This window comes from Phasianus colchicus, chromosome 3 (assembly GCF_987193195.1).
Source record: "Phasianus colchicus chromosome 3, bPhaCol1.hap1.1, whole genome shotgun sequence".
NCBI classification, from domain to species: domain Eukaryota; kingdom Metazoa; phylum Chordata; class Aves; order Galliformes; family Phasianidae; genus Phasianus; species Phasianus colchicus.
In genome coordinates, this window is record NC_143438.1 from 77,582,944 (window position 1) to 77,655,032 (window position 72,089).

General features: G+C 38.2%; 1 protein-coding gene across 2 annotated transcripts; it reads left to right on the forward strand.

The window, feature by feature from the left end:
• The first annotated feature begins 9,185 nt into the window (after nt 1-9,185).
• On the forward strand, nt 9,186-49,716 carry EMC2 (ER membrane protein complex subunit 2). 2 transcript variants are annotated; one of them, XM_031591133.2, is made up of 11 exons: nt 9,186-9,345; nt 14,889-15,002; nt 17,344-17,408; nt 21,755-21,840; nt 24,430-24,487; nt 36,081-36,166; nt 36,337-36,396; nt 38,745-38,826; nt 39,949-40,059; nt 41,673-41,777; nt 48,044-49,716. In XM_031591133.2, exons 1-11 carry the CDS (start codon nt 9,306-9,308, stop codon nt 48,128-48,130), a joined length of 894 nt encoding a protein of 297 aa, XP_031446993.1. In that variant the 5' UTR covers nt 9,186-9,305; the 3' UTR covers nt 48,131-49,716. The 2 variants fall into 2 exon arrangements, with proteins under 2 accessions (XP_031446993.1, XP_031446994.1); XM_031591134.2 differs by lacking the exon at nt 9,186-9,345 and adding an exon at nt 9,412-9,986.
• Nucleotides 49,717-72,089: the final 22,373 nt, after the last annotated feature.

The window sequence follows — 72,089 nt, forward strand, 5'->3', positions numbered from 1 at the left end:
TGATTTCAGGGATGAACACTGGAAGGCAAAGCAACTGCAATTATATCAGATTCTTGTTTTTCATACAGATAGAATCCAAAGTCTCAGAAATGTGAAATCCACCTCCTAAAGTAATCATTCCTATTTTGTCTGTTCTTCATCCTCTTCAGAGGCACGCTTGACAGTCCTCCCAAGCAGTCTTTTGTTGCATTTAATTATCATTACCAATAACTCGGTATTCCATCTCTGTAGAAAGTAGTTTTTCTGCAAATGGGACATGGTAATGTTTGACGTAAAAGATCTGTTTGAGTAGACAGAGCTTCATTGCTCCCTTTCAAGCTGATTCCCTTGCTAGGAATGTAAATATTTCATGGATATTCTGGCTGAAAAAGCACAGTGCCGCTTTATGCCAGTGAAGAACTTCCTTCAAAGACATCCTTTTGCAAGTCCAGAGACTGCAAAATATATATATGAACAATGGGGAATGATCAGATTGTTTTGCCCAGAGAAACTGCAGATTTCCCTGGAAAGAATTGTAGGGGCTCTGAGCAACCTGGCCTAGTGAGAGGTGCCTATGCCCGTGGCAGGAGGGTTGATATTAGATAATCCTTTCCAACCCAAATCATACTGTGATTCTATAATTATTGCTGCAACTCACAAATTAGATATATTTTATTATATAAAAGCTTGTAAATGTCACCTCTTTACAATGGTGAAAGAAAGGAAGACCATCACCAATGGAGAAGAGAGAAAACTCACAGGAACTTTGTGTTAAGAACTTTAATGACTCATTCCCTGAGAGAGAGAGATGCTAATAGCATTGTTTTGTCTTTCTCATTCTCAATGGCTGTAGCAAGGCTCAAGTAAGGAAAAGAGATACTCTCTAGAGAGAATTCATCTAACTAAGCATAGGCATTTACAATGAAGACATCTGCATTTCGCTAGTCCTCTCTATTTCCTTTATAGTTAATGGAAAGAAAGTTTCTTTTAGGCTGTGATTTAGCTTAGGCTTTGCATAGGTACTTTAGGATGAGATGCATCCCACAAATGCATAATTTGCTCTGCTAGTGGTTAAGTGGGCCCTAAGATAAATAGCTTATATATAGATACCTACATTGTATCTATATGCAGTGAAGTGAGATGAATTCTACTGCTGCTGACTTTTAATGTGAATATTTTCCATAAAAGAACGCACTTGATTTGCAGGCAAAAATACAGCCTTGTTTTGATTATTTTTTTTCTGAAGCTGCAGTCTATTAACACTCACTCATGCAGATTGTAATGATGTATTGTATATTCTTTTTTAAATCTTATATAACAGCTCCAGTGTGTAACAATGTCATGGTAATTAGAATCACAGTTTTGATTATTATGAGACATTTTCTGCCTGGCTTGTGCTTTTAAACTGCTATTTGTCTCATTTGGCAGCCATACTGCCAAGGATGTGGCAAAGCGGGGGAGATGTTAGGGCAGTGGGAAAGATGTGTAAATCATCTATGGAAGTTTCTATCCCAAATCAAAGCTAGTGACACCCCATGAAAACCAGAATCCTCCTTAACTTTTTTTTTTTCTCAATATCAATTCATGAGAAAACTTCCAGACATTTTTCTTCCAAAATCAAAGAGGGCAGAACATGAGCTGGCTCTGTAGCCAAGGATGCAGCTGAGACTGCAGTGCTGGAAGGATTTGTACAGAACCAACTAATGTGGCTGTTTCAGAGCACGCACTCCGTGCATGTGAGAGCCACAGTGCTCTTCCAGTGCAGTCTCCATGTTCTAATACTGTTCTTCAACGCTCTGTTTCTATCCCCAAAAAGAAGCCTTAAGCTGAAGAAGAACTGTATGAAGCAATCAGCAGGTTAGCATTCAGAGGACTGGCAAGTATCTAACACAGCTCTTTGTAGAAGAGTATATAGTCAAGGCATTCTTGGCCCTCGAATGAATTTCCTTTGATTTCCTGTGGAGTTGTTTCATGTGTTTGGTGCACTCATGGCTCTTCAGCTTGGTAGAATAAAAATGCAGCAGGGGACGCTGCTGCAAATACTAAAGTGCGTTACTGCTATTTTGACTGCAACAGTGGTGATCACTATTCCTCCTCCAGCACTCCCTGTGCTTCACGTACCCCATACTTCTAACTACTGACTCAGTTGACAGCAACTAGCTGGGCTGGTAAAGCAGAGGTGGTGTAGAAATTCATAAAAGAGGGCCAAGCAGCCCAGAACAGTTTGTTTGGAAAATGAGAAGTTAAATGATGGATAACAAGATACATGGTGCCACTAAACTTCTAAGAAGTAAAGTGAGGAGAAAGGTTGGAACATCTAGAAAAAATAACTTTGACATTTTTCACCTCACAAACCTACACGACTCGCAGCAGCACCTGACACTGAGCTGAACTTAACACAAATGTGTCTGAATATTGAACAGCCTTTATAGTGATATGGTTAGAAACAAATTAGAGTTCCCAAATTGGACAGCTAGATGGTTTGTGCATGAACGAGAGATGCGTTCTTCATTCCACTTTATGATTTTAGGCAAACTACAGCAATTCCCTGTGTTTTGATTTTCTCATCTCTGTACATAACACGTTTCTGGGGTTCTGAAACACACAGAGAAGTATAATTTCTCTCAGTATGAGGAGGTACCTTTCTGATGGCATGGCATGGGTGTCATTTCTACTTCTGCTGAAGTCAGAACAGATTAGTTATCGCCATCATTTGTCTAGGCACGTGATAGCCAGACCTTCTTTCCACTCTGTGTTACTTCTTTTTAAGGGTAGAAATAGAAACCGGTGTATCCATGAATAAAACATGCTGCCCTACAAAGAGATCATTTCCCCTCCAAGGCCAATGATTGTCCTGACAACAGTGTCTCAGAAACATTGCAGAAATAATGAGACATAGCTGAACACAAGGAGAAAACTTGGAAGAAGGAACAGAATTAATAACTAAGGATTGGGGGAAAGCACAGGAGAATTCCTTGTTAGACAGACACAAGGTTCAGAAATGAGAAGATGTTTTAAACGGTCAGGATGTCAGGAGGGTGTTAAAAAAGCATTCTGAAGCAGACTTCAGCCTGGGGAGAGCGCTGTAATTCCCTTAACTTCAGTACAATTTATTTCAAGTCAGACACAGAAGACTCCAAATGTACATGACACACTATTGCAGCTATGAGGAGATGAGTAACTGGGCTGGGAGCTGGAGAGATGAATGCAGGAGGGACCAAATGACTCTCTGCAGCCACAGGCCTACAGGCATACAGCTGCTGAAGGCCCCATCAGGCTGGACAATGTCCCTGGGACCCGCCCAGCTGCAGATCCCCAAAATGAGCACCTCTGGGCTCTTCCCCACCTGCTTCAACCACAGCCAGCAGCCCCGGGGCGCTGAAATATTCCCTGTCCCAGGAGGAGCACTCTCATGAAGCAGATAAGGAAAGCCTAGCATGTGTCTTTTGCCACTCTGATGGCATTATGTCCTCTTGTAACTGCAGCGCACCACTCCCTCCCAGCATCTTTCATGGGGAAGCTCAGGGTGGCTCTGCCCAACTCCCAGTTGGGCTGGCCCCATTCCTTCTGTTTGTTAGGACCAAAACTAGGGCAGCTGCTCCATGGGGCATGGGCACCAGGCTTGCCTTCCAGAGAGCTCCCTCCAGCAGCCATTCATTACTGCAAAATTTTGTTAATTCTAGTTAGAGGAAATCACAGCTCCCAGCACTGCCCAATCTAATTTAAACTTCCACAACTTATTATTATTAATGGATTCCTATACTTAATTAATGCCCACAGGATCTAGTTAAGACTGTACAAAAATTCTTAATTAAGCATGGAGAGAGCAGTCTTTGGGACAGCTATTTCAAGCTTGTGTACACTGAGCTGGCAAATGCTAAGATTTAAACACATACTGCCTTATCATCTTAATACAGAAACTTGGATCTGTAACATTCACTGCCATTTTAAAATTGGTCTCAGGAGGCTTTCAGGATATCTTTTAGAGTATCACATTGTGGAGGAAATGCTGTTTGGCATGCTTAGAATTGTTAGTGCTGTCAATTCATCAAGTTGATATATATTTCTTGTTTTCCCTAGTGTTCCTAAGCTGCCTCCTCTTTGCCTTTTTTCCTGGCATGCTGAATGATGTAATTCTGGGAGTGTTCTCTATTTGTGAGTGTCAATAGCTAGGAAGATTTATCTCTTATGTATAAAAAACCTCCTGTGGCTATTACCTCCTCTTGTCTTTTACCTTAGGAGTTAGAAAGAATTAATTTTAAATTGACTATAAATACAAGTGCTGAATTAGAAATTCAAAACATTACAGTTTTGCTTTTTTCCAAATATAGAATCGTTTATGCTAAATAAGAAAAAGATGCAAAATTTTCCAAGATGACTTACAAAAATTTTACTCAAACTTCTCATTTGTGGTGATGCTGTGGTAAAACACAAAAGCACGTTAAAATGCTCTTCTCTCTACATTGCCCTAGTAAACTTGTTGCAAGTTTGCTAATTTATTTTCTTACTTGTTTTTCTTTTGTGTTAGGAAATTCATAACTAGATGTATGGTAATTTGTAAAATTTCAAATTTAATACCAGTAGGGTTGGGTACAAAGGCAGCTGCATTAAAATACTGAGTCCTTAATTCATATAATTCAAGTATCTTGAATTTCTTGTATTTTTCATCCACTAATTTATCTTCTGGGACTCATATTTACCATCACTACACAAGTTAATAATGTCTATAAATTCTCTGTTCGGGAAATGTGTCAGTAATCTTGAACTACTTTTCAAGAAATGCATCTGAACAAGCACATGAATAATTTGGTTGACACAGAAGAGAAAGTAGAATATGTATTTTATTAATTCCCAGCTTCCATCTTACACATGTACATTCATTCTTGCAACACAGATATCTCAGAGTTGATTTTGCTTACCTGGCATCTGCCTCGAGGATGCCATCCTTCTTATATTACTAAATACCCTCAACATTACTGAACTAAAATAGCTTTTAGACCTTATTAGGTGATGAGCCCAAGTATCTCTGTATACCTTGTATCTCATACACTGGACAAAGATTTCCATGCTTTTTATTTTATTTATAAGCTGTATATTAAATTACCATCTTCTTTCTCCTCAGTCTGTGTCACTTCTCTGAACTGTAATTCTAACTGAATTATCATTGAATTGGCTGGTAGGTTTCATAATAAAACAAAAAGGCTTTTTTTTTTTTTTCATTAGAAACTGAACCAAAAAAAATGTATTTGTTGATTATTATTTTTTTTTAATTTTCATATGTAAAATTAGCTGTGACATCTACAAAAGGCTTAGAGTGACTTTTTTACATTTTTTAAACATTCCCCTCAAAAAACCTTGCAGTTAACACTATTAAGTAGAATTTGGATCACTACCTTTCCTGTTGGTTCCTGCAGAAGTGGCACAAGAGCAAAAAATGACAGACTCAGAAAACAGATTTCACATGACTATTGCCTTTTTAGAGCTTTATAAGCTTTATTAGCAAAACACTTTCAACTTTGAATTAAATGATGGAGCTCGTTGGCACTACAAAACAGTTTTCAAAACCACTGCTTTCATTTCCAAGAAGAAAAAGCTTAATACCAAAAACATTTCTGTTTCCAACTATAACAGTTATCTGGCATAAATGGATATTGTAACAATAATTCCCTGCGCTTAGTGAGTGTGGAAGGTTTTCTCTTCCCCCGTACAAAGAGAGGAATGCAATGGAAGGGTCAGTTTTGAGCTCGGCAGAACGCAACATATGTGATTTTAGGCAAGTAGTTCACAACTAGATCCAAAAAGGCAGTAGGCAACATTTACAGCACTTGACTTCAGGATCCAGACTCTTAGAGTGCAGGTGGAATGCTGCATGTCTTAGGAAGCAATCAAAAGTAACTGGAGAGCTGCCTAAATCTAACTAACAGAGAAATAAGAATTATCTCTGAGAACAGTAACTGGACCACATGCTTGTGAGGCATGATTTCCTAAGTCATGCTGAGACAGAAAGTTTTGGGCAGGTACAGAAGCACAAAGCTCAGTGTCCAGGGAACTGAAAGTCAGTACCCCTCCCAAACACTTCAAACACACATTTCTCAAATTTCCGTATATTCAGCATCAGGTGACAGCTGACAAGGCTTTTAGAAGGATCCAAATTTTGGATTTCTGTGCTATAAAGTTTTGTCTGTTTCCGCATTAGGCAATACAGCTAGGTCAGCAATCCAGCAGCATTGCACTCTGCAAGCAAATTTCTCATTTTACCCCAGTTATGTGTGTGTTATACTGTAATGTGTGGAGCAGGTGTGTACTAAATCCTTTATGGACCATTAACCATTTTGTATTCATTCCTTTATCTATAAAGCAGGAGCAAGATTTACCTACTCCATAGGAATACTATGAGAAAAAATACATAGAGGTTTTCTGAAATGTTCAGGTAATACAGATGCTAGCATTGTAGAATTAGTTGGAAGTTGAGTATTGCTGCACAAAGACTAAATGGTAGTTCTTCCAAACAAGTGACTTAGAAGAATATGAAAAATGATCTTTGCGAAAAGAGAAATAAGATAAGTTCAGTCTTTCTAAACCACCATTTGAATTCCAGTTAAAATCTTTCAGCTGTCAAAGGCATTAAACTTAATTACACTATAGATTTTTATTAGGAATTATTATTTTTTTTCTAATTCAGAGTAAACAACATAAATATAGAAACATTATTATTTAATATAGGGGACATTTATCAATGGAGGTGGGAATGGACTTTGATTTAGGAGTCTGATACCTTTCCAGAACAGCTCTTCTCAGAACTGAAGGTGAATGTGAGATAAGTCCTAGTGATATTTTCTAAAAGATTGTTCTTTTAATGTATCTGAGGTTAAAAACATGTAACCATTTTTTGAGCACCTTTAAAGTTCATATTACCCTGTAAGGAAAGCTACAATTATTTCTTACACTGAAATGGAGAGCTTTCTTTACTATGAATCGCTCCATCTACATGGCTGTGGCAAGAACAAGTCATGGTGTTAGGAGACGCAGAGGAGACAAAAGTGGCCTGACTCTGTGGTCACCCACAGAGCTCTGACTGTAGCCTGACTCAGGGCTCCTGGACTCAGTGCCCAAAATTTCATCTTCACTGTTTATTAAACAACCATTGGTTTGAGAAAACTAACAGAAATCAATCACTCCTCATCTTCTCCCCTGTGGAGAAGGGGGTCTTGATAGACGAAAAACTTAACATGAGCCAGCGGTGTGCCCTTGCGGCTTGGAAGGCAAATGGGATCCTGGGTTCCATCAGAAGAGGGGTGGCCAGCAGGGACAGAGAGGTGATTGTTCCCCTCTACTCTGCTCTTGTGAGACCCCATCTGGAATACTGCGTCCAGGTCTGGAGCCCCCAGTACAAGAAAGACAGGGAGCTGTTGGAGAGGGTCCAGAGGAGGGCCATGAAGATGATCAGGGGACTGGAGCACCTCCCCTATGAGGACAGGCTGAGGGAGCTGGGCTTGTTCAGCCTGGAGAAAAGAAGGCTGCGGGGTGACCTCATTGCAGCCTTTCAGTACCTAAAGGGAGCCTACAAACAGGAGGGGAATCAACTCTTTGAAAGGGTGAGTGACAGCAGGACAAGGGGAAATGGTTTTAAGCTGAGGGAAGGGAGATTTAGGTTGGACGTCAGGGGGAAGTTCTTTACAGAGAGAGTGGTGAGGTGCTGGAACAGGCTGCCCAGAGAGGTTGTGGATGCCCCGTCCCTGGAGGTGTTCAAGGCCAGATTGGATGGGGCCCTGGGCAGCCTGGTCTAGCATTAGGTGGGATGATTGGTGGCCCTGCGTGTGGCAGGGGGGTTGAAGATTCATGATCCTTGAGGTCCCTTCCAACCCTGGCAATTCTGTGATTCTGTGATTTTCCAAAACAAGCCCTGGAAGAGCAAAAGAGTGGTTAGTAAGCTTCTAACAAATAAAAGCAGGTATCTTTGTGCCACACTGCAAAGATCATCTAGTTCCAAACGCTCCGCCATGGGCAGGGTTTCAAACCACTAAATCAGACACTAGATCAGGTTGCCCCATTCAACCTGGTCTTGAACAGATCCATGGATGGAGCATCAACAACCTTCCTAAGCAACCTGCTAAAGTGCCTCACAATACTCTGAGAAATTTCCCTGACATCTAATCTACATCTCCCCTCCTTTAGTTTAAATCTCTTCTGCTTTGTCCTATCACTATCTACCTGTGTAAAAAGCTGATTTCCCTCCTGTTTATAAGATCCCTTTAAGAACTGGAGGCCACAATCAGGTCTCCCTGGAGCCTTCTCTTCTCCAGATGAACAAGCTCAGTTGCCTCAATCTGTCTTCAGAAAAGAGATATTCCAGCCCTCTAAGCATCTTTGTGGCCCTCATCTGTACCCTCTTCAACAGCTCCACATCTTACTCGTGCTGGGGGCCCAGACCTGGGTGGAGCATTCCAGATTGGCCCTTACTCGAGCAGTGCAGAGGGGGATAATTCCTTCCTCGTCCCTGCTGGCAACCCCTCTTGTGATGCAGCCCAGGATACTGTTGGCCTTCTGGGCTGCAAGTGCACACTGCTGGTTCATGTTCAGTCTTTCATCCACCAGGACACCGAAGTCCTTCTCTGCAGAGCTACTCTCAAAGAGTTGTTCTCCCGGTCTGTAAATATATTTGGGATTTCCCTAACCCAGCTGCAGCATCTGCATTTGGCCTTGTTGAACCTCACATGGTTCACACTGGCCCCTTTTCAAGCCTGCCCAGGTCTCTCTGGATGGCTTCCCTTCCTTCTGTCCTATCACTGCACCGCTCAGCTTGGCGTTGTCCACAAACTGCTGAGGCTGCACCCAATCCCACCGCCGGTGTCACTGGTGAAGATGTTACAGAGTAGCAGCCCCGAGGCAGAGTCCTGGGCTACACTTGTGGTGTCCGACCCTCACCTGGATACAGAGCCATTTACACAACCCTCCGGTTGCAGCCTTGCAACCAATTCCTTATCCACTGTACGGTCTACCCTTCGCACTTGTATCTCTCCAATTTAGAGACAAGGATGTGAACGTTTGCCCTGTCTCGTTTTTTTTTCCGTAGCACCAGCTTTGGACATCGCAGGAAACAGGATTTGGGCTGGACGACCTTCAGTGTGCTCAACCCAGCTGCCTCGCGTTCCGAGTTTTCAGAACACCGGCACGGCTGACGTTTGCGGGCGACCCGAGCGCTCGTGCCGTCCGGCGGCAGCCCCGCGGCGGGGCGGAGCGGTGCGGGCTGCGGGCGGTGCCCCGCGGCGGGAGGCCAATGACGGCCGGCGGCGTCACGGCGCCGCGTCACGCGGGCGGCCGCCAAGATGGCGAAGGTGTCGGAGATGTACGACGTGACCTGGGAAGGTAACGCCGCGAACAGCCGCCGGCCCGGCTAGGGACGGACCGGGAGGGCCCCGCGCCTCGCTGCGGCCCAAGCGGTCGGCTCGGAGTTCCGCTGCGCGTCGGGCCCGAGCCGGCGTGCTCAGGCCGGGTGGTGAGGCGAGGTGACGGCGGCTCCTGCCGGGTGCTCGGGCTGTGCCGCCGGAGGGGCCGTCTCGGCGGCCTGCCGCAGCCAGTCGGTGCGCGGCCGGGCCCCGCCTGCCCGTAGCGCGGAAACGCGGAGGGAGCGAGCCGCGTGCCGGCCTGGCGTGGGGCGGGTTTCCCCGCGGAGTGAGCCGAGCCGAGTATCGTGCGTTCAGTGGGTAAATCACATCCCTGTGTCCTGCTGGGAGTCACGGAATCACAGAGCTGCTCGGGTTAGAAAAGACCTTCAAGGTCATCGAGTCCAGCCATAACGGAGAGAACTCCTCAGCGGGGCCTGAGCGCGTCGTGGCCCTGTCCTCCTCCCAGAGTCCCCGGAGATCACAGCTTGGATGTCAGGCTGTTGGTAGTTGGATGGGTCCCTGCTGAAGGCACAGCAGTCCCTGGAGATGTCTGGGCCCAGCTGCGTCCTGCTGCCATCTTCCAGAGCAGGCTTCTCCTTGCTGTTTTCATTCAAAATTTGGGTAAACACTAGAAAAAGCGTCTTTCCCTATCATGCTTTATACTGTCTTTCATGGCATTATCTATTTGGTAAGGGCAGTTCAGTGAAGTTGTGTTATTTTTACAAGTTCTTTTTGTGTATGTTGTGAGAAGGTACTGTAACAGTTGTGAAGCTGTGGCTGGAAAGTTACAGGGAGGAAAAGAGCATTAATTGACAGCCAGCCGAAAAGGCCAGTGACATCGTGGCTCGTATCAAAAATAGTGCAGTGAGCAGGAGCAGGGGGGTGGTCATCACTCTGTACTCCGCACTGGTCACGCCTTGAGTGCTGTGTCCAGTTTTGGGCCTACCACTACAAAAAAGACATTGAGGTCTGGGACTGTATTGGGGGGAGAGCAAAGAAACTGCGAGGAATCTGAAACACAAGTCTTATGACGAGCAGTTGAAGGAACTGGGATTGTCCAGTCTAGAGAAGGGAAGGCTTAGAGCAGACCTTATTGCTATCTGCAACTCCCTGAAAGAAGGCTGTGGCAAAGTGGAGATCAGCCTTTTCTCCCAGGTAACAATAATGTAATGATAGGTGATAGCCTTAAGTTGCCCCAGGAGAGATTCAGGTTGAATATTAGGAAAAATTTCTTCTCTGAAAGAATGATGAGGTTTTGGAACAGACTGCTCAGTGAGGTGGTTGAGATTCTCAAGGAAAGGGTAGATGTGGCACTGAGTGACATGGTATGAAGCAGTCACAGGCATGGATTGATGGTTAGACTAGATAATCTTAGTGGTCTTTTCCAACATTAATGATTCTGTGAAGTAGGAGGTCTAGGAAGGAAAGTTGTGGGGCATTGCTAGCAGTATTGTAAGGCTTTCCCAAGTCTAATGCACATTTGAAAATAATATTTCTTTTCTCTGTTATTAGGAAGTGTGTAATAGAGTAAAAGTGAAATTCCTGAACAGACTGTAGAAAGTCTCTTCACAGAGAAAAAAGCGTTTCTCTCTAATTCTGCAGGTCTCCAGCATGATGAGGCTTTTTATTACAGGGTCATTCCAGGAGGGTTGTGAACTGATCCGTAAGAGAGAATTCAAACACAGCTGTGAGAAGTGGTTGTAGCATATATTGAATTTGTCTAAAATGCTTGTTTTTGCAAGCAGCTGTCTGGTTGGTATTTATCTGAAAAGTGTCCTTTATGTACTAAGTCCTTGATGAATGGGATGACTTACTTAAATATTGCTCAAACATGAAAAGGGGATTGGGGGTTTTGGAAGAAGTATGAATCTGAGGCATGTGAAGTACATTTTGTATCCTACTTCATTTTCCACTTGTTTTTTCTGTGACAAAGCTAGCTGTTAAACTGTGATGAAATTGTAGTTTAGGTAAATGCATTGTACAGGTATTCAGAAAAGATAATCTGATAATACAGCTTTAACCTGTATTTTGAAATCTGGGGAGCAAGAAAACCATTTCAGAGTTTTGATCAGTGAATATAGATGGTCTGAATGTGGCCTCAGATTGCTATTGCATTAAAAGAATGTGAACATACTTCTTAAAATTTGCATCTAATGATTTGAGACTAAGGCTGTATGCCTTTTTTTTTTTCCCATTGTTGTTGATAATTATCCCGTGGAAAACGATATTATAGTTTCTACTTGCTAATATATACAAGAATTAAATATGTATAAGAATTAGAAAGTGGAATGACCAGAATTGCTGGTCTGGTGAAGCAGCACAGTGCTGTAGATTAGCCTGTCAGTACCAACTGGCCACGTGCAGCCTCCTGAATGAGCCTCTTAAGCTAAACAGGACTTGGAGACCATTCATAAATATTTATCGTTATTTCAGTGACACATTAAAGATGAATTTGGCCCACAAGTAGTTTTTTTGGAAGAGATACGCTCTCTATGAAGTTAGTTTAAAAACTGATTTTGTAGCACAGAAGTTAGCCTGTGTGTGCAGGATTAGCATGACCTGTAAACAAGTAGTGGTCACAGTGGTCAAGAACTAATAAAGCAACAGTTGGCTTCCACAGGAAAGCTGTCTGACATATTGTCAGAATTGAACAAAATAATCTTGCTTTTCTGTCTCATCTTTGCGCCAAGGCATAATTGCAATAACATCTCAAACCCATCCAGCGGGAAGCAGACTTCAAGCTAGTGAGACATGAGCTTTCTGGATACCTGAATTGCTGTTCTTGTTGCAGTCCATAATTCTACACCTAATATCAAAACCAGAAAACCAAGAGAGAGATGAGATATGCTCTCAGCTACATTTATTTCAATTACTATTTTCACTTGTTTTCGATCTAAAAGCTATTAAATAGCTCTTGTGTTGTCTGTTGTTTAAGCTACTTGGCTTTTCTGGATCACTAAATTAGTGTTAAAAATTGCTCTGCTTACATGGTGGTACACTAAGGAGTTTGATGTTTTCACGTGAGAAGTTTTTCAAAGAATTCTTTTTAATTACTGAAATTACCAACAAGACTTATATAACAGTTGGTGCATGTGAAGCCTTTTTTTTTTTTTTTTTTTTTTGCAAGTATGTGTGTTGGTGAACATTACATACAACAAAGAGAAAATGCCAAATGGATTGTAAAGCTGAACACTGACTTCAGCATCTCTACTCATTAAAAACATCCACTTTAGATGACAAAATTGCTTCCTTCCTCTGACTTAGATGCTGAATTCACATTTACTATGTATGGGAAGACTCAAAAATAGAAAACAGTCTCACATTTTCTCTCTATCATCATCTGATTGCAATTAAATGATGATGAAATGTTTTTATTGTATTCCATACCGTGTTTGCTTCTTTGTATTCCTATTTTCTGCCAAAACCAAAGGACAGACCAGTTTACTCTGGATTTTATGTACGAATTGATGTGATTACAGCAGGCAAAGGTGAGATCCTGAGATTTGAGTTGAGGCCGCTTTGAAAGCGGAGTTGTTGCAGCCAAGGGCAGCATCAGCAGTGCCAGTTGAATTCCCCTTGCCTCTTCCTGCAAGTGCAGAGTGCCGGTCAGGCTGGGGTAAGGGCTGGGGCTGGAGACCTGCCCCGAGCAGGAGCCAGGGCCATACAGATGGGTGGAGGTGAGCCTGTTCTGCCAGCAGCGATGTGGCTGAGGGGGTTTGTTTGCTTGGTATTTTAAGAGGAGAGAGTTGAGCTGAGGTGTGGTGGGAGATCTGGTATCTCTAACAGAAGGGTGATATAAAAATGAGCTCCAGGAATGTAACGGCTAGGGATTGACTTGGGCAGTGGTTTTTGTGTGTCAGTGTCACGTTTTCCCTTGTATGTCTTGTATGTTTCTCTTCATATGTCTCTGCTAACAGAGCTAACTACCTTCATTTCATGAGGTGCTTTTAGATACTGAAGACTTGAAACCCGTGGTTCAGCTGAATACATATGAGTCATTATAAAAGGATTGCATAGTATCTGGTTGCTCAGCCCATATTACCTGACACCTTAATAAGAACAAAAACAAAATAGGCACTATTTCCTTTGGCTTCCTGTAGACAGCTGTGTGTCTTTAGGGAACAACAAACACTGTGGCAAGTAATTTAGACACTATTCTGTTTGGAAGTGCACTGGAATGGAGACATTAAGAATTTCCAAGTAAATGCATAGTTAGGAATCAGTTGGCTTATTTATTTGTATGCATTTAGCTTGTCAGTTTTTGTGAATGTTTGTGTTCTCTCACATTCTTGCTGTCTAACTTCGAATTTCCAGGGAGCATCATGTGTCTAGAACCATTTAACTTTACTTACGCATATGAAACATAACCGTGTGGTGGTTTTGGTTGAAATTCAAAAAGCAAAATGTAGCACAAAAGCAGACTTATGCATGATCCAAGATCGCTTCAGGTAGATAGAACAAAGTTCGGTGTGTAGTTTTTAGCTGTCAGTCATGTTAGCTGTGTATTTGGAAGTGCAAAAAAAGCTGCCAGTGGTTAAATCTATCATTGCATTTGCTTTCCCAATTGCTGCAAAGTAGGAAAAAACAAACAAACAAAAAAATGGCAACAATTTTCATGGTATATCCATTTTCAGTAAAACCACTATCTAATAGTGGACACTATTTTCCTTTAGTTCCTCAAAATGTGTTCTTGTGTACAGGACACGTACATGTGTCCAGATGTAAATACGTACACAAAGTCATTCTTAACAGTTTTCTGTTCCAGAGAATGAGGAAGACCTCAGCTAGGTAGTGCTGAGTAGTGCTTTTTAGATGATTTTGTGCCTACACTCTTGGAGACCTGCTTTGTAGTAAATGTACTCTTGAAATTGGAAGCAAACAAAAAGCCTAATGTTAAAAAAAATCACCTTTTCCATCTTGATTTACCTAAATAAGCAACAGTTGCTTTTACCTCTGAGCACTTCTGTGATGTAGGTAGAAAGCTTTTGCTTCCATGTCTGTCTTGCAGTTTGTTTTGCTAGGAGGATGCAGATCCTTTTTGGAATGGAATTTTATGTCATTTCTTACACTGATAAAAGTGAACTGCTCTTGAGTTGTCATAGTTATTCTGATGCTTTCTTTACTCAAAAATGTATTCATGTGGAGCAGAAATAGTTTTGATGTTGTTTGTAAATACAAGTGTAAAACTACTTGAAAGAAAACTCTTGAAGCCTGTTTTTCTTAAAACTGGGCAACATCCATTAAATTTTATTGTTTACTGAGTAACCAGCACCCTGCAAAGCTAGAAGTTGGATTATTTATATGACAGCACAAGCAAGGCTTGAGTGATACAGCTGCAGAGGTCTCATACATATATACATCTGTGCTCTAGTAGTTCTTTTCTATTAATGGAAGTCACTTTTTCAGATCTATTGCTTTCTAAACCTTGCTTTGTATGCATATTTTAAGAAATAAAGTTCAAATTCCATTCCTATCTGGAAATCTGAATATTTTCTCTTCAATTCTTTTCTCTTTTCCCTTTAGATATGCGTGATAAAATGAGAAAATGGAGGGAAGAAAACTACCGAAACAGTGAGCAGATAGTGGATGTTGGAGAAGAGTTAATTAATGAATATGCATCTAAGCTTGGAGATGACAGTAAGGAAATGTTTGTCAGAGTATCCCTTGCTTTTAGATTTTATTTCATTTGTCTGATTTTCGTTTTCACTTTTTGACTTCTGTTTTGCACTTCTCTGTTGCCTTCGTGCATCTGATTGGTAAAACAGGACTTTTTTTAGTCTTAATAGGTTGCCAAAATCCCCAGGTTTTATTTCTTTCCCAAATACAGGCTTCAGTGAAGACAGATGTAAAAATTACTCACTAAATATTTAGTTTAGTGAGTTAGTTTATTATTAGTTAATTATTAGTTAGACCATGATGTGAAAACAGCATATATATATATATGTTTAATTTAGCTTTCATTTGACTGATTTTCTGTTCTTCAGCAGCACTGAAAAATTGAAAAAGGTGATCATTGAGTTTCTACCCCCTGCTATGTGCAGGGTCACCAACCAGCAGACCAGGCTGGCCAGAGCCACATCCAGCCTGGCCTTGAATGCTTCCAGGGATGGGGCATCCACAACCTCCTTGGGCAACCTGTTCCAGTGCATCATCACCCTCTGTGTGGAAAAACTTCCTCCTAATATCTAACCTAAACTTCCCTTGTCTCAGTTTAAAACCATTCCCCCTTGTCCTATCACTATCCGCCCTCGTAAACAGCCATTCCCTCTCCTGTTTATATGCTTCCTTCAAGTACTGGAAGGCCGCAGTGAGGTCTCCCTGGAGCCTTCTCTCCTCCAAGCTAAACAAGCCCAGTTCCCTCAACCTTTCCTCATAGAAGAAGTGCTCCAGCCCTCTGATGATCATCATCATTTTATAGCAGAGATTTTCCACAGTGAAATCATATATCCTGCAGAAATTAATATTAAAGCTGTTTTCATTATCACTTATGATATTATAGATAAAGCTTAAGTCTACATTTTCACTATCCATGAAATTGTTACTTTCATTAACTTTAGCTAACTTATACTAATTTCAGTAGACAGAATTTTGGCATACGGTGTTTCATATTGAAAAAGAATTGTTTGTTGTGGTTGTTCACAGGCATAAAGTAGCACTCTACTATAAGTATGATATAAAAACAAAGTATTAGAAAATGTTACCAAACGTGCATTTACTGGTTTGGGTATTAGTCTCATGCAAGTAGGTTTTTATTTTAACAATAGATCTTTTTTCTACGTTTCCCTTTTTTATAGTTCAGATAATTTAATACAGGCTTAATGTATTTCTTCTAGTCCTTGAATTTTTATTAATTGGTGGTGTATAGAAATTGGTGGATTTTTGCAGTCATATTAATGCATTGTATGTACTAATGGGTGATAGTATTTTAATAACTCTGTTTAGTTTTAGTAAGTTAAATTTAATCTTGAATACCTGACTGTATCTGGTGTTCCACAGTTCACATAGCTCTTTCAGGAATGCAAAATCATGAAGAGCCTCTGGAGATTCAGTACCTGAAGGCACTCTGCTGTGCTTTGAGGGATATTACACTGTAGCTGTGAGGAATGTGGTTTGTAGGCTGCAGGATGGGCTTAATACAGCTACCTACAAAAGAATTGTCAATGTTTCCCTCTTATTAAAAAAAAAAGAGCATTTGAAAACAAGCCTTGATTTCACTCTCAAGTTACAGTGTTGTTGGTAGTTTATGAGAATTACATTTTAGTAAGGAGTTCTTGAGGAGCTTGTTCCTCTCAGATCTTACTATTTTTTATTTTGGAATACTAGTTTGGAAGACATTAGCTTCTGTTTCTGTTCTGTAATGTATGTAAATCAGATCAGGTGTACCTTGTAAGTTTAGAGCACTTGCAGTATATGTATTAATATTTTCTTCTGCCATAATATGATTTTTCTATAGCTTGTATAGTTGCTCTCTTAAGTTCTTTAAATTCAAGAACTTAATGGACCTAGACCAGAATTACTATAATCTGTCATTGATTTAGAAAAATTTTTCCATTCCAGGAAGAAAGCAATATAATAAATTCCTGGCAGGAAACAGTTAAGGGAAATTTGTTTTCATTCTAACCTACGGCTGTTTTCCAGGTCTCATCAGAGGGCATGTCCTAATGGGGATCTGTTTAAAAGTTTGCAGTTATAATGTTAGGAATACCAGAGGATTTGAGCTTTTTGCTTTTCAGAATGTCAGAAGGTACTTTATGGTACTGACAGCAATAAAACTACTTAAATGCATTTTTAATTGATTCCATCAGTTTCTTGAAATGTCCGTTGTTCTGTAATGATCCACAGAAGAAGCAGGGGAAAAATATATGGACATAGTTCATTGATCTTATTTTCATTGTAGGTGTTTCCCTTTATGTTAAATAAATAAATAAATAAAAATAATGATATTAGTTATCTCAATTTATGTCTCTTTTGTGTCCAGTTTGGATAATATACGAACAGGTGATGATTGCTGCCCTGGACTGTAGTCGAGATGATTTGGCACTGGTAAGTTTTTAAGCTGACTTTTCTCTCAAACCTTAAGTTTTCTTCCTGAGTACCTCTTCTGGATAGTTCCTTGGACATTTGTAGGATATTCTGAACTCCATAACTTGGCCTTGTAGAATATCAAGAAATAGACTGCTGTGAAGAAACTGCCTCCACCCACCTTCTGTAATGTGTTTAAGTAGATCATGTTTCTTCCAAGAGCCATTAAAATATTTACAGCTACTTTGCTATGGGCTAAATTTCACAAATGCTGACGTTGCCGTATTGTGCAGAAAGTGTTTGCTTATTAAAATTTTCTCAAAATATATAGCTTTTTAATGTTTTGAGGTAAAAATGCCCTGTCACGTATACCTATACAGTATATCATGCTGTCTTTGCTGGCAGTCCTTGACATGAGCAAGTCCAGTTGATGTCCACCGAGGTGAGTAAGTAGCTGAGCTACATAATGTGTACTAAAAGAGATATAGGTTTGTTAAGTCTTGAGGAGGCAAAGAAGAGATCTTTGTTATCTTCAAATCTGTAATTACAGATTTGTAGTGTGTTATAAGGTTATGAAGTAAGTGTAGACAGACTTTTGTTGATGCAACAGAGGACAAGTGTGGTAGGTATAAGTGGCAGCAAAGCATCACTGTCCAGTATTAGGAAAAAAAGTTTTTAACAGCGACAGTGGTGGACACTTTGGGACACATAGCACAGAAAAGAAGTGATATTTCTTGTAGATTCTGAGGAACATGTTGCCGTGTGGCCCTGAATCACCCTCATTAAGTTGGAAACTGGCTTTGTTACGAGTGAGGATTTGATGCAGGTGACCTCCAAAGGCCCCTTCTGATCCAAATTATTCAGTAATTCTTAATATAAATATTGTTAATCGCTATTTGGTTTTAGTAACTTTGTGTGCAGATTTATTTGAATTATAAAAATAATTCAGATTAAATGAGCCTGTTTTGAACTCCTAACAGCTGCTCACTAGTTGAAAAACAACACTTTCAAAGATTCAGGTCCTTCACAGGAATTACTTTCCCAGTGCTTTGTTCTCTGGCAGACAGAAAGACACCATGTAACATCTTTGAGCTTCATGTGGTGTCATTTGGGTGAAACTTAGTGGTCTGTGATATGCAGGGGATCAGACTAGGGGTTGTATTTGGGAGAAGGGCAGTTTGAAAGTAGGCAGAACCAGACAAGTTTATCTTGAGATTCATATACATATATGGTTCAGTGGAGTACTGGAAAATAGAGAACACCACACTGAACTGTGTGTGAACCTGGTGAACTTCCCTTTTATTTGTGACTCGAAAGAAGACACCATTGTAATATAGTTCTGTGTTCAAACAAAAAAATAAATGCATTTCTGTGTTCTGATTTATAGCTAAATCAATTTTAGTCTTTATTTTCAGGAAGACTTTCATGGAATTGTTGAGGCAGCCAGTGCTGAAAGATCAGCTGTGAAACACTATTTGTTTTTACTGACCATGGCAAGGATTTTGAATTTGTTTCTGTGCCCTCTAAGAGATATTGCTCGGGGTGAGGCAGTGCACGTTTTATATGCAGCTCAGAAAGGAGGTTAAAGGGTTAGAGGGAAATGGAGATTATTATTATTAGGTTGATTTATGATGAAGAAATAGTTAATTCAAGCAAGTCAGCATCATATGTGACTTTCTCCTACAACTGTAGCCCCAAAGTAGGTTTTTTAGCAGAGAGATTTTGATGTTTGTGCTTAGAGGATTGGATCTCAACTTCTCCAAATGAGGAGGCTGAGATGGATTTTACAGTCACTTGGAGAAGAGAAGGCTCCAGGGAGACCTCATTGCAGCCTTCCAGTAGTGAAGCGAGCGTATAAACAGGAGGGGGAACGGCTGTTTATGAGGGTGGCCTGACCACCCTTTCAGAGAAGTAGTATTTCCTAACATCCAGCCTGAATTTCCCTCGCGCACCTTGAAGCCATTCCCTCTAGTTCTATCACTGGTTACACGAGAGAAGAGGCCGACCCCCAGCTCGCTACAACCTCCCTTCAGGTAGTTATAGAGAGCAATAAGGTCTCCCCTGAGCCTCCTCCTCTCCAGACTGAACAATCCCAGCTCCTTCAGCTGCTCCTCATAAGGCCTGTGCTCCAGACCCCTCACCAGCTTTGTTGTCCTTCTTTGAACCCACTCCAGGGCCTCAGTGTCTTTCTTGCAGCAAGGGGCCCCAAAACTGGACACGGTACTCAAGGTGCATCCTCACCAGTGCTAAGGATAGGGGGAAAATTACTTCCCTGTTCCTGCTGGCAACACTGTTCCTGATGCAAGTCAGGATGCCATTTGGCCTTCTTAGCCACCCAGGCACACTACTGACTCATGTTCAGCTGAGCATCAATCAATACCCCCAGGTCCATTTCCTGTACACAGTCGTCCAGCCACTCCATCCCAAACCTGTAGCGTTGCCTGCGGTTGTTGTGGCCTAAGTGCAGGATCTGACATTTGATCTTGTTGAACCTCTTCCCATTGGCTTCAGCCCAGCTATCCAGCCTGTCCAGATCCCTCTATAGGGCCTTGCTACCCCCAGGCAGATCGACACTTCCAGCCAGCTTGGTGTCATCTACAAACTTAGTGGGGGTGCACTCAATGCCCTCATCCAGGTCATCAATAAAGATATTGAAGAGGACAGGCCCCAGCACCGACCCCCAGGGAACTCCACTCGTGACCGATCGCCAGCTAGATTTAGCTCCATTCACTGCCACTCTCTGGGTCTGGCCCTCCAGCCAGTTCCTTATCCAGCCAAAGAGTGTAACTGTCCAAGCCATGGGCTGCCAGCTTCTGCAGGAGAATCCTGTGGGAGATAGTGTCAAAGGCTTTGATTGAAATATATTGATATATATTTGAGATATATTATAATATATGATTACAGGGAGTACAGGTTAAATTTAATAAGAATGATGCTCTGTACTGCTGAGATGAGAGCAATATGTAAGATATAGATAGTCTAACTTATCATACAGGGGACTTCTTTTGGTTTGTTTTCAAAAGTGCTACAGCAAGTTGTTCAGAACAGTCTCACAACTTTTTGTATCAGATTATTTCTTCTGATTTCTTAATCTACAGGAATTTATTTTGGTCTCATAGCTCCTGAATTCCATTGGATAATGACCTAGTTGGGTCTGTGATGAGTAGTTCTAGTTTCACAGTACCTTTGCATTCTTCATCAGCGTTTCTTGTGGTGTTAATCTTTTTTTTTTTTTTCTGGATGAAAGTCCATCTGCAGCTTGTGAGATCCAGAATTACTGCAAACAAGTTTTGTCAGTTTTTGAACAAGTGCTGGAGAAAAGCAGTGAAGGTTTTTCTACTTCATCAGCAGCTCTTCATCTAGCGACACAGCACTTGTGCTAATTTTGCTAATTTTTACTGATTTACTTATCTGTTTGTATTTCTTACTTTGACCAGTGGATGTGATGAAATGGAACAGATTATGTGGATAGACCTTAGCCAGAAACTTAGATCTGAAGAACAGGTTTTTAAGCTCAGTTGTATAAATAAGTGCTTTGAAAAGGAACATTGTGTGTGAAGCTTTTAACAGAACTTCAACCGTTTGTCTTCTGAAGAGACTGGATTCTACTCTGCTTCTCATCAAAGAGTAACGACTCAGCTTCAGCTACAAACCTTGCACTGCTGTGTAGCCGCAGCTATGATATGATTTGTCAGTTTGCTCTGAGGAAGTTGTGGCTCACTCCCTCTGTCAAGCATGCTTTTTTTTTTTTTTTTTTTTTTTTTTTCTAATCTGGAGAAATCTCTCTGTGTTGAATTCTTTTATGCAGCCCAGATGTCTCATTGATTTCAGGAGTTAGAAGTTATACCTCATCTGCCAACAGGCTCTGTTCAAGCCAGCGACAAACATTTTCTTTGGATTTCAAAGTTTTATTTAAAAAATAAACACAGAGCACAGAATTAACATCATTTGTTCCATTATAAGATATCCATTTATTAGTGAAGTATCACATAAGTTCTTACTGTCTTTATTTTTCTTAACTGTCTTGTGTTATTATGAGGAAACTGAGTAGACTTCTGTGTTTTGTAGCATCAATAAATGAGTTTACTTATAGTAAATGAGTTTACTTTTCATGGCAAATAACTATTTCCAGGAAGCCTCGATGATCTAAAAAACTATATGGAAAATAATTCTTAAAATTAGTCTTCTAACAGACGAAGTTTCAGTTTCTGAACTTCTCTTCATCAGTACATTTTATTGCTTATTTCAAAAATAGGTGTTTACTTTTAATCAAACGTCACATTTCAGGCTGTTGAATTCATCAGCCAAGGACTTCTTTTTTCCCCACTTCTGTACTCACTGTAGTATTTTTTATTTTATTTGTACAGTTTTGTCTTCAGGAACTAAGGAGGCAGTTTCCTGGGAGCCATAGAGTTAAGCGATTAACTGGAATGAGATTTGAAGCGATGGAAAGGTAAAACCTTGATTTAAAAAAAAAATAATGTATTTTCTATGTGGAAAGATGCATGCTATTTCTTAAAAAGGAATTCAGGTATAATAACAGCGTGGCAAAGCAATGCTATCCAATTTCTATAAAGAAAATAATGGTGTGCACGATCATGTTATGTTTAGACATTTTTTATTGTGTTTTTGCTTGTACTATACAATGTTACATTTTTGCAATGTTCTGTCAGACTTCATAGATTGGAAAGATCTATTACGTGACAGTCTAAGTTATTATACAGTAAAACATGAGGCACTTTTTTGGCAAGGTCTGTGAGGTATACATTTCATCTTGCAGACCTAGAGCAGAATATGAAAATGACTGACAGACTTTTTTTTTTTTTTTGCTTCATTGTACTTCTGTGCTTCTGATCGCTTCAAAATGGAGCTCCTTTTCTTTCTTTTCCAAGTCTTTATAAGTCCAGTAGAACTTAATATGAATCACTATAGAGTTCTTCATAGAAGCAATTCAAAAATGGCAGAAACTAAAAGAGGAAACATAGTAAAATATCCTATAAAATGTTTATAACATACCAAATTTAATATGAATTATTAAAATAATGAACAGTTGAGAACTTTTCCAAAAGGAATGACCTTCATTTCATGCCATACAGAGTTAATGGGATTTCGAGCCTTTGGCCCATCTTTAATGAAGGAATTGGAATTTTGAAGTGGATGCCTAAATACTTTTAAAAAATATATTTATTTAGCAGATGTTCTTTATCCATTTCCTTGCAAAATTATATTTGAAAATATAGTTTGATATGATCCACGAGTGAAAGTCCTTTGCTTGAAAAAAAAGGGAGGATAACTGGATTTCATTAGCACAGGAACAGTCTTAGTGCAACTAGAAGTTCCAGATTTCATGCTCTACGTGTTCCTGAAAAATTTCCATTAAACTTAGCAGTCTCCTTTTGATATAGGGTAGAAGCACACTGGAAGCTTAGCAGCTTAGCAACATGTTGTTCCCCCTTTTCCCAAAACCTGTCCAAAAGTGCAAAATATCATAAATTCTGTTCAGGTGTGTTTGTCTACACTGAAGATGCTATTGCTTGGAGGTAGATCTCTGTAGGAGTTAATGCCCCGCCAAACACTGTGTTGTTTCAGCAATGAAGTGAGACTGAGCTTCCGCTTTTCAGTAGTGTTTTTTAAAATTGTTGTGGTCAGTTTAAATCCTTGAGACTGAATTATGAGGGGAGCAGTATAAGAGAAGCCAAGGTTACTTGTCAACAGGTTTTCTCTAGAAGCTGGAGGACAAGAATGGGCTTTAGGTGTGGGTCGTTGTGTACAGAAGTCCACCTATGATTATTCTGAACTGTGCCCTGGGAAGGTCTGCCTCTTTCCACTGCCTATAAATGAATCCTAAGGAGACTTTGTCTGGGGTGATCACATGCTGTGTAGAAGTGCACTTCTCATTAAATTCCAAGTGCCTTCAAGAGTTGTTAAAATCCTGCCTTCCTCACCAGAAAGGGGAAATAATGAGGAACATCCTCATAGACACTTGCTGATCAAGAGAATGCTCTTTTGGAACTTGACTTAGTTAACCTGGGGTTATGGGCTTTGTGTTTAGCCTTGTGAAATATATAGGATAAAGTAGCAGCTAATGGGGAACACAAATACTGTGTTTAATGGCATTTCTGCTCAACTTGCCAGTAGCAGTCACCTTCTGCTCGTTACTGCTTTGTGCTTCCTTTCACATTTGTGCTTACACCTTATGGTAACTGGATTGGAAAGCTGGGCTATGCGTGTTGTGGAAGCGCTCAGAAAGTGGTGCGAGTATGTGATGGGTGTCTGAGGTAAGAAGGAGATATGCAGCAACAAAATCAGCAGTACCTCAGAAAAACTGCTTATCAGATTATTTGTGAAGAGACAAAGCATGCCTTGGTTGTGTGGTGATAGCCTGGTGACTGTGTAGTCCAATGTATTTCGAGTTGAATTGTTTAATTTGTCCAGTTTGGGTTCTGCACATGGCTGGCTAAACACATCAACCTGTTTCCCAGAAGACATACAGTGTTTATAGTAACTGGAGTAATCTATTTTGAGCAAACTTGAAATAGCAGAATTAATTAATAAAACCTATGTAGTGATGGTGGAAAACAGTTTCCTTTCGTGATTTATGGTAAAGTCTAGAAGTTTGTCTAGCGTTCCGAATCCTTGTAGTTTACTGTTTGCAGCTTAAATTTATAAAATCATAACAGAAGAGATAAATGAGAAGATTTAAATTGCAGTAATTAAGTAAAGTCATTATTTTGAATGGCCTATCAAATTTTGGGATTTCTGCTTCTTGGGAAAGAGAGATTTGGGTTGTAGTGATTGGATCTATGGGTATAGAAGAAAAGAACAGAAAGAGTTAGTATGATAAGTTTGGTGCAAAATGTTTTCATTGCTGAAATTGTATTCCATGAATGAATTGCCATTTATTTTATTTAACTTTGTCTGCACAATTTTGTTTGCATATTTGTATTCAGTATAAAAGTACAGGAGTGTTATTAACTATTGCAAGTCATATAGTCAGAATTCTGTTTTAGCAAAAACAAATGTGAATGATTTCTTTGAACAGGTACGATGATGCCATCCAACTATATGATAGAATTTTACAAGAGGATGCAACCAATACAGTAAGTTTAAAAAGCTTTTCTTAACTGGAGTGGTTTATTTGAAACTGACATTTTGTGGGTTTCACTGCGGAAAAACGTTTGTCAGTATTACTGTATTTGTTTCCTTTAGCCTCCTAGTATTATAACTGTGTGTGTTACCTTGTTTCCTTTGTAATAAGATTCTCTTCGTGAAGAGATGATGTGTTTTAATACTTGCTTAAACACTGAGTTTGAAGACATAGGATTATAGCTGTTAACCTTTCCAATAATCCTTAGTAAGACTTAGATTGATGTCAGTTAACAATGATTATTATCAATTGCTTGTTTGAAGGATATGTTTGTCCGTGTTACTTGATTTTGAGGAACTGGATCTCAGTATTGGTTAGACTTCTGTGCAGGTAAAATACTTTGGGTGTTGTAGACATTTGACAGTCTCTTGTAAACTCTCACTGGTACATCTTAAACCTCTGCCTTTCTGCACTCGTTGTGTTATTTGATGTGGTCTGTTATTCAGGAATTGAAATGGATTACGGGGTTAGCAAGGCTAATTGATATATATAAAATGCAAGTGCTTACATGAAGTAAACCATTAAAAAAAAGGGATGGCAACAAATTTTTTTTAGGGCAGTGCATCTTGAAATAATACCAAGTTGATCTCTCAGACTACATTGAGAGACTAAAGTCAGTCATTTAGCATTGATTTAACTCAGCAGTTTTTTGGTGTGTAGGTAAAAGAGCTATTTCAGTTCTTCACTCTTAGTTTTCACTTTCCCTAAACTAGTTTGTCTTCAACTTTGTTTGCAAGGTGATCTTCTTAGTAAGTCTAATGTTTATGACAAAAACTTTGAACATAAGATAAATAGATTCTTGCCATATATTTTCACGGATCTTAGCAATGCACAACCCAAAAATACACCAAGTCTTCAAAGTCACAAATGTTAAAATGAGAAGGAAACCATCTACAGTGAAGCCACAAGAGTAGGTCACTTAGGTGCATATTTTATGGCTTTCTGCTAAAGCCTTTGGAAAATGGAGCACCATATTACAGTGACATCTGTAGACCACAGGTCTTTGAAGAGTACGTTTTTGTCTGTTTTGCTTTTCAGCTGTTTCAACATAGCTAATGTCATCTGAGTAAGGTGTTTGTGGGATAGTTTTCTAGAACAACGTAATGTGTTTAAGTAATATGCCTAATTTAGATTTTCTGTGTGAGAAAATCATTAAGATCCATAAAAGAAAACATAAGATGTAAATTTTGTAATAGTTCCATCACTTATTGGATTTCTGAAAATCTGAGACTAGAAGCAAACAGTTTAAAATGCAGAGTAGAAGTTTCTTTCTGTGTAACTGTTGGATAGGTTGGCTCAGTCTTGCCTGTGAAAAGTGAAAATTAAATATAAAGTTTGGAGAAATTGACACATGTAGGTTTCTTTGTGTCTTTTATCTGTTAATTGTTTCCATGCACACATGTGACTGCTGTAGGAAAATAATCGCATTTTTAAAAAGAAGCTGTTGCTCAGTTTGTGTTGGCAGTCACCTTCCTTTATAACAATTTCTTCTGATGTATGGACACATGGAGTTGGTTATATATATTAAACAGTTTGGCAAGTGCTGTGAGTGAAACACAGACATTTGTTCACACAAATCATGCAAAAATCATACATTGCATCAACTGACAGTTTCAACTGGTGAGAAGCATGGGAGAAGCATTTTCAAGAAAAAAATCTTTTATTTTAAATTCCTAACAGGCTTCTCCATTATAAGTGAGCCCTGAAATCAAATTATGTAATGGACACTTATGCTTTTGGATGAAGTTTTATTGCAAATTTTGAAACTTAATACTAATTGTTAGATTTCATTTCTCAAAATATAATTCAAAGTAGTCTTCTTAAAATATGTTAATCTCTCAGTATTTCTCAACCATCTCAATTCTCAATATCTCTCAACCGTCAAACTTCACTCTATATTAAAAAGATTATTTGTGTAACAATGGAACAAAGTTAGTTTTGTCATTTTGGAAATCATGTTTCATTTTCCAAAGTGTCGGCGGTAGGAGTCAGTCTCTTCTCTAAGGAGGTTAGTATCGTTGAATGAAATGTGACTTCTGTGAAAAGCACAACTTGTGTGCATTTTAATGCAATCAGCCTGGCAACCTTTTCCTTCCTTGCCCATTTCAGATGAGATACAAGTATATTAGAGCTGTAGTTGGCAGATTATTCTGTTATTAAGGTTGCATAATATTTTCCATCATGGGTCTTTTTTTATTAATTAAAATTTAATTTAGTATCCAATTGAAAGTTTTATACTGATGCCAAACAGTGGCCAAGTTATTTATAGACCAGCATACTTATGCTGTTTCTCAGAATGAAATAAGGGGGACATTGTTTTTCATAAGGATTGGGAGAAAAGACTTGGTTGTTTGTTTTTGCCGTTAATTTATTTTATTGGGAAGACCTCATCTTGCTGTACTTTGGAGTAAAGCCTTGGATACCAACAGGAAAACAACTCTTAGTGGAATGCAACTTTTAGTATTCTATGAGGAAAACCACCCAAATTTATCTAAATTACAGGTATTTGAACCTGTTCATTTTGTGATCTCAGTAGAAACTGCTGAAATTTTTTATTAAATACATCTTCTAAATGTATTGAGCATGGTCTATCCCAGGCTACAGAGAGAAAATGCAACTTCTAGCTGTTGTTCCTCATTACTGTAGTGTTGTGGGAAAGGGTCAGAAAGCAGGGAGGCAGGGAGGCTTGTTTCTTTTCTGAGTTGCACTCAGGTGGTGAGTATGGGAAAAGAAAGAACATCCCGAAGGAACAGAGTGAAAAGGGAAGAAAGCAGAAATCGTGAGTGCCAAAGAGAGAGGGACAGGTATAGGAAAGTTAGGTGGTTAGTTAACAGATGTCAGATGTAGTGAAACAGGTAGTTTGAAGGGTAGATGGGAGATCAGAAAAGAGCAATTTGTATTAACATTTAAGTCTTGGAGTTTTTTCCCTCTTTTTTTTTTTTTTTTTTTTTTTAATTAAAAATAACACTTTACTTTGAAGCACTTGTTTTCTTCTGTCAATAAGCAGCTTTGAGACCTATGGGTGGAAGTTGTCTCATTCCTTGTAGTACTGGTATGTACTAGTTGAGTCAGTAACTGTTTAGGCTCTAATAATGAAGGCATATACCAAGGAAACAGTTCTGCAGTTCTGTTATTTCACTAAAGAGAACACAGGTTTACTTCATATCTCCTGAGGATAATGCTGAAGGCTCAGGTATGCTACTTTAAAAATGCCAGAGAATGAAAACTCTTTAAATGACCAGTAGTCTTTTGAGTTAGTAGGAGTAGGTACTAGTGAGATGTATTGATTAAGATAATGAAGGATAAAATTTCATATAACTTTGTAATATGAAATTTAATGGCACATTTGATCTCCAGTTATTTTTAATCTGTACACTGGTCTTCACAGTATTTTCGGTATCTTCATTAGTGGTCCTGACACTGCAGTAGCAATTAAATTTTGGATAATTTTTATAAAATGTAATGGGAAATCTGCTCAGAAATTGAGATTTCTATATTTTTCTATTTGATAGTCAAGACTTAATTTCTTGGGATGAGGTTTTTGTGTAAGAATTTTACAAATTAAAATAGTATCTTGAGTGGTTTTCTATTTCTTGCTTGTCTGCAGCATCCACGTGAAAGGAAACAGTACTACCATTTTACATGTGTAGAGCAGATGAAAGCAGCTCTGCAAAATTGTTTAGGACTCAGTTTCAAAGTAGATGACTTTCCAATTTTGCCATTGATTTCAATTTTGTAATGGATTTTAAATGATAATATAATTTTTAAACCGTGTGTACGTATCTGTATCAAATTAAGTTGAATGCATTTTTGCATTAGTGTACCCTGGCAAAGGTTTCTGCTTTTGGGGAGTAATTTGCATGAGCACCCATCTATTTTGATAAAATAGGTAAGTATTTTTATGAATTGAGCCCTTCTTTAGATGACCTGTCCAGATGTGCAAAGAAGACTAATGGTGAAAGGGATACTGAGATCAAATGTCCAACTTTTATGCTGGTGTCTAAACCACTCCACTGTCATCCTAGTACAGCTGTAGTTTGTCTTGATACTTCAGCTCAACCATCAAGAAGATTGCAGAGCACTTAGTCAAGAAAAGGGGAAAGTGAGATAAGACACACAGTTCTGCCTTAATTCTAATCCCCAGAAAATCTGATGTCTTTATTGATGGGATTCTTGCCACTTTTTCAACTAAGCTTTTAATGCAAGAAGACACTGTATATGCTTGCTTAGCTTAGGGTATGTGGATAATCTTGTTACCTTCATGTTCTAGTAAAATAACATGCACTGAATGAAGAATTAAAAATGGAGTTTGAAGAACAAGACAGTAAATTACTTAAGAACTTGGAAAGACCATGACTTCACCCAGAGTGCTAACAGCTCTATTTTCAGGAATGATCAACAACAAGTATATTTATAGGATCACATGAATTAACACACTTCTGTAGTATTTTGAGATTCTTTTATTAGCCAAGCTATCTTGACATGGCTGAAGACATATTGGAGTCCAGATACTAGAAAAAAAATCAGAGTAAAATCTTAGGATTGTATATCATGTAAAAAGGCAGAAATTAGATATCATAAATAACTTCCTAGCTTTTTTTTTTTTTTTTTTTTTTTTGTATCATTGTGTATTACTACCACCTTGACTGTACAGGTAACATTTTTTTCCAATTCCTTATCTTTATTGATCAAGGTAAGAATAATGAGCACTGTCTGAATATCGATACTTATTTATAATGTGAACAGTGATAATTTTTTTTACAGTTCCTGCAGTAACAATGCATTTATTTTGAAGAGGCCTCCACTGAAGTTCTTGCAGGTTTGTCTGCTGGAGGCTTTTAAGTTTCAAAAGGGAAAATTGCTTACCAAATGAAATACCTGCTAATAGAGAGAATTTTGTGAAGTGACGTGTATGTTTCATTATAGACATTGATGGCCCTGCTGGGAAAGATGCAGCTAGTCCCAGGTTTAGGTTTGTATGGTGGTAGGTTTAAGGGGAGTTGAAGAAGAAAGTTTGGCATTATGCCTGACACAGGATGGAGTTAGTGAGAGATATGAAGAGCTGCAGCTGCTTCTTTGGATAGTCCCCCAAGGAGGTCTGGTGATTAAACTGGGGGTGCAGAACAGGGATCCTGAAGAAAAGTTTTCGTCTTTTGACAGTTGGAGCATCATCGGCCTTTGTGAAACTTGTTTTCCTTCTTGTTTAATCATAGTGCACTGAGATACAGGAGTACATTCCAGCATTTTTCCCATGTTTTCCTTTTGTGGGTGTAGCATTTTTTTTAAACCTTAGTGGAGATTTTGTTCCTTGAAATAAAGTATTTGAGGACATAAGAACAGCTATCCTGAATTTGTGCCAAAAGTGCATTTAGCTTGTCTTGTTTTGACAGTGACCAATAGCAGATACTGGAAGAAGTGTATAGGAACTGGGCAATCATACATTATGCTCTAGTCTGCTCTGCCAGTTTCTATTAATCTTCATGTTATGGTTTTCCTGTGCCAGAAGTGTTAACTATATATTTTATAGCTCTTCATGAAGTTTTTGCATTGATTTTTTTTTTTTTTACCTGCCTTTTGAACTTGTATAAATTTGTAGTAAGTTTGCTGTGCATATGTCTACAGTATCATTCAGCGATGAAACTTCATCATTTATTTACTGATGGAGCAAATTTCTTTCTTTTCTTCTTACCCTTGTCTGCTGTGATCAGCAGTTGTTTTCTGTTCACTTGATTCATTCTTATTCACGATTTTATGGATCTTTTACCTTTTTCTTTTCTCTAAACTGAGAAGTCCTAATCTGTCTAGCAGTTCTTGTTGCCATTTTGTGTCCTGAAATCCTGCTTCTCTCCAAGTGTCCTTTTTATTTTTATTTATTGTTTACATGTGAAAGGAGAGCACACATCTGAAATTAGTATTAAAAAGCAAGAGCATTATGGAATTCTACAACAGAAAAATGATGCACTGTATTCTTTTCTGATAATTCCATCATCGGGGTTTGGTTTTTAAGGGAAGATTTTCTGTTTTGTTTTAAGACACTGGACTGGCATTTTATAGAACTGTTTATTGCAACTCCAGCATTGTTCCTGACTGGTCAAATTTGGAGAGCTTTGCTGAGTACATTAAATTAGTATTGTTTCACCCTTTATGCATGCATCCCTTCATTTGGATTAAATTTCAAGGGCTGTTTATTCATGCTAGCTAGTTCTTGTGAATGTTATTCTTTGCAATTGACTTTTATTCTTTAGACTTGAGTAACTCATTATCATCTGTCAACTTGAGCCAGTCTGTGCTTGATCACTTAAAATTATGCTGAACATACGACCCTGGGATTCTCTGTGAGAACTGACTTTTCTGTGTTTGATGTCTTAGCTACTTATGTACCACACAAAGAACTTCCCTTACTAGTCCAGAACAGTTTCCTCTAGAACTGTGTGAGAGATCCTGTTGAAATTCTTTTTGAAATCAAAGCTCACTTTTAAATGGATCTTTATTGATCCAAGCCATTAGTGACTACTTTGAAGAGCTCTAGTTGATCTATGAAGCCTTACTTTTGTTTACATAAACTGTTCTCGCTCTCCTTTAATAAATAATATTTGTCCTGTTTCCCAATTCTAGGCCTGAGCTTTTCGGCCTTTATGGCTTCCACCAATTTGCTGTGTGCTGGTTGCAAACATGATGGGCTGCTCTTTCTTAGATTTAACTCTGGAACACAGTAAAAAAAACTGTGTTCAATATTGCTATTTATGCTTTGACACTATCCATAACATAGTTGCTTCAAGTAGGAATTGCTTTTCCGCATGGAACTTGCAACTCTCTTCCATGATTAAGTTTAAAAAAAAAAAAAAGAAAAAAAAAAGAAAAGTCTGGTAACAGCATATTTGTTATTGTGGTTGTATTCAGATTATGTGGTATTTTTTGACGTCTGTGTAATTCTTCTAACTCCATTGTAATTGTTTACACCTTAGTTTTGATTTGCATTTTGCAATTTGAAGGAAAGTATTTTAATGTGTCAGACTCTTAGACTAATGCACCTTTTCTAAGTTGTTAAATCATTAAAAAAGACAACTTATGGTATGGTTTACTAATCAAATGCAGAAGTTGATAAATGTTCAAATCTTCACTGCACTTTGAGTCTACTTAATGCCAATTAAAAGAAATCATGACAAATGGGAGATTAGTACTTGTGCCAGATTGGGGATTATTTGTCTTTAAAAGAAATAGCTTGGAAAGGTTTGTGGTTTAATAAATGTGACATAGTAAAGTACCTCAGTCCAGATGATACTGATTATGGTATAAGTGTTTCTTTAAGATGGCATATATCTTTCCATTAAGAATGCTGGATTTACAGAATCAGCCAATAACCGTTCCGATATTTTGTTTTAAACCCTGGAAGATGGATAGGGGGAATTCCATATCGTATGTTCTGTGCAGTCAAGCACTGCATTTCTTGTTGCAACACAGAAAATGTTGTCCTTTTTTTGGTTATTTTTTTAATTTAAGGTGGAAAAAGATTCAGTTTGTTTTTGTGTCAGACTAGTTCTTAGAAATCTTACTTTTTTAAAGAGCTGGGAAGTAAGGTATGAATGTCATTTTTCTATCTTTTTTTAACATAATTGTTATAACTATTTTACTATGCTCTGTAAATTTAAGATAATCTCAAATCGGGTTGTTGAAAATAGTTCTACTGATACTGAAACAGGTAATGAATTGCATGTATAAAATATGCCAGGTAAATCTACAGTATGGGTGAGAGTCTACCTTTTCTCTGAAAAGTAACCGGTTTTTGTCTGGCAGAGTGTCTGTTAGCATTGGTGGTGGTTCAGCACAGTAAAGCAGCTTGTTTAAATGGCTGGAAGTAAAGAAGATGACACTGTGTGCCATTACTTACCCCAGTCTCCTCAAAATGCTCAGGAAGCTGCCTGGACGTGAGGCCCTGTTCACTGAGGAGGAAACTGTGGCACACAGGGACTTGGAGCATTAATCAGAAGAAGGATTAGAAGTTTACAGCATACACATCTTATTTTAGTGCAGGCCTTCTCATACCTGATTTTCTTAAAGCAGACACTCCTGAAGTCATACTGAATTTCATTCTTTATTTATATTATTAAAAAAAAAAAATCTGATAGTTTTATGGTATTTAAAGAAGAGCTAGAAAGTGTGATGGGAGAGTAGTCTGTGAATATAGCTAAAGCACTGCTGTTTTGCTTCCAGGTCTTTATTTTTTCAATCAATCTTAAGACTCCTTAGAATCACAGATCTGAACAATCTGGGTCTCTTCTACTGAACCATGTGTCTTACATGTATGTCTCTTGGCTGTGTTCAGAAAGTTTTTGTTACATTTTTATTTGTGATTAAAAAGTGGTATGAATTTCCTTAAAAAAAACAATTACAAAAAAAAAAAAAGGAAAAAAAAAAAAGAACAACCTTGTGTTTTAATTCACCGCTATTTTTAATACTTATAAAAATTCTGAGCCAGTTCAAAACACTTTGTGCTTCCAGTTCCCAGATTCTTCTTTGAATGTTAGCACCTGTTTGAATGTCTGTGCATCTTTGTCAAAGAAGAGTTCTCTGTGAATAAACTAAATTACCCCAGCTGTTTTGAAGGTGTGCATGAGGGTGAGGAGACTGCAGATTTCAAGCCCAGAAGCTGTATTAATTTTGATAAGGGGATTGAAATTGGAAGTTCTGAGCACCACTTTTTTCAAATATGAAACAAAATGTGTTACTTTGAAGAAATTTTATGTGCAGTTTAGAAACAAAGAAAGTCCATCAAATGTATGCATAATTTGTCTTATTCTGAAGTGTTACCATCAGAAATTGGTCATCATGTCTAACCCCTTTACCCTTGATGCTTGATTACATTACATAACTAACTTTTTTGTTACAGATAAACATCAGCTGAATTCTTTGACGAGGAATGGTTGTAGCTTGTCTTTAATTAACATCTTCTTGTTACAGTGATTTATGTTATTTGGGAATACTGTGGTTAAGAAATAAAACAGCCATGGAGAGAATCTGTTTGTAGGCACGTTAGGAGGACTTCCTTTCCATGCAATTGAAGGATTTACGTTAGGAATGAAATAGGAAGATGGCTCATTTGTAGAGTGTTCCTGTTTGTCATTGCAAATGAAGCTGTCAGATGCATTGATTGATTTTATATATTAAACAGATTATTTCAGTTCTCAGACAGCTTATTTTTGATCAGTCTCTTGATGGCTTTTTTTCCCCTAAAATTTTGAAAATAGCAACTGAATTTTCAGTCAGAAAGTCACATCTTAAAGTAGCTAGTCTGTCGCCTGGAAGAAACTTTCTGTCTTTTTAAGCCATAATTGCAGGCTGTGCTCCTTTGGCTTTCTACGTGGCTATCCCACTCCCTCTTCTTTGGGGTTTCCTGCTGTGGGTAATCCCAGTCTGGGGCAGGCAGTTTAACGCTGCTGCAGCACTTCCCCCGCGTCAGGGGTAACAATCTGGTTCATGAAACTCTCTTCATAAAATGTGATAGAGTCACCAAGTTGGTGTTTTGGGATTTGGGGTGGGTTTTTTTTTTGGTTTTTTTTTTTGGGGGGGGGGAGGAGGGGGTTGTTTGTTTGTTTAGTAATAGTAGCAGTTGATAAACATGTTATCTGTTTCTTGTTACACTTAAGAAAAAAACTTTAAGGAAGTTTAATTGTGCTGTTATCTTTCCTTTAAAAGTTCTCTAATAAAATAAACAGTGTATATTATTGTTGCGGTGATAAATGTGGTCAGCAGTTAAAACTTCCAAAGTCAGTTTTGGATTTTAGCCAATGTCTCCCAGTAAAAGCAGAAAGATGAATGTCATTTCACATGTTGCAGTTTGACAGAGATGCAATGGATAACAAAGCAACTGTGAGTAAACCCACCATGCTTTGTGTATCCTAATTCTTCTTCTCACTTTTAGGGATTCTTTCTCTACCTCTGCTTTGTATTTAAACTGAAGAGTGAAATATTTTTTCTTTTGAATTATTTTCACTGGATTTGCAATGAGTATATGTCCTAGGGGGAAGTGAAGAGGAGAAACTCAAAGCAAAGAATAAACCCACAGTTAGCATTAAAAAACATCTCTGGTTATGCTGGTTTCTTATGTTACTTGAAGTAGTTTACATAAATGATGCATGCACTGCAGCGTTCTTCCAAGAGAAATGATTTTTGTCAAATGACATTTAAGAATAAGAAATTATTTAAAAGAACAGACATTTAAAACACTAAAAATACACAAACCCTTTCAGGGTGTATGTGACTAATCTTAGGAAAGTTCATCATGAAGAAACTAATGTGAGAACTATCTGTTTCTGTGCAGCCAAGGCTTCTGTAAGACTATACCCAACTGAATAACTTCTCTTTAAAGAATGAAGTGGGCTGAGAGTTATGAGGGGAATAAGCAGTGGGACTGTATTACAGGAACAGTGTACAAGTTTTTCATGAATATAATTACCTCACGGACAAAAGGCATCTAAGTGTGTGTGTACATGCAGATACATCATGCAAAACAGACCATCTGTCGTCTTGTGTCTGACAGCAGTTGTGATCACCCAGGGAGCAGGGCTTACAAGCACAGCATTTGGCCCATAGTGCTCTTTGAGGCAGGTAATGCTGGAATTTGGAACTCTTATTCTGTCAGATTCCGGATCTGATGACTTTCAGACTGGTGGAGGTGTATTGCTGTTTACTCCAAACTCTGTCAGACTACTGGGAAGATGTCTGTTGGTATGAATTACACCTTAAGTGCACCTTGATTTAAAACTGGTAGGGGTTAGGAGTCTGTGTAATCAATGTATTTTGGAGACTGGAATATAATAATTAGCTATTAAAATGCTGTGTATATTTTCTCCTGGTGGTCTGTAACAAGTCTAATGGAGTTCAAAATTTCAATACAGTTTAATTATTGTTTGTTTTTACATTGTTTCATTGTTACATTGAAATACATATTCTGCCCACATATTGAAGTACTGTTTGCCATCAAAACAGCTTTTTTATATTTTGATTACATTGAAAGGCCTACTTTATGCTCCAGAAGTGATAAGAAGCTTGGTCATGCAGGTGGTGTATATTCAACAGCAATTAAAGATGGCATTTAGCACTTCGATGAGAATCTTTCAAAATGGCTGAAAGCCATATTTATACAGTGGCAACCAAGATGTATCTGTGGGATTCTCTGAAACTCGGTCACCACATCTCCTCTATCGTCTTGGACCTTGTGAATGGCAAGGTGGGGGCCTTTGGAATGGCTGAAGATTAGCATCTCCTGCTGTTTTTTAATTATCAGAATCTGGACAGTCATTTCTTTGAATGAAATAATGCATACAGTTTGTGCCTCCAAAGAACAGCATACATAATGTCGTTGTAAGAAAAGGTTTTCAGTCCCTCATTGGGATGTCGTAGGGTATGTTTATAAACTCCAACCTAGCAGTTGTTCTGCAGTGGAATTCCACTGGTATTGAGATAATAATTTGCACAGTCAAATTGCTTTCTTTACAAAAACCCAGGGAATTATGAGACCCTAATCCTTTATTAATGTCAACCCATAGGCAGCAAGGAAGCGTAAGATTGCCATTCGAAAAGCCCAGGGGAAAAATCTTGAGGCCATCCGAGAGCTGAATGAGTATCTGGAACAGTGAGTGTCTCACAAGAATACAGATTGTGTTTTGCTATTCTCATAAATCTTTTTAATTAAAATGGAATTTGCATTTGATTTGCGCTTTTCCTTCCATGTTGGTCATTTACAGAATCCCTCTACACATTCTTTCTTTCTGCCTTTTTTCCCCTCTTGTCTTTTCCGTACAGATTTGTTGGAGACCAGGAAGCTTGGCATGAACTTGCAGAACTTTACATCAATGAACATGAGTAAGTTGTTTGCGAAGTCTTCATAAAAAATGTTAAATTGAAATATGCGCTGTGCAAGTCAGAGACCTCAGTGATTGTTTTGAAGAACTGATGTTAGAAAGTATGAAGTCTCCTTTCCAATATAACAGACTTTCTCAGGAAATAATTAACAGCCTTGTCATACTGCTGGGACATTAATAAGATATTCGATTTTCAAATGGAAGAAATTTCATTAATTACTTGTATGTTTCAGGCGTTTATTAAATCCTTTTTTTTTTTTTTAAATAAATGTTTTAAGCGTAGCAAGGAACAGCACACATTTTCTCTAATTTTTCTTTCAAGTGACTTTTTTACTGGGTATAGATTTTAAGTTCTTTGCCACTAAAAACAATTGATCACAGCAAACTATGTGTAATACTCTTATTTTCAATTAGCCTACCTCTGCAGGAACTTTTAGTAACCTTTAAAAAATAAATAAAGCACGGATCCCTAGTTGGAGGAATTTGGTCGCCTGGGTACAAAACCCAGTGCAATCAAGAATGCTGGATGTTGTTGTAACTTGCTTATTGGATATTTAATGTTTTTGTTAGCTTTTTTTATTGCTGCAGTGACAGGAGGAAATCCCAGTGTGAGAGGATTAGCTCAAAGCCTTAGTGCAAGTTTTCTAATATCACAGTATTAATTCTAACCTCCACCCAAAGGCGTATCTTTTCCCCTCACTTCTTTAGTTCTTCAGCCCAGCCTGAATTATACCACATTGTTTCCTTCCTTCCTTTCTAGTAGTGAATCAGATTCTCCAAAAATAAATAGCCTTTCTCACAATGATGAAAAAATTGTCCACCATTACCCCGTTCGTAAAGAAAGCATCTGCTAAACTCTTTCAAATGCTGACTTAAGGAATAATTAAATATTGAATATATGTATATGGTTAGAAATATATTCGAGCAGTGAAATCTCCTTGTGCATGATGCAATGGAGCAAACATACGTATCCCATTACAGTTTTTTTTTCTTTTTTTTTTTTTCCTTTTTTGTTTTTTGCTATAGTCTTTATTACAAAATCGTGTAATAAAACTTGAGAAAGAAATTGGTTTTGTTTGTATTTGCCTTGGGCTGCAATTCAAAAGTGAAAAAGCTGAACTTTCTCCAATTCATTGAAAAAATTGACCGTGCTCACTGTTTACTTTATAAGCATCATTTATTATTATATTTCTTTTTGATGTAGATAAAAGGAAATGAATCTTGTCTAAAAAAGCAACTAATTAACTAAAAAACAACCATATTATCAGTTGTTCAGCAGTATCAGAAATTCTGCCTTACTGGTGAATTCACCATGGTGTTACTATTGTTCATAAACATGCCTAAATTAACAAGATGCATGTGATCCTTAGTTCCACATTTTGTTTTGATGTAAGGAATGTGTTTTCTGCTTTTGGAGAGTCAGATTATTATCCTTTTATTTCCAAATTAACTTTTGAGATATATACCTGACTGTTACAATAAAAAACCCACAGTTTGCTTATTCTAGGAAATAAGATTCGACTGTTTGTGTTTTAATATTCTTATTGTTGCTGAGTTGCTTTTACTCTGATCATGTCTACCAACACTGGCGTTACAAACTTTGTCTCTCTGAATTTTAGCATCATGTCATTTAAGCTATGAACATCAATGCTATCACGTCTGTAATATCCTGCAAATTCTAAAGGAAACCCTGTTAGTTGAAAGATTGTGAAGCTAAGATTTTTTATTAACCCAAACAAACATATAAGATTATCTTTGTAATTTATTTTGGAGGGCTTTCATTTAAAGAACAAATACTAGAATTTCTTTTACAGTGATAACATGCTGTTATTTGGACTGGGGTAGTGCTATTTTCATATACATATATTTAGACTGTCTGACTTTTACTACTGTTCTGAGGGGTTTTGACCACACTTCTGTGGTTGAGTCTGAGTAGATAGCTGACTGACGATGTTAACCATGTTCTGATACATAGTGTGGTGTATGAATCACCATGTAGCTAAAAAACCTTGTAGGAAAAAAATAAGAACTACTTTGTGTTGTGTTTTCTGTTACATAATGCCTGTTTCTACTTATTACTTTTGTTAATAAGAAATGACACTTATTGGTAAAAAAGGCTAAATATTGATGCCTTCTGTATATATTAAAACCATTACATTTGGTATATTTTTCACTGTTTTTAATGTAAAAAATTTGTGTTTTCAAACATCACTTAAAAATAAAATGTTTCTTTGCATTGTGAGTCATGGGGAGTTACAAAACAAGTAGGCTCCTTTTATTGTACTGTAAAGAAACTGAAGTAAGCTGTGCACAGTTTCATTTTTATGTCGCTGTTATTATATTCTTCAGCTATGCAAAAGCAGCCTTCTGCCTAGAGGAGCTTATGATGACCAATCCACACAACCACTTATATTGTCAGCAGTATGCTGAAGTGAGTATTTTTCTGAAAAATCAGTTATGTTTGAATACATATTCTGTTTTTTTTTTTTTTTGTTACTGAAGCAGTGAAAATGGAATAAAAATTTATTTAATTTTTCCCTAGGAGATTTAAGACAGTGCGTAGTGAATGTTAACTTCTCCAAGAACTTCCACGCTAAGAAAGCTGTTTTGTTACTCAGTGTGACTTAACTATAAATAAGAGTTGAGGCAGGAATTACTGAAGATAAAAATTCCTTTTAAATAGGCTATTCTTGTTGAAGTATTTATTCACTTTTCAAATTAACTGCATTAGAATTTAAACTATCATAACTACGAAGCTATAATATATTATCTAGTACTCTGGAGCTAGATCTTGGAATCCTTCACATAGGAAATTTTGCCTGAAAGAACACTCATTGCATGAAGAGAGGATCCTCTGAAGTCATACCTCTAGAATTTTAGCCAGTTGTAACTATTTTTCAGATGTGTGATATTTTTTTTCCTAAATCATGCCTTAACTACTTGGAATGGATTTGATTTGTTTTGTTAGCATGGATAAAATTGAGTTAACATCAAAACTTGAAAGTCTAAATAGCGTTGTGATAGAATAACTATGAAGCATGTCTTTTAATAGTTCACTCCTTTTGTTGCTCTAATAGCAGTCAAAATTAATAGAAAAATAATGGAGTGATCTTTAAACTTTGTGTACTGTTTTTTGGTAAACAGCTAATGAAAGACAATGTGTTGCATACTGTTGTAATGCTATGCTGAAGGAATTTAGAGTTAGTACAGATTTCTAACAGTCAGAACTTAAATTTAGATTGAAAGTCCATTTTAATTTCATAAGAGACTATCCCAAGATTGTAAGTATTGAAAGTGCAAAATAATCACTTTCTATTTTTATAGCAGCTGATTTAAATTAATGTTGGTTTTCCCCACAGTTAAATATTTTTACATTAATTCACTTTTCAGAGTTCAAGTTTTTCCCAAAGCCAATGTTTGGCCTTTGGTAGAACTCACCTAGAATATCATGTCAAACAAACCTGACAAGAAGTTTCATAATATCTTTGAATCAAGAGTGAATGCCTGAAAATATGGATGATGTGCAACTTTCAGGAGCCTATTGTTTTTACAGGTTAAATATACTCAAGGGGGGCTTGAAAACCTAGAGCTATCAAGAAAATATTTTGCACAAGCACTGAAACTTAACAACAGAAATATGAGAGCTTTGTTTGGGCTTTACATGGTGAGTTTGATTGTTTTTTTCCTCATGTTAACGTTTCATAAGCTTTAATGCATGTATATCATCCTTTGGCATTTGCTGTATTTTCTTCTTTTTGATTTAATATAGTATTTAATAACAGTGTTAATAGTCTAAACTATAGGGTATGAACAGCATTGTGCCAGTGATCAAAAGTGATAAAAAGATATTAAAGCTAGTTTCTGTGTTCCAGTATGTGTATCTTGATTCCCAATCTCAGGTGGGGTAATGATACTTCATTAAATCAATTTTCAAAGCATTTTTTAAGAAGCTTTAACGGTAATTTTCAGTTTCAGTTGCTTTTGAAAATGTTTTCCTGTGGAAGCAAAGTCTTGGCTTCCTATGCTTTCCATATATAAATTCAAACTTTTTTTTGACATCTTCTTCCACCTGTCTTTGTTCACATAATTTGATCACTGATTTATATAGCCATCTTCCAAGTTTAACTATCTTATGCTATCAAACCATCCTTCAAGTCGATTTCACCAAAGATCAGTTCACTTTTTAAATATTTTATCAGTCATCTTTATTATTTGTAAGAATTTTCATTTATGTCAAGCCCTTTTGGGCTTTAGTACTCCCAGAGGCTTCACTTGCACAATAGTGGTAGGTGACTTAGGCTAATCCATCTTCATCCTCTTTAGATGTCTGTAAATCCCCATGTTTATGAATTCACTTGTGCCCCAGTGTAATTTCATCACCAGATACCAACGCTCTTTTGTTATCTATGCAGCGTAATGCCTTACTGACAAGCATAGCATATGCTAGTTCTTTTGTGCTTACCGGACAGGATAACCAGATTGCAGCAAAATTTCCTCAGCAAGTCTGCTCACACAGTATCAGCCAATAAAATTTGCATTATTTTCTGTGCCCTTGCTGGAGATAAATACATCTGTACTTTTTTTTTTTTTTTTTAAGTTACAAGACTTGTATGTGTGTTCTTACCTCTTTCCTCCTTAGCAGCCTCGCCAGGGGTTGACTTTTCTGATTTCTGTGCTTATTTTACATTGAGTAACTCTTGGACCAATCACTGGAGCATTACATTAACTTAGAAATGCATTGAGAGTAGACATTTTCTGCAACTTGAAGAAGCTGATCTACGCATTTGTTGTCTGTTTTCTTAGTTGAAGTACTCTTAAGCTATAATTCTTGCCATTTTTCCACAGAATTATAAATATTAACACATGAAGGTAACTTCTTGAAAGGGATTTAAAATCATACACTTCTCTGCAGGATAGTGAGCCTCTGAAGAGTACCAGCACACTATAATTACCTTCTTTTTTCCAAATTTTGCAGAGGAAAATGGCAATTGGATATAAAGACAGAGCATTTTATATCTTCTCTGACACATCAAATGGGAAAAAACAGTTTGTAACTTTTAGTTTAGGAAATTAGCTGATTATGTCCGGATGCTCTTCTTAAATCAGTACATAACTGGACTTAAGTTTGATTTAGTGAATTAGAACAAAAAGTAGTTTAAATAGTTTAGGTTAATTCTTAATTGGATGCTATCTACCAGCTAGTAGTTTTTACTTATTTATTATTTTCATGCACATATCTTTCGTAATTGTATGTTTTTCTACTTTTTTTTTTGCTAGTCTGCGAGCCATATTGCCTCCAATCCAAAAGCAAGTGCAAAAATGAAAAAAGATAATATGAAATATGCCAGCTGGGCAGCGAATCAAATAAATAGAGCCTACCAGGTTAGTATCTAATTATTTTCTGATGCTCTTAGTATTTTCTGTAGTTCTTTTCTGCTGTTCAGTGGGTTAGATATGATAGGTGTAAATTGGTGTAATTTTTTGAGTTTCTTGCATTCTACTTGTTTGTCTTCCTGAAAGCCTTACTTAATAAAAGGTTGATTCTTTACAATTATTAATTTGTATTACTTATAAGCTTTATACATTTCTTTTTTAATTAAATGGTTACTGTAATGCTGACTTCCAAGACTCAGTTCTAAAGTTATGTATTTTAATAAAATTTAGTATGTCTCAATTCTTAAAATTATTTCGTTATCTACTTCTTCACTAGAAATCAAATTAAGATTTTAGAATGTTAGTTTCTTTTGATTTAATCTTAAAGAATATTATTATTAAAATCATACTTTAAATAGAACAGAATAGTTTATTTGAAATGGGCTTTCAAAGGTCATCCAGCCTAGTCAAAAGTTAAAGCACATTCATGAGGGCATTGCCAAATGCCTCTTGATTCAGGTTGGATGTTAGGAAATATTACTTTTCCCACCCAGGGTGGTCAGGTGCTGGAACAGGCTGCCCAGGGAGGTGGTGAGTCACCGTCCCTGGAGGTGTTCAAGAAATTTTAGCTGTTGTACTGAAGGACATGGTGGGAAATTTGGTGATAGGCATATGGTTGACTGGATGATCTTAGAGGTCTATTCCAACCTTGGTGCTTCCATAGTTTAGTGAGAACAATTGGTAGTAGGCAGACAGCTGGACTGGATAATCTTGTAGGTCTTTTCCAACCTTGGTGATTTTATAATTCTTTGTTTCTAATAAATACCTTAGGGATGGTTTATCTGTAAAACTGTGAAAATGTAGACTTTTTTATGCCACGTTCAAAGCTTGCTAAAGTCATCGGGAGTCTTTTCAGGTATTTGAGAAGTCATGTATAAACATTTACATTTACTTTTGTTTACTTTTTTTTTCTCTCCAAGTGTGAATGAAAATACGTTTTAGCTAATAGGTTCTTCTGTCCTTCCATCCCAAACATAATATGTCTATTTAACTCTTTACAGGTATTCTCAATGATCTAGCAATCAAAGCTTATGTTTATGAGCTTTGACATCTGAACAAACGATTCAGTTCTTCCCGGAACTCTTTTCTGAGCAAAAATGTTGGATTTAAATTAAGAGACTTTACTTGCATGTTATTGTTCATCTCTGTCTCTAATATTTCGGAAGGCAATAGTTATTTTACTGCTGCTGTTCAAAGCTAATGCTGCCAAGTGGCTTTTTTGACCAGCTTCATCTATTACAGAATTAAATTAGGATTTTCCTGTATGACCACTGCAGTTTTCCTAATATTGTTGTGTTGGTCCACTGCCAAAAGTGCAACTTTTGTGGCTGACATGTTCTTGATGTATTACAATTTTAAAGTAGTTTTCACTTCCCCTGATTAAGCCTATGGCTTCTGAATATACTTTCCTGTGAGGAATATCTCTTTAGAAGCAGTTTTGTAGGAAATATGTTGTGTCTGTAAGGACACATTTAAGCTTTTTTTACTTGAATGCATAAGCTTTCTTTCTCTGTTTTACTATTTAAATGAGTTTTTACACGTGATTAATCAACCATGTACCTGTTCATGACAAGAAGGCGTGTACAAATTACATCCTTCATCTCATTTCCCATAAATAAGCAGGACTTCTTCTGACTCCAGTATGTCTGATGTTCTAGTAAGAACATTACTGATGGAAAACATAAGTATTGCAGGATTTATGAGGGAAAACCAAATAAAAAATTGAAGAGCAGAATTCACGCTAAATTTGCCACTGACAGAATAAGACAAGTTTTAAAAGATGTCTGAATGTTAAGTGAAAACTATTATTCCATGATTTACGTCTTAATAAAACAACCTGCTTAGATTAGGGGGGTTTTGAACATATGTTTTAAGGGAGTATTATGACTAAAGTTTCTAGTTGAAAGTACAAGTAGACATCCCTTAGCTCTTCTGGGAAATGGCCTCCTTCAGGGTACATCAGAATGAGAGTATAAAGTCAGTGTTGGCTGTGGGTTGCTGGCATACCAAGACTAAGACCTAGAAATGCATCTCCATATTCTAACAAAAGTGTAAATGATAGTTTGTACTTACTTGACTGGGAGTGAAATAATCTTTTTTTATTTCCCCACATGGCTTTCTGTTAGCATCACAATCTCTAAGGAAATATGAATACTCGGTTGTTCTTTTAATTTTTTACTGGAAAGCATACTTCCAGTGTTTATGTGAAGTTATTTAGGAATTTATGTGAAGAATATTTTGTTGATGCTTAGCAGCACGGGTCACATTAAGAAACTAGGACATTAAAACACATGTCATAAGTTCTTTGACTTCATGCTTTTGTGATACATTGCATAGCTTAGCTGCTCATTTTAGCTGTTTGGAACATAAAGTGACAAACACCATATCCAACTGGAATTACAGAGGGAGTTTAGCTATGCAGAAAATCATATCTGTTCAGCCTAGAATTTGGTGAGTAACTGGTGTGGACACGCCCTTCATCCTCAGAGTACCATGAGAAGCTCTGGTGACCAAAGCTGGACAGGACTACCTCAGCCCTGCCCAACTGAGCTCGTTGCTCTGACATGATTTTGGAGGGCTTGGCCACTCCAGTTTTTATGTCAGGGACTTACACCAACTGCAGCACCACATAGTGTCTGGCGATGTAGTAGGTGGGTGGCACTTTCCTCTACGAGTCAGTACTCTGATGTGTTGCTCCCCTCGTTTGCTGAGTGGTTGGAAATTGTCAACTTTCAGACATACGGATGAAACCTCTGTGGCATTTGCCCTCACAGCTCCCTCCATTAGTGGAGGATTGTCTAGCCAGGTTATAAGCTAGTTACTTATATTGTCTCTATAAATTCTCCTCACTTTTCCTTGTGTTATCCAAAGCTCTCTGCAAAGTGAAATGAGACCCTTAAGAGTCTGTTGAGCTTGGCATCAACTTCTTTTATTAGTTGGACCTTCTTACGCTGTTGAATGCAGTTTTTCCTTGAGTCATAGTCTAGAGGATGAGATGCATTTAGAATCCTGGCATGGGTGCCAAGTCAAATTATATGCATTTGTGACTTTAAAATTGCTTTCAAGCAGTTGTCTTGCAATGAGATTTTTTCCCATTTTGAGTCTGGATTTTGTTCTTGAAGCACCAGCAGTCCAAATAGTAATTTTGAAAACCTGCTTTATTTTTTTTCAATTCAGCACTGGCTATAGTACCATTGGTTTTTTTGTTGTTGTTTTTCATACCATTTACTTGAAATATTTTTACTGCTCCCTTCATTTTAGTTTATTCTGTGACAGGTAGTTTCCTTTGGCACATGATTTTTGCTTTTTTGCATTCTTGTTTGAAATCTGAGGAATGCTTTAGTTTATCGTCTTTTTAAAAATCAATATTTGTGTAAAAAGAGAACCATATTTTTACCTTTTCCAGACTGTAAAACTGTGTTTCTACAGAAAAATGTGATAAAAATAGTTAAGGGCAATTTTGTTTGGTTTGAGGTTGTGTTGTTAGTTTTTTGGTTTCTAATGAGCATCAAGTAACTGTGCTTTATGTGGTTAGTATTTTGATGTTATATCTGTAACCATGCATGCTGACTACTGCTTCTCATCTATGCCTTACTGGGGAGGTGAAGTAGTCAGGTTTTGTAGCTAGGGCTGCTACTTGCATCTGGAATTGCTGGCTGCTAACACTGTCATTCTTAGACTGACGGAGTGAAAAGAAAAAAAATACCTATATACTGATTATTTGAAGAAATGTTGTAAGCTCAAGCTTAGTTTTCCATTGCTTTATTACTGCAAAACTCTGGATTATTCAGTTTGTGCTGATCCTGTGATGAAGCCTGTCATTCTTGTGACTGAGAACATGAGTCCCACTGTTATTTTAACATTGGAACAAACTGTGGCTACCTCTGGCGCTCTTCAATTAAGTAATTAGTTTAACATGTCTTTTGGTAGAAGCATTTCAACAGAGGCAGAGAAGGTTGATTAATGCTCATAAAAATCTTAAATGTGATCCTACTTGTGGTAGTTGTTCAGATGTATACTGCTTTGGTACATTGCTAAGTTCTTCTGTGTGAGCAATCCACATGGTATTTATGGTTGGAGAGGTGATTTTGTTACAAACCATTTGGGAAACAGAAAATTAAATCTTGATTTTAAGAAATGGATTCCGGCTCAATCAGTCAAATTGCTGTGTAATGGCAGAATAGACAAAATAATTGTTCGTCAGGGTAAATTTGAAGTGATTAGATGTCCAAGTATACTTGTGTTTGTTATGATGCAGAGTTTGATTTTACTTGATCCATTTAAAGTACACGTCAATATCATGAAGGCAGCCACTCCTGAAACTAACAAGTAGTGTTTTTAAGCTAATATCTTGTGTCACTTCTGTTTTCAGCATCTCTAAAGAGAAGTAAAATAAATACAGTTCTTATTTTCAAGCTTTCCTCTGCCTGCTTTCTGTACGTCCTACCAAACGTGATGTTTGACCATAGTATATTCAGACTCCTGTGCTGCTTTATTTTGTTTTGGAAGTACTTTGAATAAGAAACAGAAGAAACAGTTCTCCTGTGGAGGATTTTGTGCTCTGGTTTTACATTTGCTTGTTTTGATGAAAGGGCTTGGACCTCCCCAAGTATCAGCTTAGGACTGCTCTTGTTTAGGTTGAAGAAAAAGAGGGCATTGCATTAAATTCAATTTCTTCTCTCATCTGAGAGAGTCTAAAGAAAGCTTTGATTTTCCTTTAAAGTTGACTGTTGCAGGTCATTACGAAAACTTTGCAACCTGGAAAATGGTACATATTGCTAGAATAAAAGCAGGGAATGTCAGTTCATCTTCTGAAAATATGAAATATGAAAATACGGAGTTTCCTGTATGTCTCCGAACTATGAAGTATTGTCACAGTAACTGAACTTCATTTTTCTATTTCATGTGAAATATCTTTTCATTTACTGTACTGAAGCTGTTTCTTCACGATCGGTACTGATGCAGAGTCCCAGTGTTAAACTGTAGGCTAGGGGTCAAAAGCAGGTTGACAGGTCCTGCAGCTTGTTGCTGGTGTGATTTTACCTGGGTCTGATGACTTAATCTTTCTTAACAGGTCATGAAGAGTTTGCTAAATTAAGTTAATTACAAGAGAGAAGGGACACATTATAAATCAAGGGCAAACTATGCAAAACAGCAGTGGTATTTGAAATAAAAAACATAAACACTCAATAAATTTTCAATTTTAGATGTTAACAATTAGGCAAATAACAGACTATTTTACTAACTGCAAGTTACAGTTACTGCTTCTATAGTTTCATTACTACCCCAGCCTCAAATGCAAAACTTTTAAAATGAAGGTGTATTAGAAATGATTGAGAGTTTTGTTTGACTGAAGACCAGCACAGTCAATAAATCCACTGTGCACAGTGTGACTGATGAGCGATGGGAGCCATCACTACAGTTAGAATACTCCTTTTGAAGTCAGCATGGGGTAATCAGCAGCTCCTCCCCTTCTTAGCCTTTCTTTCCCAAACTTGGCTGAACATATCTTAGAGAATCTAAAGCCATAACACTGGAAAATAGTATTTATAAAGCTGTATTTTTCCTTGTTATCAAGGCAGAGTTTCAGATCAAAGCAGAATTTCAGATGCGCTCTGAAATTGCTATTGTAACAGTAGGTTACGATCAAACATGAGGTCATTACTTCAGTTACTTTGAACCATAAAATGTAATTATAAGATGATTGCATTGTTCTGTAGTAGATTTTGATAAGCAGAGCCTTCTCTGTCTCCCTGTAACTAAAATAGAAAATAAATCATATTTGTAATTTAAACAGTAGCAAGACCTGATACTTAAGCTAATCTATTTTCAATCACATCAAAAATTAAGTCAAGTAAAATTTGTGTTAAGGCTCACAGAGCAAACAAAACAACAGGAAGATCTCTGTCATTAGAGAAATGTTAATTTCCAAAGTGGGATATTTGTTAGTACTCAGTATGTAAATTCAGAGCAAATGATTGAAATTAAGGTTTTGTTATTTTTTCATTACTTACTAGAGGAAGGATGATATAACTTTTGTTCTAGCAAGAGAGATGAGGTTTTAGTGTAACATTAAAGAAGCTGTTCTTTTGACTTTGTAGTAAATACAGTTAATAATTTTTAGGTTTTTTATTGTACTTGATGCTTAGAACCTTTACTTGCACTGAATATTTTCTTATATATGAAGAAAATATATTTATTTCTTTATTTTTTAGTTTGCAGGTCGCAGTAAGAAAGAAACTAAGTACTCCCTGAAAGCAGTGGAAGACATGTTGGAGACCCTGCAAATCACTCAGTCTTAGGTTGGCACAGAGAGGTCCAATATTAAATTTTCAGATTCTTTGCTCAAACTTTAATAACTTCTGGGTTATGTTACTCCAGTACTGTTAAAAATTAATTTTGTATTAATGTGGCTATCTAAAATAATGTTTTCTGAGAAGTAAAATGACTATTTATTGCTGCTATCTAAAATGTGATGAATACCCACTGAAATGAGTAACTTATCAAAGTAGATGACATAAAGAAATGTAATGATTTGCACAACAGTCTCCTTAGATTTTGTATGTACAGTACCTGCTTTTAAGCCATAATTTGTAGAAATAAACTTGTTAAATGACTAAAAGCAATTACAGTGATGTATTGAACTTGTCAATGGAAGCTACAAATTTATATATGGAGATTAATAACATATGTTAGAAAATGTTATCTTACTTGAATATTTAAGAGTTAAAGCATGCTGCAGATGTATAATTTGTTAACTATTTACCATACGAGAAGAGATTATTTTGCATGAATACACTTTATTAGAGGAAAACATTAATGATTTTATGAATTATTTGATATCTGCTATTGTAGAAATGGAGAGAACTTTTTTGTATACTTTTCTTCAGAGGGTCTCCTGTACTGGCTTACGGCCGAGGACATTTGTCTCTGTGGCTTTCTGGGCAAATGCTTCCATGTCTACTTAGTTCTCCAATCAGTAAATACATGTGGTTTTTTTTGTTTTTTTTTTAAACTCCTTCTGTGTGTCCTTTGTTGTACACATGTTCCACATCATGAATTTAAAAACCATCTGAATACAGGGATTACCTGCTGGTCGTTCTAATTTTACAGTACCTACAGTACTGCTGTAAGCTATGGCATATCAGCTTCTCCACGGTAACCAGGAGTACCTGCGCTGTGAGGACGGGACAGGTTGTTCTACTGCCTTATACTTACTGGATAATGCAAGTATTTTTACATCCATAAGCATGAAAGATCTAGTGCACTGTAAACGTGTGTCATATTTGTCTTTTAGGAGCTTGTTTGTTTACTCAGATAACTAGCCAACTACCTTAGTCCACAGATTTTGCAGTTCTGGTAATTTTGACTTGTGCTCCTTCTGCGGCACAGCTATCATTTATCACAGCTTCAGTCATGTTACATAACAGCAATGTAAGCCTGACAGATTCGAATAAAAATAATTGCAGTGTCATTTTTCTGATTGTTGCTAGCACCCAAACTGCTGAGATCTCCGAGTTTACACTGCCTTCTCTATATGAGTTAAAGCCTGTGCATTGAAATGTCCATTTTATAGCCTTGGGATTGGAATAATAAAGCTGAGCTCTTGCTTAAAAACAAAGTGTCAACAAAAATTTCCCTGTGGGTTCAAAACTTGAAAATGGTGGTTGCATGAATTCATGCCTTTAGGAAACATAAAATCTCATTCTTAGTATCTATGAAATACATTATAAGCAGTGAATATAATAGTGTGGCTGGATGGGTGCTATGCCCTGAGAGTAAATTGTGTTTAGAATCTTACATTAACTTGTTTCAGTGCTTAGGAATTACAAAACTGCTATTACTGTGCAGTATTATTATTAAATTACCTTGTTTTAACCTGTAGAAATTTTATAACGTTATTTTGAGGTCAGTGAATTAATGTTTGCAAATAGATTACGTATATTTCAGGTGGAAAACCAAGTAAATCTCATACGTGAAGCTATGTGCATTTCCTTTCAGATTTGTACTCTTTTACTGTATGAGTGTGCCATCTAGAGTTTTAAATCCTCAGTAGTCTTTATTTTACCTACATCTCCAATAATTTGGTTGCATTCTAAAATGAAAAGATGATGGGAAGCTGTACTGTAGGAATCACTTTAGTCTAAGGAACAGTTCAGTAAGTTTATTCAGTGCAGTTGGTATTTAGCCTCCTATTATATTCCCTTCCTAAATGTAAATATACATTTATAAAATAAAGGGAATATTCAGTAAAAATCTATGTTTTTTACTGGAAGTGTTACAGTAGACTCTGTAGCACAAAGAAGCTCAAGTTGATCTTTTGAGTTTGAAGCACAGTAGAAGATACATATTTTAAAGCTTCACGTTGAGAGTTATCAAACTGATTTGTATAAAGTGATCAATGGTATTTTACTGTGTGGAATTTGTATTGATGAACAGCTCACACGTATTTGTCACTTACCCAAGGAATTTGAATTATGCAGCTGAGGTTTATGAGATTTTAATTCCAAGGTACTGAAAAAAAAAATGGCAGCACCGAATTATTGTGTGGCAGGCAACTGAGGTGCTGGAAAGTGTTGTATCTAATGCTTTATTTAGAGGCAATTTACAACAAGGAATTTAAATGCAAGACTTAGACATTCTGCAAAGATGTTTCAGAGGTTTGTTGGTAAATTTTATATTGTTGACCACTTCAAAACTTTTAATTTAGATTGCTGCTTAGGATCTTTCTCATGCACTCTGATTTGTGCTTATGTTTTGGCATAATTCCTCCACAGTAGGGTTTACAAATTGGCCTAGCAAATATTTATGATATATTTATATTTACTTCAAAATAATTTACTCCTATGAAAAAATGCATGGGCAGTCTTTCATGCAACTGTTGAGTTGCAGCAATGGAAACACAGCTTTGTTTCTGTATTTAAATGAAAAAAACCTAACTTTCTTGGTCTGCAGAAGAAAGAACGGTGTGAAATGCCCTGCACTTTCAGCAAGCAAAGATACACAAATGAAACTGATAGAATGTGATCTTTATAGAATTCAGTTTCCAGTCCGACTGGGTGATTTTGTCATTTGTCGCTGACTCTGTCTTGTGTTAAAGAATGTGTTCAAAGAATGGGTTACTTAGTTAACAAATGAACTTGATTGTCCCCTTTTGTGCTCTGACAGCAAAAAATGCTACATAAAAATATCATCAAGTATGCTGTCTCCTCTCTCCAAAATAAAAGGCTGTGCATTGTTTCAATTAACAGAAAAAAACTTGAGCCCTTTACAATTATCAGTGTGTAGCAGTGACTTGAGTCTTTATATTGTGCCTTTAATAGTAGGTTTGATGTGGGGGGTGAAGTCTTATCTGTTCAAGTAAGGGTCGTTGAAGAGCTAACAAAAGGTTTGGTTCAGCATTTGTAATACAAATTTCTGGTGGCTTTTTCTGGTCTTTTTGCCTAAATGTTATACAGTTTATATTCTCTTGTTGAAAAAGTACTTGTTTAGAAAATATCTCTAAATCTCTGAAATTTGGAGCCCAGAATATCTTGCAGTTGCTATTGGAAACTGTTATTAGTCAACGGAGGACTTCCTCTTGGCAGCGTTGTATTTGTGATGGCATCCATGTTTGCTAGTCACTGCATTTACAGTGGAACTTGTATTTCAGCCAGCTTCAGAAAGGAATGGGAAAGGAAAGCAAATTAAACTTGACTTACTGGCATGAAATTGTTAGCTTCTTGTTACTTGTAGCCTCATCTTCCAAGAACACCAACTGTAGCTGTAATCAGGTTTGCAGTAATAATCCTTCTTGTAACTCAAGAGCTTCCATATATTCGGCTGTAAAACTGGCGCTCCATTAAAATCTAAAATATACCAATTTCATTTAAACAGTGCTGTGCAATGTGTACTTAGGCTGGAACTGGTGGACAGAGCAGAACAACTCTCCCACCCTCACTCATGTTAGTGTTGCAGTAGGGGAACATCAGAACAATTATTTAATGCTGGGACTTCTTTCTCTAGGAAACTAATACTACTCTAAACAGTGTTTCAAGACATAACATTACTCACATTGCTGACTGTTTGAACAGACCTTTAGGACTAAGTATTATTTAATCACAGATATTTCAGTCTTTGTGGAGAATAAAGTACTTGATATTAATCTTATCTGGAATGACTGTGGATACAGAGAGGCCTGTATCTTCTTGATAGGCACCAGCTGGAAGTTAGATTTAATCCAGAACTAGTTTTTAGAAATGGACAGTAATCTACCTGCCTCTTCACAAACAAACAAAAACTCAGAAACCCTCCCGTCAGTATAAAGTAGTGCCAACCTTTGAATGCTTGCCTAGAATGCAGAAGGGCTAGAGAGCAGTGCAAGAACTTGCTCAGCCTGTGTGCCACATTAGGACTCTGAAACAAAATGTCATTCATCTGTGTTTAGGATCCCACAAGTGAGTATTCCTGGTGTGCAGGCATCTGTCAGCTGAAAAGAGCTGAATAAGACCAGACCAGTACAGCCCATCGTCTGCAGAGGGGGTGGCCAGAGCCCTAGCTCCTGAATCTTCACCCAGCCATTGGCAGGGTTGCACATCAGCATCAATCTGCCTGCGGGATTCTGCCCTTCTAGAGACTTTCATCAGCATTTTACTTCTATCCCCCTTGGCCTCTGCTTGGTAGGATTCTTGCAGATAACTAATGCTGATGTGCAACCTTACCAATTTCACTGGAGTGTGCTGAGGTGTGAGGGTAGAGGTGAATTGTTTTGTTGAATAGATCCTGGATCTTTAAAGCTTTTGCACTTTCTTAACTTCAGTGCATTGAGTTATTAGCGCACACCTAAGGGTCAGAACAGAACCATTTACCTTGGACTGAAAGGACGTCAAGCAACAAGACCTGTCCTGTTAAACATCTGCAGTCTGCTTAGCTTGATATGGATGCTTGATAAAGAATGTCAGTGGATTTTATCATGCTGAACCACGTGCAAATGTGTAGCAAGATGTTGTTTATGGTGTCTGTAGTTTAGTTGTTGCGATCATTGGACTGTCTTGTGTGTGTGAGAGAACATGGAGTGAAAACTTAGTGAAAACATTTCCAGATGGGAAGCCCTTTGTCCAAGGTCAGAGAGAAGGATGAAGGGGCACCTTTTCAGTTTGCATGAGTCAGCGTAGGTCCAGTAGTTCTCTTTCCTGTAAAAGATCACAAAGAATGCTACATTTTTGTATGGCGTAAATAGTGGAAGACATAAGACTGTATTTAAAAAAAAAAAAAGAAATCCTGAAAAAAATCATTGTGCTCCTCAGTTTAGCTGTTTTCAGTGTGACCTTGTTGATGTTAGGATTTGTCATGCCATTTGGCTAGCACGTAGGCATCCGCCTCAGGGCTGCCAGTGCAGAAAGACACGTTTAGAGTGACTGTTCTCTTGGGAAAAGTTATTGATGGGCTTCCATCATTGCAGGTCATGACCTATTTGCATTGGCAATAGGAGTACTACTTGCCCCATTGTCAGTACTTGCTTAAATAAGATTCTTCTTAGGGAAAACTGGCCTTAATCCTAAAGAACGAGGGATCTTTTCCTCAAATGTAAATGGTTGTATTCTTTAGCAAGATTTTAGCTTTTGGACATGGTGTTTGGAAGTGAAACTTTAAACCAGGCAGATGTAGTCCTCCAGGGAAGAGGCTGCAAAAATCAGCACTGAAGCAATTTCAGAAAAGTGAGCAGCAAGTAAAATTAACCATTACTTGTGTTTATTTAGGTAATTGAGCTTGACACAGTGGTGTGTCTGACAAGTTGGTTTGTGTTTTTTATTCCATTAAATACAGATATGACACTCAAAGCTGTCATTGGCCGTCTGAGACAGATTGTTTCAGTTTAGACTTTGGAAATCAGTAAATGTGAAGAGATCGCCATGTGGGCAGAAGCATAACCAGAACACTCCTTCTGGACAGCTGTTGGAGTATGTTTTGTTTCTTAGAATCAAGAATGAAAAACATGAAAAAAATATTAACGGGTCTATTGAAAATCAGTAAATGCTGTGTCCTTTTCACTCATTTACATTTTCTTCGTTGAACAGTTATGGGTTGTTTGGGCATTATTTATTGGCATGCTTTATTGTAAGCTGGCAGTATATTTGAAAGATTCAGAGGGAGAATGAAAAATCTGAAAATAATGTAAAACCTTGGACTTGCTGACTGAAATTGAGATGAATTATTTGTAAAATGAACACAGAATTTCTGTTTTGAACATATTAAGAACATTTAGTGAATTGTAACAATGTTCTCATTGTAGCCAGGCCAAGCTTTTTGATGAAAACTTCCCAGAAATGTGATGTCTGTATGAAGCCAAAAACTGTAATAAGCGTTTAAGTAAACTTTGATTTAGTTAAGCGTAGGCCCCACCCAGCCTAAGGAAGAAGCTTTTGCTAATATGGATATTTTATTCTTCTTGGGAAGCTCCCATATTCAAGTAACATTGAGCCTGATTAGTCATATGAAAGAAGTGAATACACCTATTATCAGCATAGTTTCAAGGAACAACAAGGGTTTTCCAAACGCAGACTGTCTTCTTAGTAAAGCAGAGATGTAGATGTGGTCATTTGGGAACAAATCTAAGAGAGGAAATCGATAGATGATGCCATCACTTTGTGAGGGAATTGGACAAAGAAGTCTAGCGAGAGATTTATGTGTTTTTCCTCAGGCCCCTTTCTGTTAAGTCTGCTGGAGAAAATGCCCTCTGCAGAGAATGTTCATTTAGCTTGGCTGCATTTCAGCTATTTAACAGAAAGTGAATTTTGACAAGTGCCAGTCCGACAGACTGATGAGCAGCTGATGCTAGTGCAGGATCAGGATCATCTTTGGGTTCTAAGCAGAGAGCACCTGGGCCATCTGTAACTGGGTGGTGGGGCTTGCCACTCAGCTCTAACATCTGCCTTTAGGACATGAGCAACCTTTTACATGTCCTTCCAGTGCCTGCCTGTGCTGTACAACATTCTGAATGCCTTTATAACATGAATAGTGCTTTAAAAAAAAAAAAAAAAAAAAAAAACTAATGATTTGCTGGTTCAGAAGAGATTGATCATCTGATTTATTCACACCAGCTCTAGCCAATGTACGTACAAACTTTTTTTTTTTTCTTTTTTGTGAGCTCAGAGGCCCTATTTCTCAGTATTTAGACAACAAAGTAACAGATTGAATTCTTAAAGTCATAGCTTCCATTTGGCCTAGCAGGCACATTTTTTATTCCATTTTTTGAGAATCAGACCACACATTTAAGTGCTTAAGTGCTTAGACGTGGATTTGATTCTTAAATTTAGGCACCAGCTTTTCTTTTTTTCTCCTAATCTTTCATTTGCCAGACTCTTAAATGGAAGCAGAATTATAGTTTTCTAAGAGTCCCTGGCTGTGTATTTGTAAACTGTTAAAAAAATACCTTCTTGTATATGGCCACATACATCTATACATTGAATCACAGGAGGAAAGCAGCAGGTGTGGTAGGTGATTGATACAATAAGAACAACATTTGGACCAAATTAATGCAAGGACAGCTGTGAAGACTGGAATGATAGATTTTAATGAGGTAATATTCTGCTTGAAATACAGAAGTAGCAGTTTGTGCTGTGGCAGGTTCTGGAGCCATGTGGTCATTTCTTCATGCTCCTTCCATTGCTGCAGCCTCTTTCCTGTTATCTCCCATTGGTAACATTTTTTGCTGTGTTTTTGTGGGGCAGGATTTCTGTTATTATGCTGTTACCATCCACGACATACCCAAGAACTGAGAGATGATATCTAACCACTTCAGGGTGATTGTTTTCCCTGTTGTTTTGTTTCCATTTCAGTGGTGGGTGAGGAATTGGGGCGTATCCTTTGGCAGTGAACAGAAAATATCAGAAGGCTGCCAGATGTTGGCAATCTTCACCTATTTCTGATCATTTCAAGTAAATGAAACAAAGGGACAGAAGACATTGGGAGGATGCCTGTATGCTCTCAGATCCCAAGTGGTCTGCAGAAGGTATTGGAGCTGACTCCTCAATTCTACCACAGGGCTGGAATGGAGAGGAGCAGATCTTCTCACTTTGACCTCTCTGAATAAAGACGACTATTTAAATGGGAAATTATATTATTAAGGACTGGCCAGAATGCAGGAATTTTGTTCTACAACAAAATTGAGGTTTTACTTTTGTTTTTATTTGACATCAGAAAAAAAAAAACAACCAAAAAAACAGAAGCCTTTTCACTGCAAAAAGAGCCATACCCACAAGGTTGAAATCTACACAGGATTACCAGTAACCTAATGACTGAGTCATTTCCCTGGGCTGTAGAGGATGGATATTTACACTTAGTTGTTCTACCTGGTTAAGAGAATCTTTGTACTTAAATTTCTCTTATTCCCGGCAAGTGACCATCATGTTGCTGAGTCAGTCTCTGTCCCACTGTGGTTGGAAAAATGGAAGAACTCAATAGGAGAGATTGGTTTTTGATAGTTGTGTTTCTCTCTCACTAAAATTTCAAAAATAAATTTGACTTTGAGAAAGCTTCGGTGAAACAAATGCTTTTTTGTGAAAAGCATCTGGCTTTCATGAGCTGTAATGACAGCACTGTTAAATTGTGATCTTTCACGACCAGAGCATGGACTTTACCATGTCTTTAGTTTACAGTGGCTCTGTGGCTTTAAAAACAATCATGTAATTTACATCTTTTTTCAGCTAACAAATCTGGAACTATACAGAGAAAATAAACCTGAGAATATCTGTTGTCTGTGCTTGCGCCCTACTGCACTTTGTGTGGTATGGATGCAAATGGGTCTGCGGAGCTTTGTGGCAGCTCCATACAGCAAGGAGAGCTGGAGGCTGCCAGGGAGAAAAATGTTTATGGAGCTCTGCTGGTGTCTGAAAAGGCAAAGGTGGACTGTTCTACCCTGAACAGCCAGTATGCCTCTTCTGTGCGCAGTTTTCTGTTCCTCCAGTAGCTAGGGATCAGGGTTTGTGTGTGGATTTGGGCAGCTCTGGTTCCTATACGCTTTTCTCTTTTTTTTAGCTCACTATAAGTGCAGCACCCAGCTAATTGTCCTGGCCATCATCTTCTCCCTCTCAGTCTTAAAGGTCAAGTGATGGAGGAAACAGACCTTAGTGAAAATATGAGGGGTACCAGTACCAGACTAGGTGAAAAAATCTCCTTGCTGTCTCTTCAGAGCTTGGATTGTGGCTTTTATCCACTGATGGAGTTGGTTTCTCTTAACTTGTTAAGGGTCAGTGGGTTTTGTTTTTTTTTTTTTATATATGATTTCAGCTGGTTTGAGATGATACGTTCCCTTATTATGCCCATCTTTCTGTAAAAGACACCTGTAAATGCTGTTCTAGGAAGCTGTCTTTCCTCCAGAGTCATTCAACCTGTGAGGTTATGACACCTCATGCCTTCAAATAGTTTAAAATCTTTCTCATGAAAGCCAAGTGCAGAAAAGGGGTAAGGTTGCTGAAAATGATCTTAGATGAACCTTTTTTCCCCTTTGCAGAGTGGCAGAAAAGTCAGTAAATCTGTTAAGATGAGAGAAATCTCACAAATATGTGGGAGGTGGTACTGTTTGTGAAGCCCACTGCTTTGTGAGATAAGTTGTTGACTTAGCTCTGTAACTGAAAGCAGTTTGGTAACCTAGGCTTTTCTGCTTCATTTTTCTCAGCTGTAGAATAGGATCAATGGAGTCTGTTGTGCACAAGAAATCATTGCTTGTAGGTGTTACTGTGAAATTAATACAGCGCTTATCAGTTTTATCCTGCTTAACATCATAAATATTGTATTACTAGTTGGCTGACCAACCAATTGCATTTCTGGGAGTGAAGTAATTTCTGTGTACAGCCACTTCTCACAGGTAACAAGAAATGTATGTCATGTGAGTCACCACAGTCAGTACTTACTGTGACAGGAAAGTGTAGGGTAAATTCGACAGAATTCACATACAGTTTATACAGACTCCAGGTGTTTTAAACATTTATTCTAGGCATTTGTTAAAAAAAAAAACAAAAAGGCTTAATATTTCAGGTGGTCGTTAATGTTTTTGCTCAAATCGAACTTTATTATGAATAGATGGTAAATTAGCATGTCTTGCTAACTTCAAACTTTCATTAATTATTCATGGATTATTTTCTATACACGTCAACAGCTCTTGACCCTGTAGTCTTAATAGAGTTTATGAAGGATAGTCTACCATCTAGATCAACAAAAGTAATGTCATTGAAATCTTATGCAGAATTCTTTAAATGATTGACTGCAAAATGGTAGAACGAGGAGAAGGAAGAAGTGTTCCTGAGTATTAGGGGGCTTACAGCTAATCTTGAGATGGATTATTCTGTATATTGGGAGTCAGATTCTGCTCTGATTAAACACAGCAGGAGTTTTTATTTTGATCTAGATGTGAGCTTGGTGTTGTGACTTTAGGGCATTGACTGTATTCCCTTAAAATACTAATTTGTATTTTATAAATCCATTTCAGGCCGTTTTCAATCATAACCATAGTTTTCTGAATGTTCATAGTGCTGTATCGTCAAATAGCTTGCAGTGAATAAGACACATAACAGTTCACATCTTCAAAGTGTATGACAATAAAAAACTAATTTAAAATTTTATCTTATTTTTAAACTATCTTTTCCATCTCAAGTCTGGAAAATACACAACTGATTTTTTTTCTTAATTATTATTATTATGGTGTAATTTACGTTAAGAGGTTTTGGCCTGTTTATGTGTGCTGGAATTTGCCAAAATTAGTAACGTGATATTCCATCTTTAGCAAGCCTATAGAGCAATAAATAATGACACATGACTGTATGTGAGTGTTGTTAGTTTAATTTTTTTTTGTGGTGTTCATGAAATACAACAATCTTCCAACCCAAGTTCTGCAGTATTAGGCAGCAAGTTGTACTCTGAACTAAACCAGATGCTGATCAGCTCTGTTCCTATTATCGACTTGGGGCAGAGATGGTAACCAGACCTTACTCACAATGTTAACATTTGGAACAGATTAACAGCAGTTAGGCTGAAATGAGAAACCTCCACTTTAGTGAAAAGGTTCAAAACGTGTAATGCTGTAAAAATCAGGGCGTCTGTATTATGTTAGATAGGAATAAATAAGTTAACTGTAGGCCACACTTTCCCCTCACAGGATGTGTTGTTTCCAGTTTATGAGTGGCTCTTTTAAAGGACATGTTTATGGAGTATAGTGAGGTTTAAGTCCTGATAAACCATCTACTTGATGAGGTATAGTATATCAGAACTCTCCGTGCTCGTTCAGTGTGAGATAGCCTTCCCTGGACCTGAGCTTAGAGGAGTTTTCTGCCTTGGGGATGAATTCCCCATGAACTTGTGAAGATCTGAGACCAGAAAGCTTTTGAATGCCAGGTTTTTTCCACCTTCAGCAGTGAAACCAGTGAGACATGCCCCAGAGGTGCCCAGAGGAGCCCATGGAGTGTGTGTAGCTGATACACTGCATGTTGGACTGGAGATGTCTCTGTTCCTGCTTGTGGGAACTCAGGGGATTCGCTGGAAACTGGAAGAGTTCAACCTAAATGTGACAGAGAGCTTTATTCCTCTTAGGCTAAGAATGAGCTAAGCCTTGTCATCTACTTGTCAAGCTTGAACAGTTATGGCCGCAACCATATACTTCTGTGTCTTATGTCTAATGCTGTATTATCTTTTTCCTCCAAGCCTATGGTTTGGTTTGGTTTTGTTTTGTTTTTTGAGGGGAGGAGAGGATAAATATTACTATAGCATTAATTGAATGACAGGATTTGGGCTAAGGAGAATCTTTCTGCAAAAGTTATTCAAAGACATTGCTGGTTTCTCACTGTGTCTATTACCTGCTGGCTTTTTTTTCCATGCAATTGGTGAGAAAGCATTGTAGTCAGGCTTGCATAGAGTAGAAGCTTTTTTCAACACATATGGAGGGCTTCTATTTAGTCATAGTTTTATTAGCAACTGTATATATGAATGTTGAAAGAGGTGAAGCTAGGAAAGTCATTATCCTGGTTATCTGGTCAGATTGTTCATGTAGTAGCCAACCCAGGAAAGTAGCCAGGGAAATCAACCACTCCAACTCTGCCAAGGAAAACCAGACTGCTTTGTTTGAAGACCTCCAAGGAGGAGATCCCACAGCCTCGTTCATGGGTGGAGGTCACTGTGGCATTACTGAGCTCACCAGTGTAAGCTAAATGGGTTATTAAACCTAATCGAGTGTAATTATACTGGGTAAACTACTGTGTAAATTTCCATTTTGTCTATGTTGACTTGAAACCGCTGCATGGGCAACCGTGGCTGCAATATGGTTTGTTGGCCAGGAGGGGCACGAACGAGACGCAAGGGCAGGAATGTAGCCAGGAGAGATACCAAGACTTGCAAACATTTACTCTCTGCAGGCTGGTTAGAGGTATGATCTAAAACACACAGGGACAAAACATGAGGGGGTCCTAAATGCACTGAAAGACTGCCAATCAGTAATGCTGCATCATATGTGTCAGGTATATTCTGATGGATGCTTTGACCCACACCACCAAGAGCTCAGGTTTTCTCTCTAGCCTTGTATCTGAGCATTGGCTTGCTTGTGCTCATCCAGCATGGTTGTGAAGGAAGGTTCAGGGTATCAGGAAAATGTTCTTCACCAGAGGATGATCATGCACTAGAAGAGGCTCCCCAGGGCAGTGGTCATAACACTGAGCTGCCAGAGTTCAAGAAGCGTCTGGACAGGGCTCTCAGATTTATGGTCTGATTTGTGGGTGGTCCTTTGTGGAGCCAGAAGTTGGTCTTGATGATCCTTCTGGGTCCCATCCAACACAGGATATTCTATGAAGTTCAGGTTTGTGAGTGGATTTGGGCATGCCTTGGAAGTGTCCTATGGAAACAGGTTGTGCATTTTGCTCTCCAGTAGCCTTCTGCACCAGGAGGGTCTTCTCTGTATCTTACCCTTAGCTCAGTTCCTTATTGTAGTTGTGCATTTGTAAGCTGCTGAGTGAATGCTTTTATAGGTGATGTGGTTTTATGTCATTTTTACTCCTTTCAGATTTTATTATAGAAAGCACGTTTGCCTTTTTCTTGACCTTCTAAATATTTAGGCGTTATGAAAATTGATCAATCTTTTCTGGAATTACAGGTCAGTGTAAAGACGTCCCTGGCTGTGGTATTGCTTAGAAGCTGGTCTGTATTTCAGGCTGTAGTTGGATCTTTTCCATGCTCCCTGTGTCTCAAATCAGGAAGAATGTTTTCAGATGGGAAAGAAAAGCTGTGAATACTTTGCTTGGAATAGTATTTTCATGTAGAAGTGAAAAAGAAGTGAAAGTAATAAGCTGTTAGTATTTTAAAGCCTGACCTTCTAAAAGATGGTGTATACGGAGAGCCACAGAGGGAGGGGTGGATGTTTCTCCCCTAGGTGGGATCCTATCACAGAAAGGCTTAGAGAGGAACAACTTAAGGCTCGGTCTTAGTTTCAGCTGGGACAGCATTGTTTTCTCCAGAGTGTCCAGTACAATGCTATGGTTTGGTTCTAGGAGGAAAAACAATGTTGATAACACACCAGTATTTATAGTTGCTGCTAAGCAGTGTTGTACAGAGCCAAGGCCATTTGCAGCAAAACACCCAAGGAGCTGGGAGGGAACAGAATTAGGACAGCTGACTTAAAATGGCCAAAGGGATATTCCATATCATATGACATCATGTTGAAGGAGTTTTGAGGGGAATAGGAGTGCATCTCATTCTCTTCCACTGCTCAGTGCTAACTGGGCATCGGTCACGGGGTGCTGAGCAATTGCTGGTGCATTGCTTATTATACACATATATATATGTGTATATATATATATGTAATATGTGTATATATAGTCATAACTATTATTCTTTTCTCTTTGCAAATAGTTTTATCTCAGTGTTCTACTTTGGTTTTTTTCCAACTCTTTCCCCCATCCCATTGGGAAGGGGGGGAGTGAGCAAACAACTGAGCAGTGCTGAGCCACCTACTGGGTTAAACCACTGCTCCACTAACACTGTGGAGCTGTGCAGGTGGTAGCTCAGAGGCAGTCTGCATGGCTGTCTGAGCTTGAAGAAGATTTTGATCTGAGACCAAATCTAGATTATCCTGAGATAGTGTGCAGTGCAAGGTAGTGATGCAGGAGCATCATTTTAAGTAATGTGCTACTCAGCGTATACTGCACGCTGCTGCGTGGCTGAATCGTTGGTATCTCCCACCCTACCATGGTTGTAATGGTTTCGTAAAGCAGATTATGTCAAGAAAGCAAGGCAGATTTTTTCAAAGAAAACCGAAAGTAACCCTGTGGCACTCAGAACTTTGGTCTCCTAACCTTCTCAGTCCCTCACTGTCTCTTCACTTTTTCCAACTCTTGGATAGACAAGAGATGCAAAGTCGTGCCAGACTTGTTTCCAAGTCTGTGGTTGGACTCGATAATCTTTAAAGTCTTTTCCAACCTGAGCAATTCTATGATTCTATTGAATATCAGGAAAAGGTTCTTCACCAGAAAGTGGTCAGGCATGGAGCAGGCTCCCTATGGCAGTGGACATAGCACTGAGCTGCTAGTGTTCAATTGGTTTCTGAACAATGCTCTCAGACGTGTTCTCAGATTTTTGCGTGGTCCTGTGTGGAGCCAGGAGTTGGACTTGATTATCTTTATGGGTCCCTTCCAACTTGGGATATTCTGTGGTTCTATGATTCTATGAATTTTCTCCCTGCTCAACTTTTGCAGTGAGCATTTCTATTGTAAAGAGTTCCTTAACCCTTCTTAAGCTCTTCCTTAATATAAACCACTGCTGGAATAACCAATCTGCACTTAGCGACTGAGTTTAAATGTGGAGTTGACACACTGTGAAAACTGAACCATGGTTTGTGATAGGTCTAGATTTAAAAGCAGCAAAAATGTAAATGCGGGATAAAAATCAGTGATGTTGGCAACCTAGGAACTGTGTTTCAAACTTTAGAAGGAAAGTGGTTTGGCGTATTTTTTTTCTATTTTCAGGAAAACTATTGTTTGCTATCTTAATGGTTTCACATGCTGTTGAATATATATATATACATATATATATATATATATATATATATATATATATATATGTAGATATATGTATTTCTGAAATAAGTGTTGTTTGCAGGTACTTTGTCCTGGGGTATCTGTACAAGTTGCAGGGTATGACTGATCATGAAGTGCCATACCTGCACCTCCCTGTGCTTTGCTCACTCACTGCATCATGGCCATGAAGTGACTGAAACACTGAAGCTCAGCAAGGTGAGAACTCCCTCTTAGAGACCTCTAATGGCTTTTCACTGATTTCAGAATGGCTGGGTACAGACAAGGAAAATTTGGGTTGAATTTCATCGTGGCAAAACCACAGCCTGCCATATGGCAATTGTGCTCTGAGGTTTCCACGTGAGTATCTGCTGAGTGGAAGTTAATGTGGAAGGCCATCCCATACTACTGTGATACCATTACCCATACCACGATGTAGCAATCCTCAAGAGTGACTGATATCCTCGAGGAATGGTAAAATTGACCATGCATAAACTTGAAATGGTCCAAATGAATAGCTTCTTTTTAAGGCAAAGCTATGGTTTTAATGGTGTGATTCAATTTTATTTATTTGTTTATAACCTTTTCTTGCCAAAATCTTTTTCCTCACAAAATCTTTTCCTCACCAGAAATTTGAAGTTAAGAATTATTGGCTTTTTTTTTTTTTTTTTTTGAAGTCATAAACACATCATTTGTTGTGGGATTTTGTTTTGTTGTTTGATTTTAATGAAAATTTGAAAATTTCTGTATATCCAGCTCTGACTAGTGCTCAAATACACTAATTCTTCATTTTCTTTCAACCTCGTTCCAAATACAGAAGGCTTCTCAGGGATGGCCAGCTGAGATGCCTCCATCATTCCACTGCAGTGAAGCAGAAGCACTGCATCCTTAAGGATCCCCATGGCTATATGTTGTGATATCTGTCACAAGGCATTTCTATTTAAGGCAGCTTGCAAGAGGCAGCTGTAACTAACATCTGGTGAGGGGAGAAAACAAATAATTGAGTAATTGTGGCACTGGATCTGGCCAGAAATGGATGAGGGTAAACTTAGCCTTCTGCTGCCTTCCTTCCACCTTTGGCAGCTGACCTTTCTGAGGGAACAGCAGGAGGCTGCCACCCACCCTCCATGCACTGCTCTGCACCCTGCTTTGCTCTGTGCACCGGAGGAGAGATGGGAAGGTGATGGTATGGATCCACAGAAGAAAGCAATTGCGTGTTTAAACCGAGGTGTGGAGAAAAGTACAGAGCCGATTTATAGCAGAAGCTGCATACACATTATAAAAATCTTATTTGAAAGCTTTCAGTAAAAAAAAAAAAAAAAATAGAAGTGTTCAAATTCAGCAGTGATTAGATTGATGCGTATCAGCACTTCATACCCTCATGCCAGTTTCTGAGGTCATTGCTGTATCATCTGTCAGTAACTTCCCGGTGCTGGCACGGCGTCTTAGAACTATTCTCTTTTTTTTTTTTGTGGGGCTTTTTTCCCAGTTTGTTTAACATGAAAGAGAGGCAGGAGAAACACTAGTCAAAGATGAAGGTTTTACAAGTATTTCTCATTCACTCAATATAAAATACATTCTTTACAGCATGACAGGAATGTCTTTGCATGTATTCCAGGATGGCTGTGCCCAGCTCTGAGACCAGAGTGATGCTCCCAAATATCATGCAATCAGCTTGCTGCCAGTTTTACATACAGCCCTCACTCAGAGATGTATGTCATTGCTATTTTACAGCTGTCAAGACACACTTTTAAAAAATGGAAGCCCGATGCACCAGATGTTACTGAGTCCGGTGTGGTCTACACTGGACCCCTTCCAAATCTGCCTGAATATAATTTTCAAGTCCCAGCAGCCCTGCAATGCTAGAAGATTAAAAAAAAAAAAAAAAAAGACCATTATGTACCCTTTTATATTGCTGAGCTCAGTTTAGTTATCTGAAGCACCACCAGGTAAATAGTTCAATCAGAGGAATTCCACCTTAACATTAACTCCTACCACTTCCATTTTTTTCTAATTTAAGGCAGATTTGGATTACCAGCTCTTAAATCTGAAAAATTCTAATTGATGATTAATATAACTATCCAGAGAGGTATTTTTTTCTTTTAAATCATGAATATTGGAGTGTATTGATATGGCATTTTTGGGCAAGGAACTCTTTGAATTCATACAGTTGAGTTTTATGTACATGTGGGTAGGGTACATGTGTGCATCTGGACCTGATATTTTAATTTTAAAGAGGGTCACCTCCAGGAATAGTAAAATTTACAGAGCTGTTAAGCAACCAATTGTTCTGATGGTACCTTCTCAAGAAAATGTGTTATTTCAGTCAACGGCGTTGAAGCATTTGCTTATGGTCAAATAAATGCTTGGATATTTCCCTGAAGATGAAGAATATTCTTCTGAGCTCATGTCACTCACTCAATGAGGGACATAAATTAGTACATTCAGTGCCTGCAAAGTCTCTTGCAGAGGCCCAGCTTTGACTGTTGCCAGGCTCTGAGAAGGTATTTAGGTTTCTTGACCTCCATGAATGGCTCTGTGGGGCTGAGCTCTTACCCTGAAGGCAAAAGAATTAGGAGTACTATGTAGAGAGCCCCACTTTTAGATGGTATTTTCAGTGTGTCCATTACTATCTCACATTGCAACAGTGTTTTGAATACTATGACAAATAATACTAGAAAAGCAGTTTAATAATTCAGTTATTTTGTAGTCAGTGTTGATTTTCCTCCCTTTTCCATCTATTGGTATATAAGATTTTGCATATATTGGCTGCGATAAGTTTGTCTTTGACAAAGTCTGTTATTCACATTGCATAAGAATTCCTTTAGTTTTGGAGCAGAAAATTGTTCAGAGAAACAGCAAACCAAGGAAAATTAATGAGCATTTGTAAGAAACAACAATTAGTGCTCAGAATGTATATAGAAGTAGGAGCCACTTGGTTATGGATTATTTATATGTGCACACAGAAGCACATTTAGGGCTCATGTGATGAATCAGAACTAATGAACAAGTTTGATTTTGGATATTAAGCAATAGCCACATTTATTTTAGGGGCAATCTACAGATTGGTTCTTATTTCTCTGAATGATGTCTTATACTCCAGTAGTGGTAATACAACATAAACCTAAATCACATAAAACTGCGAAGTGGAAGAAATACCTATTTTTGATTTACTCTGTGCAAAGCTGATTTCATTTAAGATTTTATTTTTAAATAGAAATAACAATACTATTAAGAAAAATTTACAGTTAGTTAACATATTTTCTTTGTATTGATTTCCTTTAACCTGGGTAAATAGACACTTTGCATCATTGTTCTCCATTTTGATGTAGATTATCTCCTAGTTCATCTCTCTTTTAAACGTTCAATTCTGTGTTCCCCTTTATGAACCTGCCGGGTGGTACAGATTTTTACCCCTTTTCCTTGAGTTTAAGAATTCTTTCATTTGCCAAAGTGTCTTCGCAGCTGTGGATGTGGCTCCGTGCTCCACTTTCTCAGAGCTCCATTTGAGCTCCTGCTAAGACTGAAAGCTTTGGGGAAAATAAATCTAAGATGTCAGTGACTTAAAGCCTACTGCTGTAAGTTTAAGATGTTTACCTAATATCACATCACCGAAATGGAACAGATAAAGATGAAGTGTAAAGTATACGTAACGTGGCTTGCAGTTAAATGCGGTAATTGAAGAATGCAGGCAGCAGATCTGGGAAGGTGATAAGGTAAGCAAAAGCTTCTTGGGAAAGGTAAACTATCTGAAGAGCTGACAGTGATATGCACTGACTGGAAGGAACCCAAAATTGTTTTAGCCTTTAAGCATCCAACAGACATTGGAGTAATTGAGTAATAATACACTCTAGGCCCAGTGCTCCTGTCACTGATACCTCATGCATCTCAGTTATTGGTGTAATTTAAATTTGATAGCCACATAATGGACCAAATTCTCTTCTCTACTTTTCATAAGTTGCCCTGTTGGATTCGATGTGAAGAACGTTTGCATAAGTGCAGAGAGCAGAATTTGAGTCATGAGACTGACTTACTTTCTCAAAACATGGTATCCCTGCGGTATGCGTTGTGCAGCACCATATAAGACAGAGTATTTATTCTGAAGGAAAATATCCTGAAGCACCGTGGGTTAGTTCAAATTCTCAAAAAGTGTAAACTTTTCAGTTTCTTCCAGTGCTTAAGCAGCTTTCCTCAATATTTATGCCAGAAATTGTCCTCAAGTCTCTCCTGCTGTTGGTGCCAACACTTTGAAGGTGTGTTAGGTTCTGCATCGTAAAAGATGACGCCTGCCTGTACGCATTTCTCAGGATGACAGCTTCTACCTTTCAAGGGTCGTTTGGGTCAGAAATTTTCATTAAAAAATATTTGAGAACATGCCACATACCTTGTCTGTTTATTCAATCTTAATATTCAACAAAACATTTCAATATTGCTAAGCGGCCAGATCAGAGTAAGCTCATTGGAACACGGGAACATCTTTTTGTTCTGCTTTTATACGTAGCACCTCATACAGCTGAGGCTGCATGAGCCGTACTGCAGTGCAGATAGTAAATACTGGTCATCAAGAGGGCTTTGAGGCGTGACTTTCACAATGAGCATACAGCTTCATAAAGAAATCTGGCCCTAATTTTCTCTGTAAAACAGGGGCAGTGTGCTTGTCTGCATCTCCGTAGTGCTGGGATGATTGATTAATATGTCTGAAGTGCCATATAACAGCTAACATTGATCCATTTGGCCCCACAGCCTGCAGTGGAAGGAAAGCCAGGCTCCCAGCTTAGTGCAGAAAATTGCCTCTCAGAGTACTCATCTGGCTGGTAGTAAATACGCAGTGGGGGAGGCTCTTGGTCTTGTTCTTTCTTGACAGGAAGTTAGTAAAACTTAGGATTTGTCCTGGAGGATTCTTTTACAGACTTTCTCCTCTCCATTTTTCCTTCTAACCCCTCTGTGGCCTCTAGAAAAAGAAATCCGTTTTTGGGTCCAGTGAAATAACATCAGCCTGATGAACCCCAGCCATCTTTACTCCTTCTGAAAGATGTGGCTGCTGTATCACCTAACCCATAGCACTTTCTGGCAAGGTTTGGGTCGTGACAAATCTCATTTCTTCATGAAAAGAGCATCCGAGCAGTTTTGGGACGAGGACGAGCAAGGGGCTGATCCAGGAGTCAGCATGGACAAGATCACCCTGTTGGAAGAAGAAGCATATAGCTGCGTAAATGTGAGAAGTGGTGCACAAAGCCAGGGAACATTCTGGCACACGCTACTGATTACAATAGCAACAGCTCTCTGTGCATCCACTGACAAGAGGCAGAATGTCTTCTGGTTGTTACCTGCTTCTGTTCATTAAGAGTCCACGTATAACTGGTCTATCTTTGTGCTAGGAAGAGGCATACACTGTGTCCCACCTCATAACCTTCCCCTCTGTCATCATCACTGCTGATGCAGCACTGATCACCTGTATGTAACCCACAAATTATCTTTCCACATCACTTTCAAACGTTTTCACGCCTGGATAAAGGAGTGAGGTTAAAAGGAAGAAAGGACTGAAGTCTGCCCAAATCTCTGTGGTGTGGCCTTTCCTGTCCAACTGTGCAGCTGAACCTCTCCCTCTGGCTTTCATCTGTTCCTATCTTGATTTCTCCCCCATGATTTTTTTAGTTTTGATAAATCCAGTCTTGCCCTTCACTTATCCCCAGCATGCTGCAGGGGTCACTTTTCTGTCCCAATGCTTTGACCGTGACACTTTTCTTTGTAATCTGTATCTGGTTCCCTCTGTGCATTTCAAAAATAAGTTCCTTTATAAGTCCTGAAAACTTTCCGAACTTTATTTTCCTCTTGTCCATCACTCCATGCAGAGGAATTGATTCCATCTTTCATTATCCACTTCTCAAATGCACAAGCAGAAGTCGTGCAGCTCCCTCCCTTTCTGCCCTCACCTCAGTCCTGTAGCCAGACATGGGCCTGCACTGTAACTGCTTGGAAAACCAGGTGAATAGGAAGCATCAGTGTCTACTGATAGCTCATATTCACTTATACTCTCTCGCTGGTCTGCATCGATCCATTGTTTTTTGTTCTATTTTGTTAGATATTAGGAGGAAATTTTTCACGCAGAGGGTGGTGACGCACTGGAACAGGCTGCCCAAGGAGGCTGTGGATGCCCCATCCCTGCAGGCATTCAAGGCCAGGCTGGATGTGGCTCTGGGCAGCCTGGTCTGGTGGTTGGTGACCCTGCACATAGCAGGGGGTTGAAACTCTGTGATCATTGTGGTCCTTTTCAACCCAGGACATTCTACAATTTTATGATTCTATAAGTCTAAATTTGACTGAAAAGTCAAAATTTGCAAATACCTATGAATTCTAATAGGACATAAATATCTCTGTAGTTTTGTGAATTAGAGTTCAAATTCTTCTGGGGATGTATCATATGTTTAAAGGAGACCAATCAGTAAATAAAACTGTTGTTGTTGTTATTGTAATGCAAGTTGTTTTTCAAAAATAATGGTACTCAGAAAAGTGCCCAACATAACTTCTTTCTGCAGGAAATATACCCTATCTTCTGCTGCCTCACAGTGTTTGTCTGTTTTCATATGTGCTTTTACACCTTTATTGCTCTGAAATAGCAATTCTTGACTACTATGTCTGGTTTCAGAGTAAGTATTGACTTCAGCAATTTCCCAAGATGGCATTTTTTAAAATGAAAATCAAACCAGAATCTAGTTCAAGGATGTGACTGAGAGGAAGTGAGACATATTTGCCTCTATTTAATTCTGAATGCTGCTAGGAAAAAAAAGCTAAAGTAAAATCAAAGAAGACAATTATTTTCCTAAGGGCTTCTTTTAGGAAAAAAAAAAAAAAATTAAAAAAAAAATCCAGGTGATTTTTGTAACAGTTTTCTTGCTTCTTGCTTCCTTCCTTCTTTTGGAAACACACAATTATCTTCTTCAATGCTAATAATGAAATACAAATCATACAATATGCATGATTTTATTCTAAAAATGGATCCAGCTGCCTTAGAGATTTGTAAATGCCGGAATAATACATGAGATCGTCTTTCCCAGTGCCCCATAAAGGTTAGTCTTTTCCAGTGAGAGATGTCAGCGAAGGTGATTATTCTGTAAGCAGAATAAGCCTGGGGATTTCACAGCAGATCTCAAATGTATTTAGTTAGACTAATCAGCTCATTTTAAACAAGAATTTGCAATTTTCTTAAAAGAAGAGCACATTTATATTCTTTATAGCACATTTATATTCTATAGGACCAGTTCAATGTAATTAAATGGAAAAACAATGTAATAAATTCTTGGAAACAATCCCCTATAAATATTGGTTTATCATTTGGCATTCTCCTCTCATTTCCACCGGATACCAGTGGGATTTGTATATCCGCTTCCTTTATGTTTCTAATTAAGAAACCACGTCAGATTTGTGGAGAACCTACACAATCTGTCACTTTGACTGGTGAGGAATGGGCATGCCTCCCTGACCCCTATCCCCATCCATCTGAATAGATCCAATTTCATTGATTTATATCTAATAGAATTTCATTGGTGGCTACTGCATAAATCCATGATGACTTTCACATTTGGTACCTAAACAACAATCAGATGGAATGTGTCTGTTTCAAAGCGACCTTTCTCCCATTTTTGAACTTTGCCTTATAAGAGGAGAAGGAAATTTTAGTTGCTTTCATTCCTAAAGAGCCGTAAAGTTGTCACTCGCTAGTCAAGGCAGCAAGGTATTTGATTCATTTGGACTTTTTATTTTTCCCTCAAATCTGAAATTCAGTCATACTCAAAACACAATTTATTCAGTGAGCATCTTTCAAAAATGTAAGATAACTAATTAGGATAGGACTATTGCTATTTTTTTAGCGTTTTCTTTGTAAAATCATACCTTGTGCCAGCTCCATTAACAAAGCCAAGTTGAAGTGCATTAAAATATTGAAATATTTTGTTTGTTTCCTTTAAATATTGAAACAGACATGGGCAACAAGCTGGCTGTGCTGATTAGCAGAGCTTTAAACTAGATTCGATTTTGGAACAGGGTGTTCTGAGTGATAGAGAAGGACTGGTGAACACTGCCACTGTAGGAAGTAGCAGAGAAAGCCTCAGAGAAATTCCCAGGGAATTCCCGGAGGAATGTGGGAGAGCTCCTCCAAGAGAGTAATGTACTGACAGCACAGCTGAAGTGCCTCGAAACAAATTCACACAGCACAGGAAATAAGCCGGAGGAGATGGCAGCTATGGTGCAATCAGAAAACTCTGACCTAATTGGTATCATGGAAACATGGTGGGATGAATGACATGATTAGAATGCTACGATTGAGAGCTGTAAGGTTTTTGAAGGGACAGGCAGGGCAGGAGGGGTAGGGTTATTGACATCCATGTTAAGAAGTAGATAGCCTGCAAAGAGCTGCCTCTGAAAAACAGCCACAAACAGGTTGAAAGGTTGTGGCTTAAAATTAGGGATGGGACCAATGAAGGATATCTGGTAGTCAGGGTCTACTAGAGGCCACCTGATTAAGGGGAGCCTGCTGACAAGGCCTTCTTGCTTCAGCTACAAGAGGCATTGCAGTCATAACCTCTCATCCTGGTGGTTGATTTCAGCCACTCAGGTGTGGTTGAAAAAAAAACCTGGTGAGTTGCAAGCAATCTGGGAGACTCCTGGAGAGCACTGAGGATGATTTCCTCGTCCAGGTACTGGATAGACCCAACAGAGGTGAAGCATTACTGGAACAGATGCTCATTGATACAGAGGAGATCATTAATGAGGTTAATATGGGAGACAATCCGGGCTGTAACAACCCTGCCCTGGTTGAGTTTGTGATCTCAAGGAATAGGGGCCAAGCAATGAACAGAGTCAGGACTCTGAATTTTGAGAGTAAACTTCTGGCTGTTTAAGGAATTACTGGATGAAATTCCCTGGAAACTGTCCTTGGGGACAAAGGAATGGAACAGAGCCAGCAGCTCTTTAAGGACACCCTTCTGAGAGCAAAAGAACTCTCTGCTCTCCAACATATTAAATCAAGCAGAGGAGGCAGAAAAGCAGTATGGCTGTGGAAGGATCTGCTGGTTAAAATGAGGGATAAGAAGCAAACGTGCAGGCAGTGGAAGCAGGGAGAGGTGGCCTGGGAAGAATACAAGGGTGCTGTCTGGATGTGCAGAGTTGGGATCAAGACAGCCAAGGTGCAGATGGAATTGAACTTGGTGAGGGATGTGAAAAATAACAAGGAGGGATT

Coding starts and splice junctions, on each gene's coding strand:
- EMC2 (XM_031591133.2), top strand. CDS start 9,306: ATGGCGAAGGTGTCGGAGATGTACGACGTGACCTGGGAAG. Junction 36,167..36,336: donor CTGAATGAGTATCTGGAACA/GTGAGTGTCTCA, acceptor TTTTCCGTACAG/ATTTGTTGGAGACCAGGAAG. Junction 40,060..41,672: donor CTTTGTTTGGGCTTTACATG/GTGAGTTTGATT, acceptor TTTTTTTGCTAG/TCTGCGAGCCATATTGCCTC.